The sequence below is a fragment of the Mesoplodon densirostris genome, chromosome 1 (genome assembly GCF_025265405.1).
Source record: "Mesoplodon densirostris isolate mMesDen1 chromosome 1, mMesDen1 primary haplotype, whole genome shotgun sequence".
NCBI lineage: Eukaryota > Metazoa > Chordata > Mammalia > Artiodactyla > Ziphiidae > Mesoplodon > Mesoplodon densirostris.
Window position 1 is genome coordinate 2,128,911 of NC_082661.1, and position 72,089 is coordinate 2,200,999.

The following is a 72,089-nucleotide window of genomic DNA, read 5'->3' on the forward strand; positions in this document are numbered from 1 at the left end:
CTATGAATGTTCAGTGAATGACCAGGAAGAGGCTGTGGTCTCTATTATTAAGTTGTAAATTTCAGTGTAGAGTCATGAAGTCTACCTTACAGATTTTATTTTCCCTTGTTTTTATTATCCAGTTGACCTGCCTTAGACTGATTATTATATTAAATCCTCCTAGTGTGCATTTCTCCTATTGTCTTCACATCTCCTGTAGTTTTTGTTTTTGTTTTTACCGCTGGTGGTTGCTAGGCTCTGGGGTATGTGTATTCACAACATTGCATTTTGAATAGTAGCCTTTGTATTACAGAATGTTCTTCTTTGTAACATTTAATTGGGGTGGGGGACTGAATTCTACCTTGTAAAATACTAGGATCACAATCCTGCTTTTCTGTTTCTTTCTATTTGCCTGATAGACTTTTGTCTAATTGCATTACTAGTATTATTATATTATTTTAGCCTTTCTGAATCACTTTAAGTGTGTCATTTGTATAACACACAGAGCTGGATTTTTTTCTTGGGACCAATTTGAAAATCTTCTTTTAGTAGGTTAGATAATCCTGGTTACATTTGTTGAAATGGTTGACATGGTTGATTGTATCTCTGAAATATGAATAGCATTAGATGATGTATTCACTGGGTCTCTTTCTATACATGGTCGGTTTTCTTTTTCATTTAGAATAGACTTCCTTGGTATTTAGGACAGTCTGTTTGCTCTGTGATACCCTTTACGCTAATCTCCTTAATGGCCAGAGTCCCCTCTGCCTTCACAGGCTTCCACTCTGGGGGGTCAACCTTAGAAGTGGTACCTCTGGCTCCCACTTCCTACGCATGTAACAATCAATGAGGCTAACTTGCTGGCCCCTTTTCTTTTTCCCTTGTGTCTTTTCATTTGTATCGCTTTCTTTTCTCACGTATAACACCCTCACACGACCGCTTACCATTGGCCTCACCTTCCTTTGAGTTTCGGGTATGAAGACATCTACATTCAGTGCCCACCTCCAGCCCTTTGGCTGGAGTTCCCCATTTATTCTTCTGTTGGCAGGGCCCCTCCCGCCGACAGACTCCTCCAAAGGGTGGTGAGCACTGCGGTTCCCAAGTTCTCCTCTGCTGGTGACTGTGGTTCTATGACTTGGCTGATCTAACACCCTCATTAGCTCACAGGGCCTTCACACGGGTCGTTGAAAATGAGCTTCTGCTGTTCTTTTGGATGCTGTCCTGGTTACTTTTACTTTTAAGATCCTCGGTCCTCTCACCTGGAGGTCCTGAGATGTTTCCTGTTCCCGTTTTGCTTTGCTTCATCCTTAAAATCTAAGAGACTTACCGAGACGTGCCTTGGGGTTGGCCGCCCAGTCCAGATTTCTTGGGCGCTTGGCAGCCTCTCAATAGGTCTTCCTGGAGGTCAGGCGGCTCTCGCTGGGTGTTAGCTTAAATATTGATTCCCTGGTGTGTATTTTTTTCATCATCTTAGGAACTCCAATCAGGCATAGGTTGCATTTTTTTTTTTTTTTGCTCATCTCTTGCTTCTATTGCTTTTCCACTAATCCTCTTTCTCTTTATCTTCCTTCACTTCCTTGCCTATTTGCAAGGCCTGCCCCTCCCCCCTTGCTTCAAGAGTCTGCTCAGGTCTTTGTGACTCCACCTCTGGCTGTGGGAGGAGTTTGCCTCGGCTTCAATTTCATTCTCATGTTAAGTCTGCTCTCCTTTCGCAAGTTTCCAGGATTTTGTCCATTTCTGTTCCAGTTTTTGAAATTTGGGCTCCATGTGTGTTTTCACCCCACGAAATGCTTGTTTAAGAATAATTCACTCAGGCTGACTCTCGTGCTATGGTTTTATTCTGTCGTGTATGTTTCGATCTGGAGAGAATTCACTTTTAGGATCTGTTCCGCTCCTTTTTATTCAGCTTGGAACATCTTCCTTTACTGGCCCAGTGTGCCTGGGGGTTACATGAGGCAGGGTGGGAGGGTTTGGGGTCTCTCTGAGTTTCTCAGTCCAAGAGCACCTGCTTCTCTGTGTGTGATGAGGTGCATTCTCTCTAATCCATGATACCCTCTTTGGGGGGTGCCTTGGGTAGGTTTTGGTGTATCTCCCAGTTTTTGTTAAAAACTTCTCTCACTTGCTGGTTTTTCCCTCCATAGCAGCCTCGTTGCCTGGTTACATCACTACCCTCCCTCCCTCCCCTCCCCCACCCCGGTCCTTCTTCCAAGTCACCCCCACTGTGGAGAATCCGTGGCTTCCACGCCTGACACTTCTCGTCCACACATTTGTAGCCCACTTTTTCTGGCCTCTCCAGGGTCCGGGGCTCTGATCCTGTAGACCCACCTGCTCTCAGGGTTCCCTCTCAGGTGGGGCATCTCCTTCTGCGGCCGCAGACCCCTGCTCCTCTCTGCTTTCCCTGCGTGGAGTCTGCCTGGTGGCAAGCAGGCCCTTGGGGCTGCGGGATGTGGGTGTTTATTTCCTACTCACTGTTCCACGAGGCCCGCGTGTTCTACTTGCGTCCTGCTCCAGGCAGGGCCTGAGGAGCTTCTTCGCTCTGTGTGTTAATCTCTGGTGGATTTCGAGGGTGTGCAGAAAGTCAGGTTCAGGCATCTGCTACTATTGTTTTGGAACCAGAACGCCCCTTTCTCTTTTTATGCAAAGTTTCTTTTCTACAGAGCCGTGTTCATACTGCATACGGCATTGTGTGTGTTACTTTACACTGTCACGGACATTGTTTTTTATATCACTGCACTCTGCAAAAACGTTTTCCATAGATTTGTAATATTTCATTCAATGGATTAAATGATTTATTCATTTATCTAACTGTTCCTCTGTTATTGGACATTGATAAAACTGTTGTGTTTTTCTTTATTTAGAGTTATTTCCTTAGCTTGGATTTCCAATAGTCAGTGGATCGGCAAAGTAGTATAAACTGTTTTAAGGTTCTTTCTACAGTTTTCAGAACGTTTTCTAAACTCGCACATCAGTGTAAACTCCCACCCTCTATATCTGAAAACCCATCTGTGGCCCTGGGCTAGCCTTTGCCTGCTGTGCCGGCTCTGTGCTGTCAGCTATCCATGCATTCTCGAATGGCCTTCCGAACTGGTCAGTGTTAGGTTGGCCCCAAGGTGGGGTGAAGCAGCAGCCCCTCCAATGCTCCCAAGCCTGATGTGAGAGGCTGGGCACCATGGCCACCTGAGCACAGGAAGACCCCAGGCCTCCAGATGCTTTAGATCTCACGGAACGTTCTCCTTCAGCTTCCCAGGGCCCTGGGCAGCGTGCGTGCGGCTCCATGACAGAGGCCTAAGCTCCTCCCACAGGCCACATGTCCTGGAGGCTGGAGGTGGTTTGAAGAAACCACAGGTGCCCTTGGCCCTGGTGCATTCTGGCTCATCCTTTCTCACTCCCGTTGCAGTCCAGCTTTCCTTCCCAAGCGTCTGCCTGAGGATCTGACGTGACTCAGGGTCCAAAACAGGCACAGAAGCAACAGTCTTGCATCACCTCCTCCACCTGCATCCGCAACTGTGGCCGGTCTAATCCCGATGATGACGCTGTGCTTATCACCCCGAGTGGTTCTGCTTCCACGGTCAAACTCTGAGTGTCCCACGCACGCTCACTAAAAGTGGGCCTCAGGAGGGGCTTGAATATCACGAGTGCACGTGGGGCACGGTTGCAGGGCTTCAGGGGGCAGCAGGTAATTGTGGGGACCTGAGTGATGGGCAGGGCTCCAATCCAATGCTCAGACACTCCTTGCTCTTCACCCTTGACCTTGAGTGGGTCCCTTCAGCATCATGAGCGTCTTGGGGGTGGGTTCTGTGTCTCCTCAGCCTTCATCCCATCCTCAGTTTCCACACAGTATCTAATACACAGCAGCTGCTAAATTAACATCTGTTGGTTACTGGTCTCTCTACCTCAACTTCTCTCTCCTTGCCCCAAAGTTACTCTGAGACCCACGGGATCTCCTTCACCTGCTTTGAAATGAATGGAGAACCATTCAACATAACCAGAGGGCTGTGGGAGAACAATGAACCACTTAGCGTGTTCGGTCCTAATGGTAACTGATGTAGCACAGACAGCAAAAAGCAGAGTTAAGTCCTAGGCAATGAGTGAAAAATACAAGATTTATTGCAAAGTGTTTTAAAGTGTCATTCTAATTGCAAATTTGGCACTGCCGGCTTATGTCAACTGAGTCTGCCTCTGGCACAGAGAACGCCAGTGCACAGAAATGTTTTAATTCGAGCTACAGGATGCATCCCGTCTGACAGCTTTATGATGGGTCTCGTAGCTTCCATATGCTGTGGGTGATGATGGAGCTGTTTGCCTTCATTCCAAACACGGAAAGCAAAGCGAGCACGCATTAAGCACTTACTGTATGCCAGTCACTGATCTGAGTGATTTGTACGTCATTTTAGTAAACACTCACAAGAGCTCTAAGAGGACATTGTCCCCATTTACGCAGGGGACACACAAGAAGTAAGTTGTCTAAATCCTCATCCTCTGTGATTTGCAGAACTGGGATTTTATCTCAGATCTGTTGAACGATAAAGCCGCTGTTTATTTTAGTTATGCACAGAAATAACAAGGCTGCTCTTGGCAGGTGGACGCAGAGCACATTCAGGAATGGCATCTGTGTTTACGGTCCCCCAGGGCAGCTGATTACAATGGCTAGAAGAGGAGAGAGTGGAAAAGGGGTCTCCGGCAGGGAAAGTAGAAGGATGGTCTCTCCTCCAAGGAGAAGGCAAGTCTTGTCCCAGGCAGGGGCTTGAGAAAGGGCGGGGGGCTCCTGGACAGGACGGCCCCTTCCGGCATGGGGGGTTGGCGGTGGGGTTTTGAAAGAATCTCGCCGTGTTGGGTGCTGGCTCTACTGCTCCCTGCGTGACCTTGGACAAGGTGTACAGCTACCCTGGGCTTCAGCCTTCTCACCTGCAAAGTGGAATACTCACAGGGTTTCTCTGAGGACCACCGAGGTCACTTGATGCGTGCCTTGCACACGGAGAGCACTGCACAGGCATCACTCACTTCCACTTTCAACCCCAAGGGGGTCCCAGGGTAGAGGGGTCGGCAGCTCTGAGCCTGTAGACCCTCGGCAGTTCGTGTGGCAGCCCCCGCAGAAAGCCATCCCTGAGGTCACATTTGTGCCGTGCCTGTGGACTGACACTCAGACCCGCCCCTGGACCATCTGGCCCTACTGCCCACCCGCTCCACTCAGTCCTCAGGCCCCAGCCAGAGCCCTCACTGTCCCCGCCCAGGAGACATCAGCAAACGAACCCTTCTATTTGTCACCCCAATACTCTCATCTTTTTATTTACCTTACACCCCAAAAAGCTTCAAGATAAATTCCCTTCCAAATTATTATTGTATTTTTATCTCAGAAACCTGTTTGCAACTTCCCCTCCTGCTTACTTTAGGATATTAAGGGTTCTTACCCTGGGGTTCAGGAAACTCATTAGGCCCTGAAAGCAAGTGTAAAATCCCGTCCGTGTGTCTGTGTGTGTGTGTGTGTGTGTGTCTGTGTCTGTGTGTGTGTGTCTGTGTGTGTGTGTGTGTGTGTGTGTGTGTGGTATTTCTGGGGGTGGGGGAGTGCTTCCTAACTTTCATCAGATCTTCAAAAGCAAAGAAACACTGCTTTAGACGCTCTATTAAAATATCCTAATTGTATTATTTTGCACTGTTAGTCTGACCCCTTCTGGTCCCCTTGGATGCAGAGAAGGAAGATTACATAGATCAGTAACAATGAGGAATCTTGGATGTTGGTCTCAGCTGTCCCACCACAGGCAGACTCATCCATGATGTTTAGTGTGTCCTTTAGCTTATCCTTTGGCCAAGTTAGAGGCAGGGAGCTGGATGCCCTGAGTGGGTGGTTCTCAAAGTGTAATCTGCACTCGGCAGCCTCACCTGGGAAAAAGCAAGTTGGCAAAGCAAATTCCAAAGCACCCCCCGCCCCAGCCCTGGACGGACTGAACCAGAAACATGGAGGAGGCACAGCAATGCACAGAGTAACAAGCCCTCCAGGAGGTGCTGAGGAGCCACTGCCCCAGGTAAGGTCAAGGTGAGATCAGGGTTCCAAGTCCTGCACCTTCAGGAGAAAGAGGGGGGAGCACAACGGTATCCACGGCTGCTTCCCACAGCTGGACCGAGCTCTGCACTGACCTGAGTGATCACACACTCAGTGACCTCTTTCTATTCCTACATGCTCACAACCATCTGCTTGTTTGGCCTCTGGAAGGAATTTGGTTTTTATAGTTAATACCAATATATTGAAGCTATGTAGGCAGAGAAAATTATTTTCATATTTCAATCACATTACAAATGAGGTACAGCAAGTAGAAGCCGTGTTCCCTGGGGGCACAGCACTCTGCAAGGTAAACATAATCCATTTTGCTCGTAAGCACTTGGCAGTGTGCTGGAAGAGCTCCCTGTTGGAAGTTTGGGTTGCCGTTGACACAAACCCTCTTCCAGCAGTTGTGAGGCTGAGAGAATTCCACCCCGTGGAGAGTGCCCCCACTGGGCTGCTTCATGGCAAAGACTCTCACCTTGTGCAAACTTTAGGCAGGCTTCTCTGAGCTCTCTTTTCAACAAGAACTGGTCCTTGGACCCACCTTTCCTCAGCCTGCATAGTCCAGTCTTAGCGAGAGTCCGCCACCCCTGAAGTCTGAGCCTTGACCTGCTTTCAGCAAGAGTCCTGGTAAAAGGTGGTTTAGCAAGAATCTCCCACTTCTGGTGGTTCCTCTTGGTGATTTTCCGTCCACTAACCCCTCCGTCTTGCCCTGGGTCATCAACTCCGAGCTGTCTTTGCTGGGAACGAGTTGGGCACAGTTTTACTGAAGCGTCTCTCTCCTATTGCAAAGCTCTGAATAAAATCTGTCTACTGCCTTTAACTGGTGTCCAGCTCCTTTCTCTCTCACATTCATCTCAGCCTGTGACCATGATCTTTGACATGTCAAAGATACAGCCCTTCTTGCTGGAAGTTGCACAGGACATGAACCTTTAGTGCCTGTCTCCATGCGTGATCCTTGGAGAACTGAAGAAAAGCAGAGCCCCCCAAAGGTGGGAGCACTTTCGTTCAGGAACTGCAGTTTTATCTGGCAGCTTTTTATACACTGAGTGCAGTAACAAGCATCCCCCAAGCCTTAGTGGCTTAATACCCCCAAGGCTTTCTTTCCTGCTCAAATCACAGTCTAAGGCGTGACAGTGAGGCCCTGAGCTGTGGGGTTATTTAGGGGCCCTCCAGTGGCCTTGCCACCCCTCAGAGCCTGCAGGTGCTCCACTGCACCCTCCATAACCCACCAGCAGGGGAGGACTTCATCAGACCTACTGTGTGCCGATGCTGGTGCTGGAATGTAACTACCACCCTAAATAACCGGCATTGCAAGGCCGTGCTTGGGGAGCAAGACAACAGTTGCTGCAATGTCTACATTCATAAGAGTTGATTCCACACCTCACAGAGCCTACTGCAGGGCCTCTCCTTGTTAATTTACTCTGGGTTAGGTCAGCGAGAACCAGCGAGTTTAGACAGGTGCTCATTGTCAAGGTTTTGGTTATTAGGTCTGGGTTTACTCTCCCCAAGCCTTCCCCCCGATGACCCCACCTTGCGATGGCTGTGCTGTAGGGCAAGGTGTCCCTTATTCGGTCTCCAAGCCCAGAGGAAACACCTGGCCAGTACGTTCATATTTAGAGAAACGTGCACTTTACAGCAAGAAGGCTGACTGCTGATGGCCCATGAGTCTTAAAGTCGAAAGAATCTGAAGAGCAGGAGGGACAAGGGACAAGGTGTGAGGCTCCCATGGGAGACCCAGGCAGGCGTCCAGACCTCAGGAGGGGAGCCGTCTGAGCCAGTCCAGTACCAGTGCCCCTCCTCCTCTTTCCCGCCCGATGGAGCCGCCGACCCGGGGCAGGGCTTCCTTACCTCCTCTCCGCGGGGCTTCCTGGCTTCCAGATGTCAAGTGAGCATGTTAGGGTTTTCTTCTCCTAAAGAAAAAAATAATGATACTTAGATCTTATATGGAACTTTTCATCTTCCAAACAGTTTCACACACAGAACTGTAAAAATGAATTCAAACGTGTAAAAGTAACACTGTAACGATGCCCAGGAATTATGAACGTGCCATAAGTAAAATTAAATTATAGTGATGAGAGAAGCATTATTTCTATGCCTAGAAAACCTTAGTTACAAATTAACTATAGAAAATATGACTTATATATTTCAAGTCTGTATTTTAAAATAATAATCAGCTATGCATGAGTCCTCGTCCAGCCTCCAGGAAGAAATTAACTATGTCCTAGTGGCTTCAGGAGGGATCTGAGTTCCCACCTTCTGTCTGCCACAGCCCTGCACTATCCCACCACCCTGTTCCATCTGTGAGGGACCATCGGGGTCCTTTTTCCTTCTTTATGAAAATGATAGTGCTCCCTGAATGGAGTAGGAGAAAAAAATCATTGTTTTTGCTGAAAATCCAATGTCTAATAATTTAGAAAATTTTACGGAGAATCTGCCTGCTGCATGCATAGCTTTAGTAATAATTTTCAGAGAGAAAACCTTGCCATTAAATACAGCACTTATTGTGTAATGTAAACTGTCACAATCCAGCATTTTCCTTTGGGGGGTAGGTAGTGGGAAGAAAATGCTTAGAGGAAAGCAGCTAAAAGGTGCTTGTTTCAGCCCAAAAGTTTCACTTAATAGACTTACCCAGCTCTAGTGGAGATTCAAGTCTTTGGTGCTTCCCCTTGCAAGGGATATATGGGCATTTTAGCGGGGATTATGTGGAGACAAAGCCTTAGCTTTACAGGGATGGCACCGATGCGGAGTGTTGTGCAGGATTCTCTCGTCAGTGTGGCATCACTGCCATCCATTCTAAAGGGATATTTCTGCATTGCAAAAGGAGGCCAGGTGGTGGGAATGTGAATTGGTACAGCCACTATGGAGAACAGTATGGAGGTTCCTTAAAAAACTAAAAATAGAACTACCATATGACCCAGCAATCCACTACTGTGCATATACCCTGAGAAAACCATAATTCAAAAAGAATCATGTACCAAAATGTTCATTGCAGCTCTATTTATAATAGCCCGGAGGTGGAAACAACCTAAGTGTCCATCATCGGATGAATGGATAAAGAAGATGTGGTACATATATACAATGGAATATTACTCAGCCATAAAAAAAACGAAATTGAGCTATTTGTAATGAGGTGGATAGACCTAGAGTCTGTCATACAGAGTGAAGTAAGTCAGAAAGAGAAAGACAAATACCGTATGCTAAAACATATATATGGAATTTAAGAAAAAAAAATGTCTTGAAGAACCTAGGATTAAGACAGGAATAAAGACACAGACCTACTAGAGAATGGACTTGAGGATATGGTGAGGGGGAAGGGTAAGCTGTGACAAAGCGAGAGAGAGACATGGACATATATACACTACCAAAAGTAAGGTAGATAGATAGTGGGAAGCAGCTGCATAGCACAGGGAGATCAGCTCAGTGCTTTGTGACCACCTAGAGGGGTGGGATAGGGAGGTTGGGAGGGAGGGAGATGCAAGATGGAAGAGATATGGGAACATATGTATATGTATAACTGATTCACTTTGTTATAAAGCAGAAACTAACACACCATTGTAAAGCAATTATACTCCAATAAAAAAAATTTTAAAAAAAAGGAGGCCAGGAACTACATGCATTTCCCAAGTCCTTCTCTACACGGCCCTGGGTGAGAGTCATCAGAGAGACACATCTGCATGAGATCTCCAGGATGGAGTAAAAGGAGAAGCATTTTATCCCAACAGTAGTTGCAGACAAGACAAGGGCACATGTGATATTCTTAGCAGCTCCAGTAGCTGAGATCCTTACACATACCCTGTGGTGTCCTGAAGCCTGAGACAGGGCTTCTAGAGGTTCTTTGAGGTTTGTAGAGGGCAGGGTGAATCCAAACTCTGTGTCAGGCCCTATGGGTCCCTGGGGACATGGAAATGAACTTGAGAAAGGCACTCTTCTCAGAAAGCTCAAGGCTAACATTTAGATAAACAAATAAACAAAAGTAAGTGAATTATCATGTGATGTGTACCACTGATGAGGTTTAAACCAGATGCTTAGGGAGCAAGGGATGCCCTTTAGGCGAGGGCAGGTCTTCAAATGGTGGAGGTACATAAGCCAGGGTGAAGCAGGGAGAAGAGTGAGGTATCACTCTGAGATTCCTCCTAGACAGGCATGCCATACAAATCCCTCACTAAAAATTAATAAGACTAATGAAATATGTACAGAATCTATATGCAGACAGCTACAAAACTCTGATGAAGGAAGTCAGAGAAGATCTCAATAAATGCATATATAGTCATTGTTTATGGACTAGAAGACTCAATATTGTTAAGATGACAATTCTTCCCCAATTGATCTATAGGTGAAGCACAACCTCACTCAAAAAAACCTGCATGTTATTTGTGGATATTGACAAACTGGCTCTGAAGTTTATAAGTTAAAAGACCAAGACTAGTCAACACAATACTGAAGAAGAGCAGAACTGGACAGTATCTGACAAGAGAGTAATCAAGACAACATGGCATTGGTGAAAGAATAGAAGCTGATCAATGAAACAGAATAGGGAGCCCAGAAATAAACCCACACAAATATAGCCAACGGATCTTTGACAAGTGAGCAAAGGCAATTCAATACAGAAGAGATAACGTTTTCAACAAAATGTGCTGGAACAACTGGACACCAAAAAATGAATCTAGACACAGACCCTATGATTTTTCTCAAAAATTAACTCAAATGTATGATAGACCTAAATATAAAGGGCAATACTATAAAATATAGAATAAAACATTGAAGAAAATCCGTATGAACTTGGTTTTAGCAATGAGTCTGTAGCAAATAGCAAATGCATGATCTATGAAACTAAAAAATTGATGTTAGACTTTATTAAAATTTAAAAACTCTGTTCTTTAAAAGACACCATTAAGATAAAGAAGAGACAAGCCACAGATTGGGAGAAAATATTTGCAACACAGATCTGATAAAGGACTGGTATCCAAGATATACAAAGAACTCTAAAAACTAGACAATAAGAAAACAAACAACCCAAATACGGGCAAAAGATCTAAACAGACAGCTCACCAGAGCAGATACACAGATGGCAAATCAGCATGTGCAAAGATGCTTAGCATCATTTCCCATTAGCAAATTACAAATTAAAACAGCATTGAGGGCTTCCCTGGTGGCGCAGTGGTTGAGAGTCCGCCTGCCGATGCAGGGGACATGGGTTTGTGCCCCGGTCTGGGAAGATCCCACATGCCACGGAGTGGCTGGGCCCGTGAGCCATGGCCACTGGGCCTGCGTGTCCGGAGCCTGTGTTCTGCAACGGAAGAGGCCACAACAGTGAGAGACCTGTGTACCACACACACAAAAAAAAAACCCAGCAATGAGGTACCACTAAACACATCAGAATGGCTAAAATCCAAAACTGACAACAACAAATGCTGACAAGGCTGCAGAGCAACAGAAACTCATTCATTGCTGGTGGGAATGCAAAAGGGACAGTCACTTTGGAAGATAGTTCAGCAGTTTCTTACAATGCTAAATATAGTATTACTATACAATCATACTTCCAGGTATTTACCCAATTGATTTGAAAGCCTATGTACAAAAAAACCCTGAATATGAACATTTATGGCAGTTTAATTCATAACTGCCAAACACTGGAAGCCATCAAGATGTGCTTCAATGGGTAAATGGATAAATGAACTATGGTACATCCATACACCGGCATGTTGTTCAGAGATAAAATTTAACAACTTTTAAAAAGACCTATAGGAACACTAAATGCATATTCTTAAGTGTAAGAAGTCAGTACGGAAAGGCTACATACTGTATGTTTCCAGTTATATGATATTCTGGAAAAGAATCTTATAGAGACAGAAAAAAAAAGTCAGTGGTTTCTTGGGTACTGGGAAGGGGGAAATATTAAATAGATGAAACACATGATTTTTAGGGCAATCAAAGTATTCCATCTGATAGCATAATAGTGATACTTGTCATCAGGCATTTGTCAAAACCCATACAGCTCAAAGAGTGGTCCTGAATGTATGCAAAATAAAAACATGATTTAGGGATCCCAGGAAGGAATACAGACCATGACAAGAGAATCTACCTATATTATGTATACAGGAAACAGCCTCACTGAGGGTGGGGATGTGCTGACATAGGTAACTTTGGAAATGAGCAGAGTCTGTAAGACAAGAGGCAAAGGAACTGCACATGAGCACTGCACTCTAGCTGATAAGGTTGTGTCCCACATGGAAGCCATTGCCAGTGCAGACACTGCTGCTCATGTGCAGTGGGACTGAACAAGTCAGTAAGTGAGCGGTGAGTAGTGGGGGCTTGGCTTTTCTCTGTGAGGAAATTTTTAGGTAAGCGAGAGGAGGAGGCTAGAACGAGCTGTGACGTAATGGATTAGAGTCTCAGACACCAGTCAGAACACGTTTCATCTAATGTAGATGCAGATGTTCATATATAGCATTTACAGGTATGTGTGTATACCTAGGTTAGTAGACAGAAGGTAAAGAACTTAGCACACATGTGGGTATATATTCAACTTTATAAATAACAGATATATAGGCATATTTTATATATATATATATATATGAGGGACATATATATTAAATATTCAATACATCTTAAGTAGTTTTGTTCTCTTTGCATCAAAAAGAACAGGAAGCTTGAATATAGTTTGATTTAGGACTCTGGCCCCTAGAGAAGTCAGTGTAACCAATGCATCTCTTGGGTAGGTACCAGGAGCAGACCATTTGCATGACACTGAGGAAAAAATGCACCCATCCCAGGATGCTGGAGCTGTGCTCTGGCCTGTGGGGCGAGAGTGTGGTTGCCCTCTGGGTTGGCTTACTGTTTCCTTGCTGCTGTTCAGGGAGACGACTGAGTGCCTTGTTAAGGAAGATGTGACTCTTTGTGTGTGTTTGGGGGTGGAGGGCGCATGGAAGAGTCTTCTGTACACATTTTGGGCCCAGAGTTTTGGACATTCTTTCTTCCACTGGAACATGACTGTTTTTAGTTTCTCTTCATTATGATAAACCAGGTTCAGAAACTTGCCCTCAATTCAGCGCCTGGGGAGGGATGGCTCTTGTTCTTTGTGATGCTTTTACAACCCCCTCCCTCCAAGGGCTTTCTGCCAGGTCCCTTGCTCTGCTCTGCATCCCCTGAGGACTCCACCTCCTTCTCTCCCTCTTCCTCTCCCTCTCCCTCTCCCTCTCTCTCTCTCACCTTTTAGGAAAGTTCCTGTTGAATTCAGGTCATCCTTATAAAAGGAACCTTTGTCCCTAGTCAAGGACATATTATTTAATTACTAATTTGATCTCTGACTTTTCCATCCATTCATGAGTCATTCATTGAGAGCCTCAAGACTGCCAGGTCCTGGACTGATGGGGACAGCTGGAGTGATCAGACTGGGCAAATGGTCAGGTTAGGGACACAGACATGTCAACCACCCACCGTATTTTAGGTTGAATAAAGTAAGTATGGTGTTCCAATAGAAACAGCATGTCTAGGGAGGGTTAATTCCATTGGGGAATCAAAGACAAAGGTTGGATTCAAAAAGCATTTCCCTGAGCCTGAGCCAAAGGAGATGCTATCTTGACAATGAAACAGGAGAAAATGATGTTGAATATAGCAAAAATTCAGGAAGGCAGAGATACAGCTACCACGTGTACGAAAAATGAAATAAATCATGACGTTTTGATGAAATGTACCTATGGCTGAGAGATACAGTATTTTTATGGTGCTGCAGGAACATTGTAATTGATCAAAAAAGCCCTTTCTACATGGAAAGCATTCAAGTCCATATTTGATCTGGACCATAAATCATGTTGATTGTGTCTCTCGTCTCATATGCCTGACTGGGGAAGAGTATGGAGAAAGCTTTTGATGGATTTGCTGACTTTTCTCAGGTCTCTAAAAGTATTCATGGGGATGGTGGCAGTGCCTGGCATGGCCAGCTCCTGAGGTTCCTGGTTCAAGGTATTTGAGGTAGGAATGTGTGAGAACCTCCCTGGGCTGTGGGCTCTCCCAGGAGCATGGGGACCTGACTACATAGTGACCCGCAGGCCAGCGGTGGGCCTGTGCCTGTGCCTTGGCTGCCTGTGGGCAGCTCAGGGCTCACACAGAGCCCAATCATGTAGCCTGCACTCTCTTCCATGTGGACTGCAGTCCAATATCGACACGGACCATTGGGTGGATTTTTCTTCCACTAGAACTACCCATTTTATAGACTCAAAAGGTAGCACCATGGTGTTATTTTGCTAGGACTTCTCTCTGGGTCAGCATCCTAAGACCCCAGGGTTAGGAGCTGAAGGCAAATCCAGGCTTAGGAAATTTTGCCCTCCTTAATCCCGTGGCTTCACGGGCCTCCTGCCCATCTCAGGAAGGGAGAGAGTATTCAACAAGGTTCAATGATGAATGACTGCCCAGCTATCAAGTGTCACCCCGAGTCCTATCTATCTCCACAATGCAATCTCCACTGCTCAGGTCACCAAGACAGCCCAGCCTGGAACAGTGTTTACTGCTTAGCATTTCTGAAATGCTTTCTTCTGAAGAGTTCCTGGTGTTTAGGATCTATATCACCAACTAATCTCTGTCATTCTCAACGTGAACCTTGAAGTCCTTCTTGTCACTCAAGCCAATGTCCAGCTGCCATGTTCATGTAACTTATAACTGCATAGTTCATTCATTCATTTGGCAACTGTGGTTTGAGCATGACTATGTATCAGGTGCCATCCTGGGAGCTAAAGGTTGAGGGTAAATCAGACAATATCTGTACCTCCACCAACCTCACTCTCTGGTGGAGGAGGTGGACTGCTTTTATAAAAATATAAAATTAGATACATGTATCCATCCCTTAAGTAAAAATGGGTGCACACCTTAGTTCTGAGAAAATCTATAAGTAGAATAATCAGGAAGAGGGAACAATGGAAGAAAACTAAGCTGTGAGTGGGGAGGTGTGACTCAAGGAATAGGAAGAAAGGTTTTACAGGAAGAAAGGGATTTGAAATAGGCTGTTTGGCATCAAGAAAAAAATGAACACTTTGGCAGGTTTCTGATTAAAACACACAGATGAACTATGGCACAATCCACTCCTACTCTTTTATTCCAGGCTATCTGGGAACTTGGAATAAAATGATGCAATTCAGAGATGTCTGTGTCGCCTTCAGTGGGAGAGAAACAGAGAGGCAAGAGTACAAGGAATTGCTCATCTCCCACAGCCCACGTCAGCTCTGCTGGAATGTCTGGAAACGTCCATGGAATTTTGTCTTTAGTGTTCAATTATTGTGACCCTTCAGGGTGCTGAGAGGTCCCCCTGTAATATGCTTATTTGCATCAGGAATGGGGGAAGTGCCTGGGGAAGGAGTATCTCTGAATCAAGAGGAAACACCAAGCACAGGACCAGTCTACGTCTCCATCAGTTTTTCTCAGACCTCACTCTGTAACACCCACATGAGAGACCTCTTCATGAGGCCATCAGAGTCAGTGGGAAAAGGTGATGATGCTTCAGAGGCCTAAGCTCAGATCTAGGGGACCCAAGTCTGGATTCCATTGCTGCCGATTCCCAGGGAGCAATTTGAATAGAGTCTCGGTTTCCTGGGAAACAAAAGAACCGAAGAGCATAGTGATATTTGCCCTGTAAGGCTCAATTATTTGCAAAGCTAAAATAGCATAATGATGAGCCATGATTGTTGTACCCACATGTTCATGGTCACTGTTCAAGGGAGTAGGTATAAGTGCTATAAGGACACGTTATACGTGTTAGGGTATAGCAGTAAACAAAGCAGACAAAATTCCTTCTCTCAAGGAGCTTACATTCTAGTGAGGAACAGAGGTGACTGTCTATGTGAAGTAGCATTTATACATATTTAGGGGGAAGAGCTGGGGCTAGTTACTCAGATATTATCCAGCTCCATGTTCTTTCAACTCTGCCAGGCTGCCTGGACAACAATTTGGGGAATAAACGACACAGGAAATAGGAAATGTGGTAGCAGCAGTCCCTGTACCAGAGCACTCACTACAGAGTTTCAAGGAAATTGGGGCTTTCCTTGTTAACTGCCAGAAGATAGAACTGACCCCAAAGCATACAACAATATTAAACCTATAGGAACAGTAGAATGGATGTAGGTTCGGGCTTATAGAGCATCAGGAATTTAGAAACAAGAAAGTCTAATAGAAGCAGCAAAGCCCCAAACCATGCTAAAATATCTATAGTTAATGGGGAACCATGGAAGATTTTATGGCAGAGAGTAACAAATAAAAACTGAGTTTGCAAGAGCATCAGGGAACCTTTCTCCAGTGAGACAACCACAAGTGGAGAAATTATGTTTCAAATAATTGCTTAAAGTCTCTGGGAATTGCCCTAAGGGCATACAGAAAATGAAGAAGCATTTATTCAAGGAAGTTTATTAAATTTCAAGCCCACATGGAAAATTCTCCAGGATAGAACATATACAAGAACATAAACAAGCCTCAAGAATTTGATGAGAAATGAAATCATACAAATATGTTTTCCAACTACAATGGAATAAAATTAGAAATAAATAACAGAAGGAATTTGGTAAATTTAGAAATGGGTGAGAATTAAGCCACATACTTCTAAATAACCAGTGGGTCAAAGAAGAAACCACAAGAGAAATTAGAAAACATTTTGAGATAAATAAGAATGAATACAAAGTAAGCCAGAACATATGGAGTGTAGCTAAAACAATGTTTATAGGGAATTTATAGCTATAAGCTCCGATTTTAATAAAGAAAAAGATCTCAAGTTAGTCACCTAATCTTACCTGTTAAAAATAGAAGATGGACTAAGAAAAACCTAAAGCAAACAGAAGGGCAAACATAATAAAGATTAGAGTAGAAATAAATGAAATAGAGAAGTTTTAAATACAAAAGAATTTTAAAAACCAAAATTGATTCTTTGAAAAGATCAACCATATTGGGAAACTTTTTATTAGACTAAGAGAAAAAGAGACAACAAAATCATGAATGAAAGGGGACATAACTAAAGATCTTACAGAAATAAAAAAGATTATAAAAGACTACTATGAATAACTATGCCAGAACATTAGACAACTTAGATGAAGTGGAAGAACTCCTAGAAAGACACAAAATACCAAAACTGAATAAAAAATAAATAGAAAATCTGAATAGATGCATAATAAAGAGAAAACTTCCCACAAAGAGAAGCCCAGGCCCCTATGGCTTTACTGGTGAATTCTATCAAATATTTTAAGAATTAATATCCACTCTTCACAAACTCTTCTAAAATTAGAAGAGGAAGGACCACATTTTAACTCAATCTATGAAGCCTGTATTATTCTATACCAAAATCAAAGACTTTAAACAGTAAGAAAACTACCAAACAATATCTATTATGAATAATGGCTCAGAAGTCCTCAACAAAATAACAGCAAACTGAATCCAGGAACACGTAAAAGAATTATACACCATGACCAAGTGTGATTTATTTCATGAAAGTAAGGTCAGTTTAACATTTGAAAAATCATTTAATATAATACACTAAATCAATGTAACAAAGAAGTGAAAACACATCATGACATTAATCAACACAGGAAAAAGCACCTGACAAAATCCAATAACTTTTCATAATAAAACTCATAAAACTAAGAATAGAAAGAAATTTCCACAACCTTACAAAGAAAATATATGGAAAACCCACAGCTAACCTCTTACTTAATGGTGAAAGAATGAATGTTTTTCTCCAAAGACCAGGAACAAGACAAGGATATCAGCTCTCACCAATTCTATTCAACATTGTACCAGAAGTTCTAACCAGGGAAATTATAGAAGAAAATGAAATTAAAGCAATTCATATTAAAAGGGAAGAATTAAAGCTATTTCCAGTTGTAGGTGACATAATGGTATATTTAGAAAATCCTAAGAAAGCCACTAAAACACTTTTAGAACTATCAAAGGAGTTCAGCAAGGTGTAGATACAAGATCAGTTTTAAAAAAAGTGGTATTTATATTGACTAGCAATGAAAAATCCAAAATTGAAATTAATTAAGAAAACAATTCTATTTACAATATCATCCAAAAAAAGAAAATACTTAAGAATAAATCTAGCCAGAAGTGCAAGACCTGTACGCTGAAAATATAAAATATTTCTGAAAGAAATTAGAGTTATGTAAGTGGAAAGATATCCTATGTCCATGGATTGGAAGACTTTAAGATTATTAAGATGGCATAAATACACTACCATGTGTAAAATAGATAGCTAGTGGGAACCTGCTGTATAGCACAGGGAGCTCAGTCCAGTGCACTCTGAGGACCTAGATGGGTGGGATTGGGGGAGGGGAGGGAGGTCCAAGATGGAGGGGATATATGTTTACATATAGCTGATTCACTTCACTGTACAGCAGAAACTAACACAACATTATACTCCAATAAAAATGAATGAATTAATTAATTGTTTTTTAAAAGATGGCAATATTCCCCAAAGCCATCTACAGATTCAGTGTAATCTCCACCAAAATCCCAATGGCCTCTTCTTGGGTTGGTGAAATGTTCTAAAATCAGATGACTATAATAGTTGCATAACACTGTGAATATATGAACAAAACCTCAAATTGTATACTATAAATTAGTGAATTGTATGTTATAGAATTCTATCTCAACAAAGCTGTAAAAACTAATGAGTTCATAAATAGTATACTGGTCACATAAGATGGAAGAGATTCTGAGGAAGAGAAGATATCCCTAATTAAGAGATAACCAAGAGAGATATTTATTCAACATTATATCTGAGCTAGATCCTGGCTGATCAGTGGAAGATAACAACCATCTATAATTAATTTTTTTATAACTTACTGGAATGGCCATGATAAGCCAGGTAAAAGGGGAAAAGAACAGAGCTTGGGGGCACCCATGGGAATAGAAAGGGAAGTATGGGTGGGAGAGAAGGGTAATATCTTAGGGCTGATGGGAAGACAGATGAGCTAAAACACAGCTTGAGGGCAGAACCAATCTCTCCACTGTCGATTCTGTGGGATAAATTAGCTTATTGATTACATGGAAATCTGTGTCTAATTTAAAAGTTTACATATATATGGAATAAAAAAGAACTTGATGTCAGTTTCCTATGAAGTTAACCATACCATTTCACATGACCCAGAATCCCACTTGCAGGTAATTACCCAAGAGATACAAAAATACATGATCACTCAAACTTTGTATATGAATATTTACAGTGGCTTTATGTATAATCTACCAAAAAATTTGGGTTGGGAAACACCCCAAATGTTCTTCAGCAGAGGAATGGATAAACACGCCAGAACTCATCCCTACAATGGAATATGACATATCAATTAAAAAAATGAACTTTTGATACATACAACAACAATGATGACTCTCAAACACATTTTGCTAAGTGAAAGAAGCCAGACTCAAAGGTTATAGACCGTATGATTCCATTTATGTGACATTCTGGAGAGGGGGGAATATGAGCACAGGAATCAATCATTTCCAGGGTCATGGGAGAGAGAAGAGCTGACCACAAATCAGAAGCAGGAGGGATTTTTTGGGGGGAATGAATCTTTTCTGACCATGGAGGTGGTTATGACTCTACATGTGGAAATTCTCAGAGAATGTTTGCTGAAGAGTGAACTTTACTGTGTGTAAAGACTTCTTCAGTAAACCTAATTAAACAAGAGACAAGAAAAGAAATGCAACATAGCCCCCTAGAATACTGTTCTTTTCATCCACCTGATTGGCAAAATTAAAAAAGACTTAATACAGAAGAAAAAAGCAAAAAGTTGATAGGGAAGTAGCAGGATGCTGGCTGCATTTCTTAGGGTTAGACTTTCTGGAAAATGCATTTCCTGAGATAATATGTAGTGAACTGCTCAGTGGGTGTTGAACAATAAGGGGCCCTGGGCTCCATCGAGGACTAAGGAGTCAAGACAGGCTGCAGAGGCAGACCCAGAGGGTATGATAGGAAAGGCCAAATCCTGGGCTTTACAAGCAGACCCCAGGGCACCTTTGTCCTGAAAATCAAACCTGAAAAGATCGTCCCTCTTTTCTTTTTTTTTTTGAATTTTATTTTATTTATTTTTTATACAGCAGGTTCTTATTAGTTATCTATTTTATACACATCAGTGTATATATGTCAATCCCAATCTCCCAATTCATCCCACCACCAGCCCCTGCCCCCCACCACTTTCCCCCCTTGGTGTCCATATGTTTCTTCTCTACATCTGTGTCTCTGTTTCTGCCCTGCAAACTGATTCATCTGTACCATTTTTCTAGGTTCCACATACATGCGTTAATATACGATATCTGTTTTTCTCTTTCTGACTCTCTTTAAAATGCACACCTGCACACTTTCCAATGCATAGCTATGGGCTGGATCTTGGGCTGTGTCCTCAGAGCTCAGCACCTCCCCAGGTGCAGCTCTATTAGTAGGGGAGGGATGGAACCGACTTTGGTTCAGAGCCGACCAGGTCACTGTGCTAGCAGCTTTGTGCATAGTATTTCAGCCAAAAAATCCAGTGAGGATGGTCACATTGTTATGTTAACATGATATAAGTGGGAAAACTGACACCCAACGACATGGGATAACTTGCCCCAAGTCCTACACTGAATAGAGGAGAGGATGGAACAGGGTTGGGTCTGTCTGTGCTGAAATCCATGCTCCTTCCACCTCACTCCCTCCCCTGTGAAGAAAGAGGAGTGGAGAGGAGGATAAGCTCTCAAGGCCGAAGCCCTGCACTGCGTGAGCTCACCTGTCACCCTGTGTCATGGCCAAACCCCAAGGAGAGGCTCGTGGGTTGAAGAAAGCGCTGTCGGAGTAAGGCTCAGCAACGCGGCCAAGTTCTCAGCCAGTCCCTGCGTCAGGAAGGACGCGGCTTTGGGCCTTAAAAACCCAACACGGGGGCTTCCCTGGTGGCGCAGTGGTTGAGAGTCCGCCTGCCGATGCAGGGGACACGGGTTCGTGCCCCAGTCCGGGAAGATCCCACATGCCGCTGAGCGGCTGGGCCCGTGAGCCATGGCCGCTGAGCCTGCGCGTCCGGAGCCTGTGCTCCACACGGGAGAGGCCACGGCAGTGAGAGGCCCGTGCACCGTAAAAAAACAAAAACAACAACAACAACAAAAACAAACCAAAAGAAACCCCAACCCGGGAGGCTTTCATGCTCTGCCTCTGCTCACATCACGTGAAGTTTTTGCCCAGAAAGTGGTGCTGAGAGGCCCTTCATAACCCTCTGTGACGAGTAGCTTGTGGCTCCCTCCGTGGACTCCTGAGGCTCTGCGTGCCTGCAGCCTTCACAGCGTTGGTCACAGTCTTCTTTGCGACGGCTCTCCTGTTTCTAGGTGGGCTGTTAGTGACCTCTCACGGTGTAGCCTCGCTTCCCCAGATCTCTCCTCCCAACCAGACTGAGAGTCCCTGACCCCAGGGCTCCGCCTCTGACACCCCCCACCCTCCTGTGGCTGATGGAAGGTGTCTCCCCGACGGCGCGCAGTGGGCCTTCCAGGGAAAAGACAGTTGTCCGTGAGCCTAAACCCCCAGACAGGTGGGTCTGGAGAGGGTCAAGGTCGGAACGGGTGGCTTCTGCGGCAGGAACCCCCAGTCCTCAAATCTTGGGGCTCCTGACAAAGAAGGTTCACTTCTCCCTCACTCTGTGTCCATCACAGCCCGCCGGGGACACTGCTCTGTGACCCTGCGGTTCAGGAAGCTTAGCCAGTGAGCAGGGGCATCCAGGCAGCACGTGCAAAGGCCAGTCCTGAGTGGCTGGGAGGGGTGACCACTGAGAACGGAGCCTGGGGCGGGAGACAGGGCCAGATCACTGGGGCGTGAGCACAGGGACAACTGTCAGTGTAACGAATGTGGAATTGATCCTGAAACCTTGGAGCCTGTGAGAAATGCAAGCACCGAAATCAGCTCAGGCTGTGGTCTTCACGTGACTCTTCTATATAGCTGGCCGTGTGGCCCCGGGACGTCACCACCCTCTCCACTTCTCTCTGGGCGTCTCCCAGTGAAATATTCTGTTTTCACCACGACCCCTTCCAGCTCTGACTCCCATGTGGTTGCAGACTCTACTCACACTTACCACCACACCTTCCACACACACACGTGCACACGTGCACACATGCACCCATACACGCACACACGCATATACACACACACACACACACGTTGTTCTGGTTTAATCTTGTCTGTCTATAGCATGAGCTGGATTTCATCTGTGGCTAAGGAGGACCCCTGGCCTGAGGGGTCACGGGTGGTCAGAAGCAGCACCCCTGCATCTCCATGCATGCCCTCCACGCTTTGGGGGCACCTGGCAAGACAGTGGTGCAGAATGACACTTGCTGACCCCCTGAGAGGGACCATAACTGAAGCTGTCCTGAAGCACTGCTAGCTTTGTTGTACAGGGGTCTTCAGGTCCTTCACTAAGGACCCCTGGGAGGAGGCTTGGGTAGACCTCAGCCCTGAGCTCAGATACTAACGTCTGCCCCACGGTTCAGGCGACCACAGCCCCTGCTCCAGATGGCACTGGCCTGGTGAGACAGGGTCACACACGAAAGAGAAGGGATGTAGCAGACGGGAAAGCAACTCGGCACGTCACACCCAGAGGGAAGAGCTGCGTTCCAGAATCCCAGGAGAGCTCCTCTTGACCAACCAAAGCATCGGCCTTCCTGCGGCTCCAGGTCTGGGGGGTGAAGCTGCCTCGGAGCAAGGGTCATGATGATTCTGAGAGGCAGGGGTCCTCAGGGAAAGGCTCAGAGAGGAAAAGGTTCACATACACCCTTTCATCCAGGGATGACAGATTTAGCTCCAGAGCAGGAAAAGGAGCAAAGCCTGCAGGGGCACAACAGTCTGCACCATTCTCTGGACACCTGAGCCACCCAGCCTCTGCCTCTGATTCTTATCTCCACATACGGGGATGTAAAGTCCCAGGCGATGAGGAAGTTGCAATGGCCAGGCACCCACGCTGGTTTGTCCTTCTCCAGAAGCCAGGTGAGTAGGCTCTGCATCCCTCTAAGGGGATGTACCCTAAGGGCACAGGAGGATTAGGGCCCGTGGCCATTAGTTATCCCCCATGTGTATCTTACGCTGAGCTTCAGTTTCCCGTGTAGAGGGAACCTCAGGGTCAGGACCCTGGGTGGAGAGTGACAGAGTCAGACATGAGGTGTGGTGGGCAGCATGGGCGGCTTCAGGGGCGAGTGTGCAGCCAGCGCACCTCAACAGGGGTGAGGCGATCAGAGCCGTGGTGGGTGGTGTGGGAGGAGACTGGGTGCCGTGGGCAAGGCAGAAGCGTCCCGCCAGGCTGCAGAAGTGTCTCCGGCTGGGAAGCAGGCACCGTTGGATTAGGAGACTGAGAGGACACTCCTTCTGACCACCCCCTCCCATCCTCACTGCAGCTCCGTCCTCACAAGGCACCTGCAGGCAAACAGATTGTACTGTGCTTTGGCCTCTGCAGATGAGCAAGTGTGTGGGAGAGACTATGCTGGGGACAGAACAGGCCCTGGGATAACATTCCATAGAACAAAGGGGTCCCCCAGACCATGAGCCCAGGAGCTGCAGCCCAGCGTGGCCAGAATGGAGAGGAACGGCCTGGAAGTGGCCCCTGACAGTCAAGGAGCCTAGGGTCCAATGGCTGGATGTCTGCTCTGGGTTTGGAGCCAGGACAGAGGGAGTGCCAGTCCTGCCCGGGGTATTCTCCTGTCCCCAATTTTAACATTTCACTTTGAGGCTCAGAAAAGGGCTAATGAATTTCCTCTGGCTTCAGGTTGAAATGCTAGGAGTAGTCTGGAAGGATTTAGCAACATCAGAGCAAGAAATACAAGCCTAAGCCTGGCTTAAAAGGCTATGAAAATCTGGGGGCAGAGCTATTGACCTGAAATGCTCTGTCCGCAGGCATGGAGCTGACTTCTTATCTCCCAGGCTCGGAAGCAGGACCCCTGTCCTGGGAGCTGGGTCAAGGGGGCTCAACATCCTCACCAGATTCCCCGTGATGTCGCAGCATTTCTCTGAGGTCTCCCGGGTCCCTCCCCACAGAGGAGTGTGGATGTGTCCACTGGGGCCTGGGGTATGGAGGGTCTTCCTGCCCCTGAAACATGAGTTCCATGCGGGACAGTCACCCCATCCAACACCCTCTCAGCTCTGCCATGCAGCAGGGGCTTGGCCTTCAGGAGCCCAACAGAATCAGCTAGTGGAGGATAATAAAATGGTAACGACCATTACTTACATAAGACAATGAACAGTTTTATCAGGTCATTGTGCTTTGTAAAATGTTGTTTTTAAAGTTTCTTCGATATACAAGTATCCTCCCCACTTAGCTGCTTGAAAGATTGGAGAAGGGTTTGTCTCAACTGCTATGAGCTGATGTGTAACAGAATGGCATCGATGCAACGTTAGAAAGACAGTCATGTGAGCAGTAAAATGAAACTCAGCAAACTTCATGCTTTCTGGCTGGTTGTATCTTGAGACTTCATGTGTAAATAGCAGACCCCCATGTTCACAAATCTCCCAACTCCTGTTATAGACGGGCTCACTTGGGCTCGTGGTGTGTTCAGGACTTTAAAAGCCCGTTAGAAAGCAGTTACCTAAAGTGGCACCTACTTTCTACTTCTGATTCAGGTGAGGTCAGGGAAAGTACTAGAAAGCCTCACAGGGAACAGACCCCTGAAAGATGTAACCTGGACAGTTAGATTATGAAAATGGGACAACAGGGGTGAGATGAATGAACTGTGGGCCACTGATGTTTTCTTCCCTCTGGGTCGGGGACTTTAATCAAGGTAATTTTCAATAAGTGAAGTGCTGGTCAGTGCCACAGATGCCATAGATTTGTGACTGTACAATAGAAAGTCATTTAGTCCGTCCCAACCTGCCTCCCGTAACCATAAAGCCACTGTCCTTCATCCATCATCATTTTATAGTACGTTTTCTTAATGTTTGCCTATCTAGAGAGACGGCAAAGTACTGAAAACACCCCTTTTTAAAGACATTTACGTGTCCCCCTTTTATGCAAAGCTTACACTGCCTTACGGAGGAGCTGAGGGTAAACCCAAAGAGCCGGCTCGGCTGAGAGAAGCTGCAGAATTCCCATCGAGGTCAGCAGCTTGTCAGTCGGTGCTCGTTGGGCCGTGTCTTTCCTAGAGCCTGTGCACAGGCCTGGCCAGCTCTCGGGTCAGCTGCAGCCCCCGGGGTGCCCTTGTGAAACTCTCTTGGCATCTGCTCAGGGGACAGCGATGGTCCCTTCTTGCATTTCCCTAGGAAGCATCTCAGCTTTTGGAAGACAGCCCAGGCTTTCAGGGGATCCACAGTCGTAAAGAACACATCACTTCCTGAGTTCTGTCTGATCTGCTGTTTCCAGAAGCCTGAGTCATTCCAGAGGCAGATGGGTGGCTCCCAATTCATCGAGGATTACGCACTTCTCACTGAGAACGTCCTTCAGGCCACATCTATATGCTTCTCCCTGAAAGGAAACATTTAAGGAGCCTGAAGAGACAGAACGAAACAGGAAGGAGGAACACTCCCAGCAACCCCTCCAGACGGCACGCCCACTGATCCCCTGGCTTTACTGTACCCTCCCCAATCGGAGGGAAGCCAAACCGTCCCAGGCAGCAGCCTGAGACCACACCACCAGCCCAGGGAGGGGACAGGCCCACTTGCATGGCTCCCAAGGAAAGCAAGCTTAGCCTCACCCTTTTCTTTCCTTTTTTTTTTTTTTGTTTAAGAAGATGTTGGGGGTAGGAGTTTATTAATTAATTTATTTATTTATGGCTGTTTGGGTCTTCGTTTCTGTGTGAGGGCTTTCTCTAGTTGTGGCAAGCGGGGGCCACTCTTTATCGCGGTACACGGGCCTCTCACTGTCACGGCCTCTCTTGTTGCGGAGTGCAGGCTCCAGACACGCAGGCTCAGTAGTTGTGGCTCACGGGCCTAGTTGCTCCACAGCATGTGGGATCCTCCCAGACCAGGGCTCGAACCCGTGTCCCCTGCATTAGCAGGCAGATTCTCAACCACTGCGCCACCAGGGAAGCCCCTTAACCTCACCCTTAAAGACACTCATGCACTGGTTGTAAAATAGGCAGTGGGACCCTCTGGTGTGCAGCGTGGCCGCAAGACTCCCCTCCAAAGGGCTCTGCTAGCGCTCAGACATCAGTAACCAGGATGATAGGGGCCAATCAGACAGATAATCTGAATGGAAGCTGTTACTCATGTGGCATCATGAGCAGGACCTGTTCCAGCTCAAGAAAAATGCGGCAGGACCAAGACCTTGCTTACCAACCCAGCCTGCAACGGAATTTAGTTTTACTTGATAAAATCACAACATTGTAGGAAAATTCTTCACTAAATTAATTCTATTTGGCAGGCATTTGGGGGTCACAGTGAAATGAAGCATATTTCCAGAAAAGACAAAATCAATTATCCTTTCCAAACTGCTGTTTGTTTTCAAGTTTGTGCAAATGTAAAGGCCTCGAGGAAGAGAATTCCACGGGAGTCTCACTTGGGGGGCAGCTCCTTCTAAGCTTGTGTTTGCCGACAACCAAGATACTGACTTGACTTCTGAACATGCTGGAATATCATTTGTCTTTAACTCATCAACTCTGGGTTGAGCCCTGCAGGGCGTTTGCTGGCCTCAGTGGGGGCAGGATGAGCACGCCTCCAACCTGGGGTCTTGGGGGAGATGAGGGACCAGCCAACCCTCAGGGTGGGCCTCAATGTGATGGCGGTGCCCCAGAGACAACTCACACACGGCTCTGTGTCCCCTGACCTTAACCCACAGGAGACATCCCGCAGCCACGTCTCTCAGAGTCCTGGCTTCTGCACTGTCCCCCTGTCTGTCTCCTGACCCGGACACCTCTCCTCCTTCTTATGCCCTCGTGCCCCTTCACCCCTGCCTGCTCGGTGGCCCCTGCTGCCATCCCCTCACGCGCAAGGGGCTCAGCCTTCTGCTCCTGGCACCGAAAGCCACGCGATTACCCCGCCCCCCAAGCAGGTCTTCCGAAGACTCTGTGCTGGCTTTGGGTCACACTGCTCTGCCCACGCCTTTGGTCCTCACCCTGTTGCCCGTGGAACACAGCAGCAGCAGCACTGGCTGTTTCCATGGCCATTTCTGGGTCTTTCTGGCCTGCACCTCCAGCATCGGGCACCCAGATACCTAGCAGGTCAACATCCTCACCAACACTCAGCAAAGGCAGGGGCTCAGGCCATAGCTGTGGGGTACTGGGTCAACAAAGCCCTTTGCTTGAAGCATCACCTTTTTAGCAATGCCTTGGACATGTCAATGCTCCCCAGCTCAGGGATGGTCCTCAATGCATCTACTCACTCTAAGGGTCACCACCCTTTCCTTGCAGGGATGAACCATCTGAGTGCACAAGCACCAGCCCCATTTGCAGGGTTGCTGAGCACAGAAGAAAATGTAAGAGTCCCAATCTACGGATTCTGACAACTGACCACTGACTATTTTCCTAAAGTCAGAACAGCTTTTCCCCAAAGGAATCAAATTTCCAGAAAAGCTAAGAATGGAAAGTTGGGAAAGAGTGAATAAATACCAGCTGGGTACCAACCTGCAGGCCCATAGCGTTCACCATCTGCCCAAAGGGGGGCACGGCTGGGTGAGCTCTTCTAAGATGTGGACCCTGACATCCTCCTATGGGCTCCATCCCAAGACTAAAAGCCTGGACCATATTAACTTATCATGATGTAGCATCCCTGTAATCCTGGATCATTTACAAAGCGTGTACCTGCCTGCGGTATCCTAATCAGAGCCCAGCATGGAGCTGTCTTTGAAAAGGTTGCTGTCTGAAGCAGTGGGTCAGCGGCCAGAGCCCTGCAGCTCCATGTTGTCTGCAACCGCCCAGAAGCAGCGGCCCTGGGAGCTCCACCGGCCCCCACCCAGACCCACTGAGTCAAATTCTGCATCTTATCGGGACCTGCGGGCTCAGTAAATGTGAGAAGCGCCGAAGCAGAGCAGATGCCCAGCCTTGGCTGCACGTCGCCAGGCAGTTTCTGAAGTGCTGATGCCCCGTCTGGCCAGGACATCCCGATGGGACAGTCAGGGCACAGCCTGGTGTGGCCAGAAACTGTGATTCTGCTGGGCCTCCCAGTGGGAGGATCACTGCAGAAGCATGGATCTGAATGGCCCACCAGAAACCTGGTGAAATGAGAATTTACAGGCGTGGGTGGTCGGTGGTCCTTAGAACACACTTTGAGAAACACGGTCTGTTGGGTGAGTGAAGACGTGCGAAAATCATCAGATCCCTCTTTGTTCCTTTAACTGTTTTCAGCTCACTCCTGAGCCCCCACTGTAGCCCATGGCAGGAAGGAAAAGAAACAAAATAATCAATTGTGATGCTTCCAATAGTGAAGAATGTGTCTGAGACTGATTCTGCTTCTTTAGAGCTGATTCCTCACCATCCAGGGCTGCTCCCAGGCAGGGGGTCACAGTGGGGGGGGGTCACTCCCAGGCACGGGGGTCAAGGTAGGAGTTCACTCCCAGACACAGGGTCCAGGTGGGGCTTATGTGTTTCTCCTGAGCATCAGGGCAGGGCTGGTTTATGTCCACTCGGGCCTCACCATCCATTCAGACTGTGCTCTCGTCTCTCCTGGGTCAGGGTGCTTTCCTATTGGCAGCTCTACTGCACAATGTGCAGGTCTCAGCAACGCCTCTTCCCCCAGACTCGCCCCGTGTGCACTCGCCAGCGCATCCGGCAGCCTCTGCTCCCGCTGCCTGGCGCCGCCAGCTCCCAGCTCTTTGCACCTTTGCCAGGCGAGGGCCGAGAAGCAGAGACAGCGAGGCCCTTGCGCTACAGGCATAGGAAATACGCAATCGGCCCTTGACCTGCTCAGCTCTTTCTAAACCGGCCTCTGCTGTGCCTTCTCGGTCCAGGGGCTTCTCCGAAGGGCTCCTGGTGTCCCAGACCAGACCCTGAGAAGGGAGGCGCCGGCCTCCAGGCCCACCTGCTGTGCCACCTCCTGCCGCCTCTCCACCTCTGGGAATCTGAACACGGAGAAGAAGCCCAGCCTCCAGCCTCCAGACTCCTCCCTCACCTCCTCCCCTCTCCTCCAGGCTCCACTGCCTGTGGGAAATGAGGTTATCCTCCAGGCCGAGGCTCTAAACCCTGGCCATACGTTAAAATTAGCTGAAGAGGTTTTAAAACTACCAGGCACCCTGGCCTCACCCTAGAGATGGATTTAATTGACCGGGAGGAAGGTGGGTGGGGTGTTTTTAAAGCCTGGATGACATTTTGATGTGCAGCCAGAGCTGAGAAGCAGCTTAAGTCCTACCCTGAGGTCCTTTTCCTCTTCTTTCCAGCAAACCTCTGTGCCCTGGGGCTCCCGGGCGGGCTCGCCTTTTGATGGGAACTGGAGTTGTCTGGAATTGGAAATCCTTTGTGAAACCTCACTCCTGACAGCTATCGCTCTGAAAATTGTTTTCGAAACCTAGAAACATCTTTGTTTGCAGGTGTCTACCTTTTACTCTGAATGAGGAACCCTATTGGTCCCCTGGGGGCACCCCAGAATTTATTATTTAAAGGGAATGAAAATTCACTGGTTTGGGGAGGCTCTCGAGAAGGAGTAGATTAGAGACAGAACCAAGTGCATCTGTTACTCGCTGTGCTCGCCGCACGACAGGCCGATGGATCGGGAGGCGAGGTGCTGGGACACAGAGGATGGCTTTATTGGGAAAGCCGGCAGACAGAGAAGACAGCGGACTAGTGTCCCTGAAAAACCATCTTATCGGGCTTTGGATGCCAGTTTCTTTTATAGCACAGAGAGGGGGAGGAGATGAGGAAGTAAAGTAAAAAGGCCATAAGATTTGCAAATGTCCCCTGGAATGGCCAGCCTCGGGGAGGGGGTGTGTTAATTTCTTCTTTCTTGTAGCCATCCGCAGGTGGACAGGGTCAGCAGGTACAAAGGCACTTCGGTTTAACACTCAGGCCAAGGAGCGGGGTTCCCTGAGGCAGGCTATTGTGTATGATTATAATAACAAAGGCAACGAAAAGCAAAGGTTAAAGTTAAAGAAACATCCAACATGGAGTCAGATTTGGCTCTTCCCTGTTACACATCCACGTTCAGTTTGGGGAGGCCCCGAAGAATCCCCATGGGTGAGGGCGGGGGAGCAGCGTGGGGACCGCCTGTCATGTGTGGGCGCCATTCTGGTCCTGGGGGCAGCGGTGGACGAGACTGGGGCTGGTCCAGCTAAGGGAAGCCCCAGGCAATACAGCGTGAATAGGAAGATCACTGCCTACAGAGTAAGTGCAGCGAAGACGCTGATGAGAAGCTTGTGTGTCTGCAGGGGCTGGAAGGGCTCTGCTAGGCTGGGGTAAGGAAGACCCCTTCGAGTGGATGGTACACATTCATCCCCCCTCAGTGGCCGGGACCCCTGCTGACTCCCCCCACCCCGGGGACTCCCTTGCCCCACCCCGACTACCGACTGGGGCCCCCTGGCTGACCTGAACTGCTTTTTCTTTTTTTTTTTTTTTGCGGTACGTGGGCCTCTCAGTGTTGTGGCCTCTCCCATTGCGGAGCACAGGCTTGGGACATGCAGGCTCAGCGGCCATGGCTCACAGGCCCAGCCACTCTGCGGCATGTGGGATCTTCTCGGACCGGGGCATGAACCCGTGTCCCCTGCATCGGCAGGCGGACTCTCAACCACTGCGCCACCAGGGAAGCCCTGACCTGAACTTCTCATTGGACTGGACCGTCACTGACCGGGACCTCCTTGTTGGCTGGGACCCTCAGCTGACTGGTCAGTGCCCCAAAAGAGAACAGAGAGCAAGCGTGTGCAGGCTTCTCTCCAGCCCTCCTTCTCACCGGCTGTTGGTCCAGGCACGTCGGGAACAGGCCGCCTCCATAAGCCAGCCTGGCTGGGCTCTGACACATCTGTGCACGGGGCCCAGCTCCTCCAGGTGGGTGGGCAAGAAGGATGTCCCATCTAGAGCTTGTCACAGGGTCTGTCTGCTGCTTTGGACACAGCCCCCTAGGAGTCCAGCTGAGCCTTGAGACTTCTCTGGGTCTTTTTCAGCCTGCAGGGTTGGCGGGCTGACCTTCGTGGACCCGTGGACCTCACCTCGGCTGCAGCAAGCCTGTCCCACTGGCCTCCGCACGCTGGCTTATGTGCCGGGGCCCTCGCCCTTTAGACATCACGCTGGCCTCCTGTCCCCATCTGTGGGTCAGCAGCCAGCTGGAGTCTCTCCCGACCCCAGCTCTGACCCTGGTGGGACTCCAGGATGTGTCCCCCCAGAACAAGTCCAGGAGACCCTTGCCAGCCCAGGAAGGACCACCACCCCCAGAGCTTGGGGTGGAGGGACACATAGGAGGTGGGAGAACCTTGCTCTTCTCCTGAGGGTGACAGAAAAAAAGCCAAAGGAAAAGTGTGTCTTTCTCAAAGCCCCAACTCTGCACAGCAGCCCTACTCTCACACAGGAGTCAGATGTGATTTTCCCTCATAAACGATGCCAATTAATGGCATACGTCTTCACTTTGGTAACGCAGGTCATACTGTTGGCAAGTGTTATCACACACAAAAATGAAAAAAACGTCACGTTTGAGCTGGTGGAGCAGAGGGTTGAAGGCCTCTTATTTTCGTTCGTGGGCAGAGACTGAAATACAAATCACCTCTAAGGGCAAGATCTTGTAAACTGGAGCACACACAAGGAACACACCACTGGTTCTGGGTGAGCAGGCTGCTGTTTTGTTTTGTTTTGTTTATTTATTTAATAGACAATGGGTGTGTTAATTGAATCCAACAGTGGATGCAGCAGTTTCTTCTGAAATGTAAAAAAAAATGTGAACATGTGTATCTTTCAAATACCTAAGTCTTGAGAGGCTCAGGCCTGGGAGGAGGAAGATGCTGCTCTCATGCTGAGCACTTCCAGGTCCGAGAGGCAAGCGAGGCGTGTGAGGCTGTGAGGTGTCCTGGTGGGACTTTGCCCAAGGATCAGAGGAGATCTAACTTGGAGGGGCTGAATGACCCCAAATATCTTGAAAGAAGACTTTTTTAAACAATAAGATTTAGCAAAGGCAAGTGTAGGAGGTGCTGACTTGAGCGCTGTTCATGTGGAGAGGTTTTGTGTTTCTTTATTTCTTGTATCCATCCTGTAATGATCTTATGAGCTAAGTCAATGATGCCTGAAAACTCAGAATTCTGCAGATTCCTGAAGACTGTTGCGTCTGAGGCTGAGGGTGCCCAGGATGCCTGCCTGGCATGGGCACTGCACCACACCAGGTCTCCTCAGTGGTACCGTGGGTGGTTGTGTCATATGGAAGCCAAGAAGGAACATCATCCTTTTTCTTCTTGGAGTTACTGCTTCCCTCTAAATTTCCATCCAGCTGGGTTAATAAGGAATTCAACCTCAGCCCTTCCTGGGGGTTTTGTGGGGTGCAGGGCCAAAGGACATTGGCTCCAAGGCTGTGGGGAGGCCCCTCCAGCCATTGGTCAACACTGCATCCTGGTACTATGTGGATACCCTGGCCCCAACCCACACGGTTCCTGGCTCGTGGGGCAGGAATCTTTGGTGAGGCTGGGGACGTCTCGGCCATTCCCTTCTGTGCTCTTGTCAACCCCCAGGCCTCTCTGGACATCTCTGACCCACAGACACAACCTTCTGACTTGAGTCCAGCCTGGGCTGCTCCTTCATCTTCTCTGGAGTCTTGAGGGGACACCTAATTCAGTGGTGCAGACCTCCCTGTGCAGGGCCAGCAAGGGGCAAAGTTGGCCCTGATGTCAGCAGAAATGCCTAACAGACTCACTTGGCTCGGACAACTGACCCGGGCCCTAGAAGGTCCAGCTTTGAGCCCCTCCCAGGCAGATGGCAGGTATGCACCCTGTAGCAAGAAAGCAGGTTGAGTGTGCTTGTGACTGCATCCCGCCCACGCCATCACTCTAAAGCCTCCCATGGCTCCCAATTGCCACGTGAGCAAAGCCCCATCACACCGCTCTCCAGACAAAGCTCTATCACTTTCTCTAAACACTCCTCCCATCCCTCTTGTTACATACCTGGGTTCCAGCAGGCATCCCTCACTAGGTGCTGAGCGGACCCCATACTCTCACATCCCTGAAAATGTGCCCTTGCTGTCGTCTGTACCCGAAACCTTTCCCCCACGGACACTGGTCAGAATCCAGCACCTGCTGTCCTCTTGGAGAAGGTGCCACGTGGGATGCTCAGAGGTCCTCCAGGGGGCACCCAAGTGCACAGAGCCAGAGGCTGGAGGAGTCTTTGTGGACAAAGCCGCAGCAAAGGAGGGGGCTGGCTGGGCTTGGGACTTAATCCATTTTCAAAATGATTTCAATAAAGTTATCCCCTAAACCCTCGTTGTCATGGAGATAGGTATAGAGCCTTAACCTCCACTGTGTTTAGCAAATATTTGATGAATCCATTTATTGAGTGATTTGTGATCGTGTGCCAGTCAAGCCCAAAGTTGATACAAATCCACTTGTACCAGCTGCAGATGGGAGGAGGGTGAGAAACTAGGAAACAGGAGAAGTTGGCCTCCACGCACGGCCTCCCCAGCCTCCCGGGTGGTTTGCCCTGTCATGTTCTCAGAACACACTTCTCCTCTAGGTCAACAGGATCAGCCTCTGAGTTTCCCATCGGGCCAGGGGTCCATGGCCCGCCCAAGTGCTGCACTTCTCCAGGCGGTGAGCTAGGTTTTCTCCAAAACTGCATCTTTTCATCAAACACAAATGATGAGTTTCACCACCAGGCATTTTTAATTCGAGGTGCTACAGTCCTTGCCTCCAGCTTCCCAAACTCCATCGGATAATGAGGATTCTCTCAAATCCTCTCACATTCTTTTGGTGTATTCGGGCCTGAGGACTTTTTCCCCTATCAACAGGTGATGAAAAACTCGTGTCAAATTGAAACCTGTAAGTCAAACAAGCCATTTTGAGAATCTATGGCAACTTCAGCTGGTGTTTATCGAAAAGAAAGGCTTGTAACCCAACGCTTAGGGGTAGCTTGGTTCTCTCTACATAATCCAATTTTTTTTTTCCTAGCAAATTGGTTCTTGATGTTAAGCCACTGGAAACACAGTATCAATCACTTTCCCTCGACACTGTTTCTCTGCTGCCTGATCCTTTAGCTACTCCAGCAGGCCTCAATTAATTATCCACAGTTTATTCCTCGTCGCCAAGGTCCAGCGCTTTCCCCACAAGGGATGAGATATGCAAATGATGGGCACTGGTGAGCCAAAAGAGGTTTGCAGTTGTTTTCAAAATCCATCCAGGAACAAGTCAATCTTGCAAAGATCGTTTTTTTTCTCTGAAGTGTGGTCATATTTCCAGTCCTGCCATGCTGTATATCGTGCAATCTTTATCTTTGGTTTACTTTTCAAAATGATTCTCTTACCAGAAAATGAAGAGCAAATTTTTGCCTTGCTTATGCACAGCTTACATCAAAAAGAAAATTAATCGTGCACCAGGCCTCTGTGGAAGGTTCGCCTCTTGAGCGGTGGATGGGTCAGGATGGGCAGTAGAGGCTGGGGAGATAGAAAGTCGTGTGTTCTGTCTGTTACATACACCCCCAGTAGAATCCAGGCAGCATCTTGTAGTCAGATGCATTAATATTTCTGCAGAGAAATGCATGAATATTCATTTTGAGAGGCATGTATAAAGATTATAGATGGCTCCACATCAGCTCAGATCAGGTTTTGCTACCAAATGAATTTCTGGCCATAATGAAGAACAAAAAGCAGTGGTAGCTTTTTGGATTTTGGAATTGCAGACAGGAGACTGTGGCCCCCTTCTCCCTCCACTGTGTCTTTGTAGGTGCCAGTCACCACCCGGAAGCCCAGGGAAGATGAGCTCTATTTATCGCTGGTGTTACGAGGGGGAAAGAGCCCCAGGCAGCCTCTCCAGTCTGACTCAGGACCCCACAGTGGCATCGACGACGCAGTCCCAAAGGTTCCGGGCCTGCGGATCAATAGCCTGGAGAATCGCAAGCCAATGGGTGGTAGACAGGCAGCCCTGAGGGTCCCACGCTCATTTATCAGCAGCCCAAAGGTTCTGACTCCTGAGCCGGCAGCCAAAGTAGCTTCAGAGAAACAGGGCTGAGGTCCTTGACCCCAACAGGAGCCCCGGCAATGACAGGTAAGGAGAAGCAGAGACCTCCCCTCGAGCTAAGGGACGGGAGGCCAGGACATGTAGAAGCAGAAGGCATGGCAGGCCCTGGCCCCAGAAAAGAAAATGGTCCTGTCAGATTTTAAAGTTTTAATTCCATCTTATTGCACCCCTTTTGAAGCTATTAATATCTCCACAGGTCAGCTCTAGACCAAAATGCCAAAGATTCCCACCAAAGGTGATTTTTTTGGGCCCTACCCTGGCGATGCTCTATGGTCCTTTATTACCAGTTTGTCTGCTTGTCTCTCCTCCGTCTGCCCTGATTTGACGGAGATGACTTGTTCCTATCCCCGTGACCTCAGCTCCTCAGCAGAAAACAAATACACTTTCTCTGCTGTGACAACAAGTTCACCTAGCCCCGAGGAGGCTGCCTACCCTTGCATTGACACTCAAAGTTGAAAACCTTTTCCAGCATCTGAAATGAGTCTATGATCTAAAACCTGGCTGTCAACGTCAAGGAGGAAGGAAAGAGGCGGCCGTCAGCTCTTCTTGGCCAAGAAAACGATTCCTGCTCCATTCCTGCTCCATTCCTGCTCCATTCCTGCTCCATTCTGCTTTTTATTCTTCCCAGAAAGGGCCCAGATTCACTGACGGCAGCGGGAAAGGCGGATAAAAGAGGGCTGAGAGGTGGGGGTCACTTTGAGTCTCTTTCTGGGGATCCGTGAAATGCAGTTTTTCATTTAGTCCAGGCTATTTCTACAGAAACCAGAACATGCAAATATTTACTTTGTTCTCAATATTACCAGACATCTGTCCAGTTTCAGAACCGACCTGCAAAATGTCACTTTATGTGAACACAACCATTCTTTAGCTAGGGAACAGCTTTCAAAGAAAACTCTGAAATGCTAAGAAAAAAACTCCCAAAACCCTTTATTTAATCAGTGGCAGATGTAAGAAGTAATATTCCCAGGCTAGAATAACTCATGAGTAGAACCTAAGCTTGAACAGAGCAGTCTACTTTTTATCGCGTAGAGCTGCTCTTTTGGTTTCAGCAGAGTGAGGGCTTGTCTGAAATGGGTGTGAGGAAATTCTGAGTGGATGTGATCTGTCCTAAACTGCACTGCCTGCGGCAGACTCTGTCACGGAGATAGCATTTCCCTCCCGTCCTCAGGTGAGAGTGTTAATTGCAGGTCATTTTCCTTGCGGTCCCTGAACTTAGACAACTTTAGCAAGATGTACAGGGTCATGGGGAACTTGAGTACATTTATCATGGACCCAGCAGACACAGCTTCTTCATGTCAGTGATGCTGTGTCTCCAGGACATTCCCACTAGCCAGTAGCTGGAGAAAACCAGGATGAAAAGGCGTGTGCGTGTGTGTGTGTGTGTCTGTGTGTGTGTGTATGTGGGTGTGTGTGTGAAGGGTCAAGCCTGCCCAAAGATAACTTCAACCTTCCACACCCAGGTCTGAGGACATGCTTTCAATACCAAACTAGAAGGGGGAGGGATAAATTAGGAGTTTGGGATTAACATATATACACTACTGTATATAAAATAGATAACCAACAAGGACCTACTGTATAGCACAGGGAATGTACTTAATACTCTATAAAAACCTATATGGAAAAAGAATAAAAAAGAGTATATGTATAACTGATTCACTTTGTTATAAAGCAGAAACTAACACACCACTGTAAAGCAATTATACTCCAATAAAGATGTTTAAAAAAGAATATATATATACATACTTATACATACATAAAACTAAATTACTTTGCTATACACCAGAAACACACAAATTGTAAATTGACTATAGTCCAATATAAAATAAAATTTTTTTTAAAAAGCAGAGGAATAAAATTAAAATTTTTTTTAAAGTATCAAACTAGAAAGCCATGCTGTAAGCCTGAGAGCTCCCTACCTTGATGAGAAAATAGAGCACAGGTCAGAGCCATCCTTCCTGGAGGACCTTGCATCTCGAGATGGATTTCAACTTGGCCACTGTCTCCCTAGCTCAGCTCAGTGAAGCTCCGAGGTCCCAAGGCCGTGAGAATCCGGGAGCTGCACCCGCTGCCATGGTCAGCTTGACCGCACCCTCAATTCACCCAGGGGACCACCGTGAGCCCTTCCCCCCCCCGGGAAGGATGCTGGCAAGGACACACGTTCAGTTCCTACCCCGTTCCTGCCGCCAACCAGCTTGTACGGAGGCACCTGCCGTGTGCCGAGCAGAATTCTAGAGCTAGGAAAACCAGAAGCCCTGCGATGGGGCCTCGGCCGCACGGAGCTTATTCTCTAAAGGGAGGAGACAGCCAGTGAGCTGAGGATGTCGCAGGGGAGAGGGCCTGAGGGGCTGCGGGAGCACCAGCAGGGCACGAGGTCCAGCCAGGAGGGGTGTGGCGAGCCCGAGCTGGGCATGAGCACAAACCCAACTCGTGCCCCACCGCGTGTGTGCCAGGCACACAGGATCTGGGACTGTGGTCGGGACCCTCCACTCAGAATTAGGCCGAGCGGGACCTACCTTTTACAGGACATTTTCCTCTCTGGATAGCAAGCTGCCCGCACCTGCCAAGGAGAAGGGGCTGTCAGAGCAGGGACCACAGGCCGGACCACGGAAAGCGCGCTCCCTTCCACGTCACCCCGGAGCAGCTCGTGGTCCCCACGCTCTGCCTGGGCCTCTGTCTTTGCCCTCCTCTCTCCATCTGCGTTCTCTCCTTCCCCCCTGGTTTTCACTACACTGTGATCTAGTGTGTTTTGATGTTTTCAACTTTCTTTCACCTGGTAAAGGCAAGAGGAATTGTATGAAAAGGCAACTACGTCGAGTGAGACCCTTTATCATTTTTGTTTCAGTATGAGGTTTGCAGGCTTCGTAAAGAGACTCCAGACAGAGGGCAATCGGTGGTCTCGTGTCAGGCCAAGGTCCCCAAGGTGTCCCCCAGCCCAGCCGTGCTCATCTTCTGAGCTTCCTTGAGGGGTCCAGGAACAGCGGTGGCAGATACATGGTGAATCACTTGTGCACGAAGCAAATGGTAGTGAAAGATGGAGGCAGTACCAGCCACCGGGTGTGGGATTGTGTTATTCCCCATCGGCACATAACGTACGGTTGTTACTGCAGTTAGAATGGCTGATGAGTCATTTAGAGACATCTTCCTTAGCTTGAGTTTAGTCTGTTGTTTAGATAGATGTTTAAGTTAAAGGCTGGCTTATGTTTTCATTATGAAACCTCAGGATCCATCCAAGCCTGCCCGAGTCCCCTCCTCCCACATCCCCTCACGGGGCAGAGACAGGGCAGAGCTGCCCATGGGATCCTAGGCTCTGAAGGAGGCCCAGCTGGGCAGGGCAGGCACGTTCCAGGCCCTCCCGCCAGGTGACTTCCTCAGCCTCACCAGGACTGGCAGACCTGTGCACTCCTGAGGGCAGGTGCTTTGGGCAGGTGTGGGCGGTGCCTCCCTCCAAGTCCAGACTCTGCTGGGTTCAGCACACTGAGAGGTCAACGTCCTTGCGCCACAGAGGAGCTTGCTGTCTCACAGAACACCAGCAGGAGGTGGGGACACGTGTGGCATGGCGGTAACCGGGACCGTGGTGTCACCAGCCTCGGGGCGCTGGTCCCTGCATCTGCATTCTTGCCAATGCCAGGCTTCTGCTTCTGCTTCTGCTCAGGAACTGGGTGGTGATGGCCTTTGGGATCCCACATCACTGTGACACTTCCTGTTGTCACTGGGCCCTCGGTGACCAACTCAGATCACTGACCAGACCATGGGCCAGAGGAGAGAATGGTCAAAGGCCTAAGGTCCAGATCCTTGACCCAAATACAAGTCTTGTCCACTACCCCTGGGTGATATGACCTTGATCCATCCTCAAGTAGAGAGAGCAAGGGACCTCTGGAAGGACACAGGGCAAGAGCTGGCCTTCTGCACTGCTCCCCTCACCACGGTGGGCGGAAGCCCCTTAACTACAAAGTGTGTATCCTTGGGTCTCACCTGCCTGTGTAGCTGCAATCTGACTGGTCTCTCACAGAGAGAACCTCGTGTGGGTTACCTGAATCCACTCCATTTGAGGACTGAGATTTAAAGTTTCCTTTTCTTTGGGGAAGCAACAGTTGGGCTAACATGGAGATAAATTAGAAAGCAAGGGTGTGTTTCACAGAGCTCCTGGTCCCAGACCACCGAACTCCTCATCCAGGCAGATTTCTCTCTGGGTGGAGGTCAGCTGCCTTTGCTCTCCCTGACACTCAGATGCACTGTTTGAAGAAGTAGAAAGTAGAGCAAGACCACAAGGGTTGAGGTTTGTGAAGGATCAACCCCCAGGTGTGGAGAGGACAGTCTAGACATGCCTCTTTGAGGAGAAGGAGGGGCCCATAGTGTGCCTGGGAAAATCCCTGGCCCTTCCTTATCCATCCGCCCACCCATCCATACCTCCATCCACCCACATATCCACCCACCCATGTGTGCATGCATGCATGCATCCAGCCATCCATCTATGCATCCATCCATCCATCCATCATCTATCCATCAATCCATCCATCCATCCATCCATTCATCTGTCCACCCACCAACCCATCCATCTATCCATCTATCTATCCATCCATCCGACCATCCATCCATCCATCTATTTATCCATCCGTCCATCCATCTATTCATCTGTGCCTCCATCCGTCCCTCCATACATCCATACATCCACCCACCCACCCATCCATCCACCCATGTGTACATGCATGCATGCATCTAACCAACCATCTATTCAGCCATCCATCCATCCATCCATCTATCCATCACCTATGCATCCATCCATCCATACATACATACATTCATTCACTTAAACACACACACTCATGGAGGCAGAGACTGCCCAAGAGGCTCACAACCTATTAAGAAGCCCCACCTGATGCTGAGAAGAAAGCTGGGGCCATGGCTTACATTTCTGGTTGATGGATGAGGGAGTGCTGCACCCAGTCTCTCCCAGACTACCAAAAAGGAGGAGTTGTACCTTCCAGGCTCACTGGAGATTCTTGCTCTCCTTCTTTAGGGCTGATGGATGGGGCTACTGAAAGCAGAGAGGATTATGTGTCTTAAGTTCTGGTTCTCTGGCTCCAGAGCTTCAACTGGGTCATTTGTGTATCAGAAGCAATTTTAAAACCCTATTCCTCCGATTGTCCCTGTCAAACTGAGGGTGACAGGGATTCCAGGAAGTTTCTGGAGTCTTGATCTTTGAACGTTTCCATCTAATTTAACTTAAGGATGACACACATGGAGATGCTCTCTCCATTCCCACTGATTTGGAAACTGTGATAGTTTATAAGTTAGGATAAATAAATGGCTCCGAGCTGTTAATATCTTCAGAGTCCCAGAAAAAGCGTTCTTCATCTGTCCCAAGGGTGCTGACCTTACAGTTTTGAGAAGGTTTAAGTCCAGCCTGTCTGTCAAGTGGGAGGTGCCCAAGAGAGCACCTGAGTTATCTCATCATCACCTACAAAATGAGCCACCGATGGCCCATGTTTACTCCTCACTCGGGGTCACTAAGCCAGTATCTTGCTTTATGTCTTTTCATCTGGAATTTCATCTTCTCCATTTTCCATGGAGGAACATCAGCCTGGAGACAGTGAAGAAACGACCAAATCAGGAGAGCCAGGACTCCAATCGGTCCCTTGTTCTGACCGGTTCCAAATCCTAACTCGAATCTCGACTCTCAGGACCGGGACAGTGTTGGTCTTCATCACTCAGGGCTGGAAGCAACGTAGGAGAGAGGTGGTCACCCTACCTTCTGGGACACCCCTCAAGCCAGGAACAGGAATCATGTAAGTGAGCCCTGAATCATCACAGTGTACGCTGGAGTTGATTTTCTAATTTCAGAGATAAGAAAATGCAAAGGCAAGTTACAACCTGGGGGAAATTATTCACAACACTGACAGAGGGCTGGTGTCAGGATGAATAAGGAACGCCCACAAATCACTAGGAAATCCGGGCCCCGGAGAAAAGTGATGCAGGAGACGGTAAACAGAAGAGGATGTACTGCGGGAACAAGTCCGGAGGCTGCGCCCCTGCCCTCAAGGCCAAGGGGTGACCGACCACAGCCCCAGGGAGTCCCGCTGTGCCCCCAGCGCATGGCAGACATGAGGACGCCTGGCCACACCAGCACTGGACAAGTGCAGCTCACCCGCTCTTCCATACGTAGCTGGTGGAAGGGTCAGTGGGTGCAACTGCCTTGGAAAACAGCTGGGGATTTTCTCTTAAAATAGAAGACACACGCCCTGCCCCCACCCCCAGCGCTACTGCTTGGTGTACAAGCATCGAGGGATTCTTGAATATCTGGGGAGACTTGGTCAAAACTGACTGTCAGAGCCTCACAGATGATGGATGAGATCCAAAGGATCCCAGTAGAGGAGGAGAGAACTGGAGGATACAGGCAAAGAATTGTCACAGGGAAGAGCTAAATCGGACTCCATGTTCCATCTGTTTCTTTGACTTTAACCTTTGCTTTTCGTTGCTTTTGGGAACCCTGCCCCCTGTCTGAAGGTTAAACTAAAGTGCCTTTGTTCAGCTCACAGGGAGACAACCTGACCCTGTCCACCTGTGGATGGCTGCAGAAAAGAAGAAATGAACACATCCCTTCCCCGAGGCTGGTTATTCCAAGAGATGTTTTGCGAGACTGGTGGCCCTTTTACTTTACTTCCTCACCACCTCTCCCTCTCTGATTCTATTAAAGAAACTGGCATCCAGACCCCATAAGATGGTTTTTCAGAGACACTTGTCTGCCATCTTCTCGGTCTGCCGGCTTTCCGACTAAAGTCGTACCCCTTGTCTCAGCAAGGTCCCTCCCAGCCCTCACGCCCTGTGACTTTGAGAGTCCGCCATGGCCAGAGCGCTCGCCTGCTCTGAATTTCTACTCAGTGCTTCCTTTCAACACCTGGTTGCGATGCTACTTCTTAGCGCTGACAAGGGAAAGGGCATAATCGGACATTAGACAAGGGTGTTTAATGCACACGGCATGGACCTCCGGGCCGTTACAGTCCCCGTGACCCGAGGAAGCCCTCGAATTGTGGGCCAACATCCTTGTAAACATCTGCAGATGCGCTGGGTGCAAGCCTGTGGGCAGGTGCCCCTGCTCACTCATTGTGCAAAGTATTGCTGCTTATGACCTGTTTGGGGTTGTGAAATTGCTTACTATTTGATTATAGGAAAACCCAGAAAAACACCAATGTTTGAGTCGAGATGTTTGTCACAAAGGATCATCTCCAAGTTGGATAAGCGAAATCTGAAGCTGGTTTATCCCTCCCACTAGATTTTACAATAAAATTAGATCAATTTTGTCATGCTCTGAGGAAGAAATAGAAGCTCTAAGGAATAAATAGATACTCAGAGTGACACTTGGAAAGGAGTAGTCTGTCTGGGCGGGAAAAAACCCATTTATCTGGGCTGCACAGCACATCAGTGAAGTCCTGAATCATGATTAAATATAATTTTTGAAACAAACCAAAAAAAACTATTAACTACAATAGAGGCCGATGCAACTTCACTGGGGTAAACGAGAAGTGGGATTATCTTGCATGAAGCACAGAGGGCGTGGTGGGCGAAGCATCGGGGCTGGCGAGAATGCACTGACGGGTGGTGACGCGAGGCGTTTCCATGGAGGAGGTGGCGTGACGACCTTTCATGGGGCTACGGGCCCTGCTCCCCGCCCGGATCTCGCTGCCGTCCTTACTCCCCAGCCACCGGCTACCAAGTGTGCCGTCTGGACACGCTCACTCCCTGAATGCAGACCTGCCAGGAAAGTCACTGTTCTCACAATGGAACCAGAGCAATGGGACTGCAGGGTGCTGGGACACATTCTTCCCACTGCATACGGACCCCGTACCACAATCGAGCTTAGATTCTGTGCCTCTGAGCTGCTCCAGGAATAGAGCACCAGGCCCTGGCCAGGACCATGCAGACACTTAACCAGTATTGTTGTTGGGCTTGTTTGTGAGGGAAGGGATGGGACTGTCCGCCTGAGTACTCTCCATGTTAATGACAGTTACAGATAGGTTCTCTATGGAATCCTGAAGTAGGTGGCATTGCTTGAGCAGAGGCCCAAGTGGAAAGAGAGGGCAGGGTCAGATCTGATGTAATGCCAAGAACCCCTTCTGTGCTCTGGCGTGTCCTCTGCCCAACTCCGTCAGAGAGCCGTAGTTCCATCAAACGGGAGAATTTCCTCACTTGAACCCAAAGGGACAAGACAAAGTGAGGAGAGAGCAGTGAGGCACTAAGTCTCCTGGACTAATACGCCATTAGAGTTTCCTGAATAACTGTGAAATCAAACATCTCATTTGAGGATAAATTGAGACGTATCATGATTTCCTTCTTCGCAGGGAGAAAAAAAAAGAATCTTCCAATTCTTTAGAAAAAAGTTTTGCCCGTGGCAAAGAACATTATATAAATGTCCACCGTGCCAGGAATTTCAATTGTTTTAGCCGTGAAATACAATTTATCAGCTTCAGTGTTTTCCGTATCCAAGGCCATGGCTTCAAATACAGTAAAGGAAAACAGAGAGACAGCATTACCAAGAAAATGTGCTCATCTGAAAACCTGTAAAAATGAGAAAATAACTATCCTTAGCTACAAATCTCTCTACCCTCATCCCCAGCGTAAGCCATGCATGCAGGTATTGTAAGGAGGTTGAAGGAAAGGTCAACTCTGGGGATGTCAAGAATAAAGCCATTTGACACTCCTGAAACCCAATGGCATGTTTAATGTATACTCAGTAGGAATGTCGGCTCCTGGAATTTGCTAGTCCAGAGCGCATATTGAAATTCAGTCTAGGAGCACTCTGGTTTTTTCTTAACTTAAAGAAGGCATTCCTAAACTTTCTAATGTATGTGCTACTCACAGTGTTGGTGTTGCTCTAAAATCTTCCCTCTCCCTCACGGGATCTCGACAACGTGTGGTCTGTGTCCCAGTGACCATCTCTGTGCTCCTTCCCCTTAAGGCTTTGCTTTGGCATCCCTGCCTGGGAGTCACACTGTACGGCTTATTGGAAGGAATAAAGGAGATTTATAAATAGAGACTGTTTAGATAAAGGCAAAACACCATCCATCTAGAAAGAGAAGCTTATCTGCAGTAGATATGTGTTTATCGAGGGAAATCAGCAGCACGTGAAACCTTTCAAAGGACGCGAAACTACCATTGATGGACCCCGTGGTCCGTCACAGAGCCCATCCCCTGGCTTTTACTCCAGATATATTGAGCTATTTGTCCCCAGGGCAGAGCAAGGATTATTCCCGTGCAACAGCAAAAGAAAAAGAGAATGAAATACACTTCTAATGTATGCTGGGTCTCATGTCATGCTTACAGGAGTAGAAATAATGATTTCTGAAGAGATGCATTTGTACGGTGTTAAATTTTAAGCTGTATTTAAATTGTACAAATAATCTAGTCATGACTTGAGACTAAACAGGTACTTGAAAAATGCCTCTGTTTAGCCTCCAACTGAAGGAGGCCAAAGGGATAAGTTTCTTTTTTTTTTTTTTGATATAACGTGGGAATTTCTAAAGTTCATCTCTTGCAAACTCATGCAACTTTTCTCTCTCCTGCAATTTGCAAAACTCTTAAGCACCTGTGAAGGCTTTAAACGCAGGGAACAATTTTTGTCACCAGACTGTGTGTTCTTCTTCCAAGGGATATTCTCTCAAAAACACTCAAGGCTTCCCAGAAAGTGATCAGCCATTGGTCCATCTAAGAGGCATAAGGATACCCCTAAAATCTCAACAGCTTAAGACCTAATGGAAATTGTTTCACTTTATTAAATGGTGACGACTGAATCCTGAATAAATTTCACGTAAAAACTTATTTTCCTTTACTTTTGAAAATAGCCCCAAAGGTCTGATTGTTCCTAGGTTGTTGAACATGAAGCATCACAATCACCACAGGAGGAGATGATGCCATGAGGTCTTTATTAGATACCAGCATGGTTTTTTTTTAAGTATTTTTTATTTTTAATTAATTTTTATTGGAGTACAGTTGTTTTACTCTGTTGTGTTAGCTTCATAGCTAACTTCATAGCTTCACTGCACAGCAAAATGCATCAGCCATACACAGACATATGTCCCCTTGCTCTTGGGTTTCCCTCCCATTTAGGACACCACAGTGCACTGCACAGAGTTCCCCAGGTGCCACACTATGCTCCCCTCAGTTGTCTATTTTATACATGGTATCAACAGTGTATATGTGTCAATCCCAGCCTCCCAATTCCTCCCTCCCAGGCTTTCCCCCTTGGTATCCATACTTTTGTTTGCTATGTCTCCGTCTCTATTTCTGCTTTGCAAATAGGTTCATCTGTACCATTTTTCTAGATTCCACATATATGCATTGAAATATGATATTTGTTTTTCTCTTTCTGACTTACTTCACTCTGTATGACACTCTCTAGGTCCATCCACGTCTCTACAAATGACCTTATTTTGTTTCTTTTTAGATACCAGCATGTTTTGAAAACCACAGCTGAGCTCAGAAACAAAAAAACAAGTGGTTGTCCCTTTCTAAATCTGCTCTGTGTTCATGGTTGAACAGAAAGCGATTTTCACGTCTTCTCTCAATGCAAAGGTATGACCCCTGATGACTTTAATAAGAGCGGCAGCCTTGTGTATGCGTGTCCTGAATCACCATCATGATAACCAAGAATGATCGTATGGGCAGCTGGCTTGGACCCCCCCAGCAGCACCCGGTGAACGCACGACTCACAGCCTTTGGTGCTATGATAGCAGCAGGTGGCGGTGACTTGGAGACCGGGTGTTAATGTAAGCAGTCAACCACTGTCGGCTGTCATGGTCACCGGACATGCCGCTCAGAAAACCGTGTTCCAACTCAGCCTCCCCATGGTCTCTCTGCTGCTGTCCCTTGGAATTATTACAACGACTCTGCAGAAAGCAGAGTGTATCAGCCAGGGTGCAGTCATAAAACAGGAACCACGCCTTTATTTAGTAGAGATAAATTAATTAAATACTTTTAAGCTAGATATTGAAAAACTGAAAAAGGCAAAAAGGAAACCAAGATATCACAGAGGCAGTAAGTTAAAGAAGCAGCTGGAGCCGTGGGGACAAAGGGAAGATGCTGGGATTATTCACATTGGGAAACACAGAGACACCTCCAGAGGAGGGTCACTGCTCGGCTGGTGCTGACATCCCAGGAGCTCAGGGAAGGGACCCCAATTTTCTGAGACTCAGGAAACTAAGAAGGAAACGCTAGTCAGCTGTGTCTGGGATCCCTGCACAAGGAGGATGGCTTGGGAGCGAGCGAAGAATAAAAGCAAAGCAGACCAACTGCGGCACCGAAATGAGCTGCTACTGCTGCTCGCAAGGAGGGCCGCGGCCGAGCAACAGGGAGCAAAATGGGAAGGAGAGCACCCTTTCTCCTTCTCAACCCCTTTGAACGGCCCACCAGGAACAGCGGGCAAAGCAGAAATTCAAGCTGCAGAGGCGCAGCCCCAGCTTCACAAAGCACAGCCTAGCAGTGCATCTGCAGCTGAGACCATGAATTCATAACCAGCACAGCCCACCCTCCGCCCGCCCAGCATCCTTTCCCTTCCCTGTACGTCCACACCTCCGCACGGTACACATGACACGGAGCTGTTCCTCCTCACTTTACGCAAAAGACGATGCTCTTATTCTGGTCCCAAAATGAGGGGACACAGAGTCCCAAGAGTCACCGGGGTCACATCGGCATGCTCCATCTGCATGAGTCTCCTGTGGCAGCTGTAACAAATTGCCACAAACATGATGGCTGAGAACAGCACACATTTTCTCTTACGGTTCCAGAGGCCAAGGGTCTAAAATCAAGGTGTGGGCAAGGCTGCTTTCCTCTGGAAGATTCTGGAAAGGGTCTGTCTTCTTGCTTTTTCTAAGTTTTAGAAGCCACCTGCGTTCCTTCTTCGCATCACTCCACCCAGAGCTCAGGGTAGGTGTGGTCAGCTGGATAACAGCCCTAAGAGGTCCTCATCCCAATGCCTGAATCAGAAGCCCAGGGGTGTAGCCCAGCAGTCTGTGTTTGAACAAGCCTCCAGGCGATTCTGACAGGAGTTAAAATGGAACAGGGCTGCCCGAGAGGCCAGGCTCTGACCTCCAGCCCGTGCATGGCAGAGGCTCCAGAGGGCGCCCCTATTTGCTACAGGCACCCCAGTACCCCTGTTTCCAGTAGATCCTCCCGCTCCATAGCCGGGCCTCCTTCTGAAGCACTTCGGTGCTCTGACCCCACTCACACCTGGCGATCTCACAGGCAGTTCAGTAAACGGATTAGAGTGTGTGGTGTGTGCAGTACACGTCCCCTCTGTATATGATGCATGTTGCCTCTGGAATCCAAAACAGCCTCCTTGACATCATGCTTGCTTCTGAGTTGAAAGTCAGCACCATATCCTTCACGTTGGCGGCTCTCGTAGCAAGTTCCAGAGCTCCAGAAACTTCACGATGTGATGGACCGCCACATCTTCGTGGGGTTTTCTCTCACCCTCTGGCTTACGTTCATCTTCCTGGGGTTCCTAAAGTATCTGCTGCTTCCCGCTCACCAGGTCTCACGAGCATAACTTTACCCATGTGGTAAACCAATGTGATCTTCCTTGGAATTTCAGATAATCAGGGTGCCGGGGACCATTTTACGGCAGAGAACAGGAGAGATGGGGTACACAGCCTGCGGACAGGGCTGCTGAGTTGTGTGGTTGCCCCTTTCAGGTGAAAAGGAACCTGCTAGTGCACATTGGTTTGGAGAAAAAGACAATTGCCATCAATAGCTAAAAACCGCATTCCGGCACCTGTGTTGGTTTTCTCCAGTACAGAGGACACGTCTGGAACAGCAGCTGCCATTAGAGCCACCAAATGACCCAATTTCTCATCATCCAGGGCTGTTCTCCAAGACCCTTCCACCTCCTGTACACATAAAGGCAGGTGGCTCAATCGTGTGAAATGCTATTGCACACGTTCTGAATCTTTCAAGTCTTCGGTGATGGATCTCATCTGTAATTTCTCCAAAGACGCTGTGTTGTTTTTGTTTAATATTCTGGTCGGTAGGAGATCTTTCAGGGTCACGGCAGCCCTCACTTCTGGGGTCAGGGGCTTCTATGGGGATTCTGTCATTGTCAACTATGTCCATTCCAGTTAAAACTTCTAGAACCTGAGAAAATCGCCTCAGGTGGGTGTACAAATCCACAATGATTCAAAACTGGGCCAAAACAGTACTTAGCACCTGACCGCCTTCAGCCATACTGTGGATGCTGATCACAGGGTGCTTCTGGGGGTTTTCTGGTGGGGGAGGGGACTCTAGGAAAGGTATAAATTCTTATATGTTGTCTAGAAACTCCTGAGATAACTGGGCATTTTCTTTTCCTCAGAACCAGTCCCCCTGATGCCTGACGACAGGTCCATATAGGACAAGCTTTGTGGAAGACTTCCCTGAAGTGTGTGGCAGTGTCTCAGGACTGCTCCTCAGGTGTACCCAGCACCCTTGACCCAAGGCTGTCACACCTGTGATCCTGTTTGGGTCCAGAAACTGGGTGAGGAGGTGGACTTCACTATATACGAACTCTATTTGGTTTCTGGCCATCAGCCTGGTGTTCTTCTTGTTACGTGGGTGTATGTAGACCAAGTAATGTCTTGGTGAATGGCTTGTCTATTTCATTCCCAGGACCACCATCATCCCTGACACACTGCCAAGACTCCCTGTGGGGGAAACACTCTGATCACCACTTGTCTCTGATGCTCATCACGGCAAATGCAGCCACTTGTTTCTAAGCTTAGCTCACTGTTTGTTCTCTGCTGCTCAGGACCCACCACCTTCCAGTGAAGCAGGGAACCTGGCCGTTCCTCCCTCTGTCATTCCTAGCCTCCAAGCACAGCCTCCAAGGATCATGCTGCTACCCTCGCTAAGGTATTTCTCAATGTTTTTTTAGCAAAGTGCTCTCTTGCTAGTCTTAGTCTGGATGTATGGTTGTGCAGAATAAATCCTTTCCAACACAAAATAAATCCCTTCCAACATTTGTACCCTTTAAAACTTTGGATCCATGTATATATGTACTATGTTATGCCAGGAGAGTTCTAACATCCCAATTCCATTGAGTTCAGGCCACCGTTGGTTCAAGTTTCTGCCAATAACATGGATCAACCATTAGAGGCATCTCCAACCAACCACACAAACTGACTCACTGCACCCAGGCTCTCTGGGAAGCTCACGCGTGTTAATTGCTTTGGCCGATCCCAGGGTCATATTCCATCCTTCTGGGTCTAATATCTTAGAATCCATTTCCACACATATAACTTAGGTTTCTGCAATATAAACTAACAAACTTTTAAAAACTTTCTTGTAGAGGATAAGCTACTTCTTCCCCAGTCAGACTTTGTACTTCCGCCCAGGCATGTGCTGAGATCTGAGCCTAGTTACATGTCTGGGGACAACATGTGTGGTGGGTCTTCATGAAATAGGTAACCCCTTGCAAGGTGACTTTCCAAGATTAGGTTATTTCAGAGCTTGTGAGGCTGTGAATTCAACCCACCTTGTTATTCTGCAACCTGCACAGTTCATATTGTGTCTGATTGTCAGGGAGGTCAACCCTGCAACTATGAGGGGTAAGAGCTCCTTTTATGGTTACCATGGAAGTCCTGCTTTCCTATGACCACGACCTGACCTGAGAGTTTCAAAACTTGAGTTTGTCACATTCTTTCTAGAAGCATTTCATGGCACCAAGGAGCAGTCAACGAATCCCACCATCCTATGGTCACCAGGAATGCCACAGGAGTCCCCCAAGTCACTCTTTTTTTTTTTTTTTTTTTTAGTAATCACTCCATATCCATCCATCACAGGTGGTAATTTGAATAATGATGATGTCAGTGCTTTGGAGCCAGTGTCCCAATTCCCATTTGCATGGAACTCAGCCCTGCCTTCAAATCTCATGGCATGACCAATGGAATCTCCAAATACCATTTTGAGTGTCTGTTTCCTGAGACCATTTCTGGTGATAATTTTTACCTCAGCCAAGGACCAGTCAGGAAACAGATATCACACCAGAGAGAATTCAACATGAAGACTTTTGACGCAGGTAGTAGAGAACCAAAAAGGCAAACAGGAAGTATCATAGAGTGTCATACAATGGTAACCATATCTCCAGGAAGCGGTTTCCACCCTAGGATGGAGAAACGAGAGAGAGGTTACAAGTGTGAGGGCTTAGATGCTTGGCAGTCAGTCCCTCCAGACCTGAGAACCAGACCTCTGAGGAAGAGTCAGGGAACGGCCCGCCTGGGAGATGCTTGACCAGAGCTTTGATGCAAGCCCCGCAGGCCACCCAGGAAAGGGAGGGGGTCAGCAGGAGCAAAGCTGAGGAGCTTGGAGAGGACATGGCTCATTCGGGAGATAGTGGCTCAACATGCCAGGGCACAGACAAGGGACGAGGCTGGGGAGGTGCAGAAAATACTCCCAGAAGATGCCATGAAGGAACTTCTGTCACATTCAGAATTTAGCTCTATCCTGTAGACACTGAAGAATCATTGCAAGGGTTTAAGTGGAAGAACAAAGGGCTAGATTCTCATTTTTAAAAGATACCTCTGGTGATAGTACAGCAGATCAGACCCACTGGGAAACCGTTGAAATAGTCTGAACAGAAAAAGACTGTTATTTTTCAGGCTAGAAGGGTTAAGGATGGAGGCCAGAGGATGGGTCTCAGGGTTACAAGGTATCACTGGACAGTACTTCGGAACCAAGCAGCGAGATGCCAGGGCAAGCAAGAAAAGTCAAGGTGACTTTCTGGGTCTTGGCATGAGTTTGAAATGTAAGAAACTCCCGAATGACATTCCTTTCTGTTCTCACATTACCAGAAGCTGTCTAGCAGCGCCCTGGGCATTTTCAGTTCTCTGTCTCTTGTCATCTTCTCCCCTGTCTCTTGTCTGTGGATCTCAAGCAGTAGCATAAGACTCAGTCCATAGCAAAGTCCTGAATAAATGTCACTGGAAGAATCTGTCATGGTGACTCATTCTGGGTGACTCCGGATATATTAAATCCTGTCCACTGATGTTACTTTTTAGGAAAAATGAAAACCAGGATTGAAATTAAAGTGGCTTCTGGGTAGTACCAAATGTTCAACAGAAACTATTCTTCATTAGACTATGCAATATCCAGATATTTGGAAATTTATATTCCACTGCGCTGAACATCTGTTATAGAGTCCATATAATCTCCTTAAAAACAGAGATGTGTGTGTTTTGTCTTTGTCTTTCTTCTCACCTCCAGCCCCAAGAACCATACCTCATGCATATTACCTGCTGAATAAATGTTGCTATTTGCTGAATGAATGATCACGTAAATAACTTGGAAAATGGAAGGCTTGCCTATGCTCCTTCCTTATCACAATTGGCTTCTTCAAATAAGACACTATTCTCAGAAACGTTTGGATGGGATGAAGTGCCTAATGCTAGCAGGGTACTATTGCTCCTTCTATAACTGTCAGTACTGATTGGAAATTCTATAATTAGCACCACGTTGGCATAGCCTACGTGCTGATGCAGGCCACACCTCTCAAGTGATAAGGTATTTTTATGTTAAGAAATGTGAGTCCATTTGTCATGTTTGTCCACGTCACAGTTAGCACGGCTACTTTTTTCCAATTTAATTTTATTTCAGCCCAAACTTGTAAGTCACGTCTTCCCAATGTGGACATCTGAGTAACTGCTTCACTAACGTTGGTTTCCAAGGACTATTTTTTTTAATAGATCTTTATTGGAGTATAACTGCTTCACAGGACTGTGTAAGTTTCTGTTGCACAACAAAGCAAATCAGCCATATGCATACACATGTCCCCAGATCCCCTCCCCCTTGAGCTTCCCTCCCACCCTCCCTATCCCACCCCTCTAGGTCATCGCGAAGCAACTAGCTGATCTCCCTGTGCTATGCGGCTGCTTCCCACCACCCAGCTATTTTACATTCTGTAGTGTGTGTATGTCCATGCTACTCTCACTTCACCCCAGCTTCACCCTCCCACCCCATGTCCTCTATGTCTGACTCTTTATTCCTGCCCTGCAACTAGGTTCATCAGTACCTTTTTTTTTTTAGATTCCATATATATGTGTTAGCATATGGTATTTGTTTTTCTCTTTCTGACTTACTTCACTTTGTAGGACAGACTCTAGGTCCATCCACCTCACTATAAATAACTCAGTTTCGTTTCTTTTTATGGCTGAGTAATATGCCATTGTATATATGTGCCACGTCTTCTTTATCCATTCATCTGTCGATGGACACCTAGGTTGCTTCCATGACCTGGCTATTGTAAATAGTGCTGCAGTGAACATGGTGGTACATGACTCTTGTTGAATTATGGTTTTCTCAGGGTATATGCCCAGTAGTGACTTTTCACATGTGAAGAAGGAGAATAATCAGTTGAGAAACAGGTGTTCCTGGTATTGAATCCTGTTTTCTCCCCATGGAGAACATGTTTGTTTGTATTACATTTAGGTAAACATGACAGAGTGGCTGATACTGTGTGCCAGGCTCGGTCACAGAAACAGGAGGAAGGTGAGCCCGTCCCTGGGGAGCTCGGAGCCTGGTGGGAAAGATGCCCATCAAGGGCGAGACAACCAAGGTCCTCTGGAGATTTCTGGGAAGGCTTCCTGGAGGAAGTGCCAGCTGAGCTGAGTCTGGATGGATGGACCAACAGTTTCCAGGCCTGCGGCAGGTGCACAAGACTCCAGGCAGAGAGAACCATGGATGAATGTGTTCGTGTGCATGCATGTGATATCACAGGTTGATAACTGTGAGGATATTCATTTGCCAGTCACTTGGGTGTGTCCTTGATTCTAAGAGGTACTTCCCCTCTCGCACACTTTACCATCTGTTGTTTTGTTAATGGTTTATAAAACAACTGTGGACTTTAGACGGAACAGTGTATAAAGTTCCTCATTTGGTCATTTGTTAAAGATCTAGGGTTCTCATATCTGGAATAACAGGGAGCTCTCTGGCCAGAGGCAGAGGCCATCCTCCTGCTTCATTCAAGACAGCTGCTTTCCTATGGGTTATTGTTCAAAAACTATGACTGAATCAGGGTTTGACATTTCCTTACAAATAATTGTATTATCATTGTTTCAAAATTAGGAGTGAAAAAGAAGTTTCCAACAATTCAATTACAAATTCCATTTTATTTAAAAAAAAAAAAAAGACGACAGAGGGATACATCCCCACAGAAGAGTCAGGAGATTCATGTGGCTACAAAACAGGGGCCAGCTGTCTCTTGGTAGCAAGAGACGAAACTGGAAAAGCAACCTGGAGTCGGGTACAAAAGGGCCTTACGTGTCTTCTGGAGAAAACTGATCTTTATCCTGTGGCAGAAGAGAAACTGCCAGGTGGCAAACTGGGGAGTGAAACGATATTTCTTTAAGACATATTAAGTAAAGCACAGAAAATGGATTGGCGCCAGAGAGGCTGGAGGTAGGGAGACCGACTAAAGGTTGTTGCAATAAACAAGTGAGTTAGCTTAGGGGTGATGCCAGCAGGCAGGGAGCAGAGAGGCTGGGAGAGAATGAGGTTTAGGCGCATTCAGGGACTAAAAGTAGCCAGAGGAGGTTGCTGATCGAATGGGAAAACTAATTGAGCGAGAAAGACAGAAGACGGCTGCAGGCTTTCTTATTAGTAGCTGCAGGAGGGTATTGCCATTAATTCATTAATTTAGGAAAGTAATTTAAGGAGATCCAGCAAAGGGAACAGAAACAGAAATGAGAGTGAATGGGCAGAGAGCCCCAGCCGGTCCCTGCCTTTCATACCCAGGACACCCTTTACAAAGACTTTAAAACAGGAAACGAGGGCTTCCCTGGTGGCGCAGTGGTTGAGAGTCCGCCTGCCGATGCAGAGGACACGGGTTCGTGCCCTGGTCCAGGAAGATCCCACATGGCGCAGAGCGGCTGGGCCCATGAGCCATGGCCACTGAGCCTGCGCGTCCGGAGCCTGTGCTCCACAACGGGAGAGGCCACAACAGTGAGAGGCCCACGTACTGCAAATAAAGAAAAAAAAAAACAAAAACAAAAACAGGAAACCAGCAGAGAAGAACTCTTAGCTTTCTCCTTTGGCAACTGAAATTAAACCAAGAGGTTTAGGTGGGAAAAAAAACCCAGAAAATGAAAACCAAAAAACATTGTACTTAAAGAAAAAGATTCTGAATGTGTCCCAGTGTGTCAACACCACTCAGGGGAAACCAGCTGGGATTAGACAATGGCCTAGAACATTCTGGATGGCAGCAAGCTCCTCCATGACATTTAGGTGTTGACCTTCCTCCAAAGTTTAGCTGTATTCATCAATGAGTTTAGGTATGTTTATCAGTGATATGAATTAAGCCTTACATTGGACCATTTTACCAAAGCTTGAAAAAAGAAGGATTTGTGGGTTTTTAGGAGGCACTTCTCCTGCTACAGTGGGTATCCCCTGTGATGGAGAATTTTATGTGATCACCTGGCATGCAGCATATGCATATTTTCTTTTTTTATTGAGGTGTAATTGGCATAGATTCTATTAGTTTCAGGGGGGTGGTATGATGATGTGATATGTGTATGTGTTGGAAAATGACCACTGCAAGACGCCTAGGTACCCTTCATCTCCACACACAGCTGTAGATTCTTTTTCTTGTGATGAGAACTTTTAAGATTTAACCTCTTAGCAACTGGCAGATATGCGATACGATATTGTTGACTACAGTAGCCATGCAGTATAGTGGCTTATTCTGTGGCTTATTTAGTTTCTAGCTGGAAGTTTGTGCCTTTTCACCCCTTCACCCATTTCCCCCACCTCTGGCAGCCACCAGTCTGTTCTCTGTGTCTATGAGCCTGAGTTTTTTGTTTCACTTTTTTCGGATTCCACATATAAGTGGTATTTGTCTTCCCCTGTCTGACTTGCTTCACTTCGCATAATGCCCTCAAGGTCCATCCATGTTGTCATAAATGACAAGATTGCCTAGGTTTTTATGGTTCAGTAATATTGCATTGTATACATAGGCCACACCTTTGTTATCCCCTCAGCCATCAGTGGACACTTAGATTGCTGCCGTATCTTGGTTTTTGTAAATAATGCTGCGATGAAAATGGGAGTGTATATATCATTTTGAGTTACTGCTTCCACTTTCTTCAGATAAATACCCAGAAGTGGAATTGCTGGATCATATGGTTGTTCTATTTTCAATTTTTTGAGGAACCTTCATACTCTTTTCCCCAGTGGCTGCACCAATTTCCCTTTTCTCCACATCGTCGCCAACACTTGTTATTGTTGTCTTTTTGATGACGGCCGTCCTGACAGGTATGAGGTGATATCTCATTGTGGTTTTGGTTTGCATTACCCTGATATTTAGTGATGTTAAGCATTTTTTCATGTGCCTGTTGGCCATCTGCGTGTCTTTGGGAAAATGCCTGTTTAGATCCTTTGCCCATTTCTAATTGGATTTTTTGTTTTATTATTAATTTTTTTGAAATTAATAATTCATTCTTTAGAAATCATCTAACCATACCATAAAAAGTAGACAGCAAACCACCCCATGCTTCATCAGATGCCAAAATGGTTAACCTTCTTGCATAAGCCTCTCATCCTTTTCTACATCATAATTACTAACTGTTCCTTGCAGTTGATTCTTTCCTAGTACTTTATTACACACAGATTTGCTTTTATGGCAGCAGAGCATGCAAGTGCACATCGGTCACTTAATGAGGCATCTCGAGGATGTTTCTGTTCCCTTGAGCCTCTGCCAGCTCCATCTTGTCTGGGTCCATCCTGCATCATCCTGTAGCTGGACCATCACGTTCTTAACTGTCACTTGCCGGATGTTTGTGTTGCTTCTGATTTTCACAATTACAGATGAAGCCCAATTAATTACTTAAGATAACACTTCGCAATGGGTCCCTATCCCTTCGTGGCTCATGCTATCTCTCTCCACGACAGGCTGCACCACCCTTCCCAAGTGGCTGGCTGTCACAGAGGACTCAGCAAACGTAGTCCTGCCCGAGTGGGAAACTTTACCGAGAACAGACACCACATGCGCAAGAATCCTGCAGTGACAGACGTGAGTCGAGGATAAGGACTCACACTGGGGGGCAGGTGAGTTGCCGCACTAGCCCCTGCGGGATTCCCGACAGTGCAGGATGGGACGGGGTGGGGCGCAGGTGCTGGGACCCTCGTCAAAGTGAGTGACCTCGTCACATCACAGCCCAAGCCTGCTGCCTGGAGCCGGGCCCTGGGGAGGGCATGAGGGGACCCCAGAGCCATCGAGCTGGGTCAAGGGTGGGAGATGGATGTTTTCCAGGCAGACCAAGGTGGGAGGGGAGGTCACCCTCTGAGTAAATGGTGCAGCCAGGGCAGCCAGGCAGACGGTGCCAACATAGACATTCTGGGGGTGGACAGTGAGGGCTGGTAAAGCTGTGTCTCCTGGCTGCAAGGATGCCTGCGCTGTGCCCCCCGCCATGGGAAATTCCGTCTTAAAGAGCTAGCAGTCGCCTCTACCCCCAGGAGAGTTGGAGCGGGTGGGAGCCTGCTGGACCACCCTGGAACAGTGGGCCTGGTGAGGGGTTGCAGGGGGTGGAGAGCTAAGGACAGATGAATCAACATTTCTGGGGGAGACCCTACAGGGCAGAGTGGTATCTAACACAGTCCTCTTATAAGGAATCTACAGATGTCTTCCACCAGACTGTGGGAAACCATCTTCATGTTTCCTTCAAAATGCGTTCAATGCATGAAAGATATGAACCTCAGGAGGTGTTTGCTGTCACCTTTCTAACCCTGGATGTTGACATGCAGACAGCCCAGTGCCACTCCACCTAGCCTGGGCACCATCCTCTGTCCTGGGTGCCCCGTGGCTGGACTGTCCCACGGGGTGCCCTGATGGAGACCAGCGTGGACCAGCACCCCTGATTCTCACTTGCAGACGTCCGGGAAGGTCACAGCTCCCTTCCCTTAGCACAGAAACAGGGCATGTTGGAGAGTTTTTTCCTAAATCCTTATTCTGAGCAGTAAAAACTGAAAATATGGGTAAGGACCCAGGATCTGAACCAAGGGAAACCTATCTATCCCTTTGCACTGAATTTCTGTCCTTAGCTGTAGGTTTGGTTGTGTGTTTACTGTGGCAGCTCACATTAGCTAAATACAGTCTTTGGAATAACTGGAATAAAGCTGTGTTATGATCACTTGCATCAAATAGAGATTTACAGTTGCATTCCGAGGGGCTGTCATGCCCTCTGTCCAAGGGACGCGTGTAAATCTCTCCATGATACTTCGCTCACCTCTCCTGCACTGGTTTCTCCCCGCGATGGGCCCCTGTGTGCAAGGCGCTGGGAGCCTGGGGCTGCCCTGAGTGCAGATCGCCGGCACCGCCAGCCCACATCTCCCCCGACCCGGGTCAGAGCGTGGTTCACACTGCAGAGTTCTCCACCAAAGCTCACGGGCGGCAGACGGCCATGCCCCCAGGCACTGCCGCCAAGGATGCTCACGGCTCCTCTCACGTTTCAGCTCCTCCCGGATTTACATCTCTGACATTGAGCCTCACAACGATTCCCCACGATTGTGTTCATCCTGACGTTTCAAGCACACACCAGCATAGAAATGTCATCAGCTGGCTAATTTTAAAATAGCATTTTGATCACTTATGTTTCTGGAGGGTCAACCTCAGGGCTGGTGGAATTGACATGTGCTTATTACCACGTTTGGGTTCCTGAAACCAAACGGAGGCATTTGAAGGCCCGTCTTGAGCGAGCACACGGAGGACCATCCATCAGGGAGCCTGATCATTTAGAACGGTCTCCACCAAGAGCCTGAGCACTCACGGCCTCACTGCTGCTCTGCAGACATTGGCATGTCTTCCTGGAAAACGGTGTTTGGGGGTCAGGGTGGGGTCAGGGTGATGCTGGGAACAGTAATAATAATTTACTGGACACTCGCTCTGTATTAGGTTGTATCATGAATTATTCAATGTAACATCTCACCCCTCCAGCAGGTGGGCACCCTCACGATCTACACATTTTTATAGATGGAAAAAGCTGAGGGGCGGGAGGTGATGTAGCTGCCGGGTCTCACGCTCAGGAGGAGATGAGAGGGGTTTGAGTCTCATGTAACCAACGGGCTCCATGAAGGGGCTCCTGCTCATTGCTTCACCATCTCTACTGTCCCTTTTTAAATTAAAACAACAGAAAACTGGGACAGCTCTTTATTTTGCACCAAAGATTTTTACTTTATGGAAAGTGGGGAATGAAAGGGAACAGATGACCCTCTCGTGCCCTCAGCCCACTGAATCCGTGGGGCGCAGGGAAGGGGGGACATTTAGCCCATTACAAAAACGAGGACAGCAAAGTGTAGGGGTGTGAGGTGACCTGCCCAAAGTCACCCAGCTAGTGAGCGGCCGAATATGGGTTTGAACCCAGAATGTCTCCTTTGCAAGATTTGTTGCTTTTAGGACTCGATTGGATGTCTTGTGCTGGGGTAGGAAGGCCCGAATGTCTGTATTACATGAAAATTCAGGAATGTGCTTACATATAGTCCATATATGATCAAAGCTTCTTCTAAAAAGGCTTGATAAATGTTTGTTTTGACAGGGCGTTTCGAGTGCCTTCTGCCATAACTCTTGGTCTCCGTTTTTGGGGCAAGGGCCAAAATCAAAGCATGAGAATGACTGAATAATTATAACCAATAGTTATTGAGCAATATGCACTACGGCGTTCAAGTGCTACAACAACCCTCCAGCTCCTGCCTTTTGCAGGTGAGGGAAACAGGGCTGAGAAAGGTCTGCCCATCGTGGGTAGAAGAACCCAGAAGTTTCTTCTCACCAGCCTTCTTACTGCCCTTGGGATGCCTGGGGCTCCACCTGCCTGTCCCAGGTGCTGGAGCAGGTCCCCTAGCAGAACCCAGCCGATGGCTGGCCCCCTAAACTGAGGTCTTCTCCCTGACCAGGCCCAGGCACTGGCCTTGCCTTGTTCTCCTGGAGTATTCACCCACATGAACCCAATTCCAGAGACTGGGTCTCCATCCCAAATCCATGAGTCTGAGTCCTCCTCCTAGACCAGGTTCCTCCCTACCTGCCACTTTTGCAGGACCTGACAGCCTGAAGCAAACAATCCATCCCCAGGTAGACCCCCAGGACCCATGTCCTGCACATTTCCAATGTCCCACCTTCTTGGGCACCTCATCCTGTGTCTCGAGCTGTCTGGTCTCTCCAGCCCCACACACACCATCCCCGGCCAGTGGTCCTGGCTCCCAGGCCTCCAGGTCATTCACTCGGGCCCTTGACACAGGTCCCGTCCTTGCTTAATCTATTTCATTCGATGATGAGAGGCGATCTCCCCCTTCCCAGGCCCCTCTGGCCTCTTTGTTCTTGTATAAACGAGAATGCTTTCCCACCCTACTTGGTAGAAAGCTTCTTTATCCTTTGCATAATTACAGCTGAGATGATCGCTTCTTGTCTCTCAGTAGGAATCCGTTTATTCCTCCATGTAAACCTTCCTGTCTGGGCCTCCCTGGTGGCGCAGTGGTTGAGAGTCCGCCTGCCGATGCAGGGGACACGGGTTCGTGCCCCGATCCCGGAGGATCCCACATGCCGCGGAGCGGCTGGGCCCGCGAGCCATGGCCGCGGAGCCTGTGTGTCCGGAGCCTGTGCTCCGCAACGGGAGAGGCCACAGCAGTGAGAGGCCCGCGTACAGCAAAAAAAAAAAAAAAAAAAAAAAAAAAAAAAACAAAAACCTTCCTGTCTTGCGGTTTAATTTCCATTCACAGTGAAAAAAAGATACAAGCACATTTCATTTCACCCAAACATTTAAAAAATGGGTATCACTTTTGTTTCTTCTGAATTTTATTACCTCTGCAAATCACATAATTACTTTCCCTTTTTTTTCTTAACAGATGAGAAAGTGCAAGTCTCTGTAATTACAGGTTAGATCCCAAATGCCATGATTTCAGATGATCCATTACCGACGTTTTCTGGGCTCAGAACTCACTTCCTTACTCGGAAGGAGAGGCGTATCCGTCAGGATGGTCCTGGTGGTCCGGCAGTGACACCTGGAGCAGTCAACGGTTTGAAAAGACAGAGTTCATTTTTCACTCATGGGACATGTCCCCTGGGGGTCCACGGGGCTGTGCTCTGCCAGGGGCCGTGGCTGAGGGACAAGAGACGTGGCAGGAAAGATGCTGAACCTGAAGGCAGAACCTCTCCAGGGCGAGGCTCAGAAAGTGCGGATGGTAGCAGTCTACACAGGCAAGAAACCCTGCTCAGCTTTTGCAAAAACAGAGGTGCAGAGATATCATTCACTTGTCCAGGAACAGCCAATAGCACAGCCAGAACGAGAACCCACACCTTCTCTCTCCCGGCTCAGCCAGAACTCCAAGACATTGCTCCATTCACCGCAACTCTCCCCATTCATCCAGGTGGGCGCATCACCCCACACAGCCCTCAAGCTTAGGGTTCCCCTGCCTGGCTATCCATGACCTCCAGACATTTCAGTAGATAGGAGTTTTATTGCAATGGCATTAGGTGTGCATCTATATGACTGTGACCTGTTGAAACCTCAAAGCGCCCAAGAAGAGCCCTCTAAGACCAGGACTGAGGGCTGGAAGGGCAGGCAGCTGGGTAGCCCCAGGAATAGGTTATCTGGCTCAGAGGAGATGAAAGCAAAGAAAGCTAAGGACTGTTGGCCTGCCTTGGTCTGACCACTGTCAATTTTCATGACCCTTGGAGGCACAGCCAATGGACCCTCTTGGGGCCATTATCACCAGGCTCCCAGTCGGCTGAATGTTGAATTCAGCTGTACCCTCACCCGTGCACACACACAGGAGTAACTGTGGCCCATCTCTCAGCGTCTGGCCTGCTCAGTCGTTTATAACGAGGTCAGTGCTGTCCCTCACGTTCCAACTACTTAAATACTGGAATAAAGAGTATTGATCCTGATTGTAAAGCAATTATACTCCAATAAAGATGTTAAAAAATTTTTTTAAAAAGAGTATTGATCCTGTATACACTGCTGGATCGTTACCACCGCCAAGAATAATCACAGCAGCACCTGTGTTACAGCCTGCACACCTAGAAGCAGTGTTTGTAGTAAGGGGTGTTTATTCCAAGGCTCTTTTTGCTCCGGTCCACAAAGCCTGAGGTTTTCGGCTTCAAAAACAATGTCAACTAGAAATGAGATTGGGAAACTCGAATTCCATTCTGGTTGAGGTCTTCATTTTATAACTAGTTCTGGGTGACAGTGACTAGGTCTGAATAATAAAACCACACATGTCGCTTACAGAGGTATCGCGACAGAACGTAAAGCACCTCATTGGTCATCCTAGACTGACAGATGCTATTCCTGTCTGCAGACCCCTTGTGCCACTCTAAGTCTGGAAGGGTGTGAAGCTCCTGTCTCCTTGCTGGGAAAAACTGGCTACTTTGCTCAGGAGATCACGTCTTATATGCAGGATGAAGGGAGGAGTCATACTTAGCAAGTCAGGGATATCCCATTAACACGGGAACTGGGTAGCTCTCCCTGGGACAGCTGTGCCAGTGGCAACGGGACGCACTGCAGAAGGCACCACCGGGATCTTCTGGCTACTGTAGAATCAGACAGTGAGCATTGCTTGGTGATAACTAGTGCACGTCAAAAAAGCTCTTCTTTCTGGCTTTGTGAAATAAACATGGTCGTGCCAGCAGGCGGGGTGCATTCAAAATCCAAACAGTCCTTTGCAAGGGAAGGAAGAAGCGCTGAGTTTGTTCTGCTGCTTTGACAGAATGTTCTCTGCAGTTGCCACAGTAATGATTTCAGCAGCATCAATCTCTGTGTTACTAATGACAATTATGGCCACCCAGAGGCTCTGGGTAATTCATTCCAGACACTGGGATGCCTCTGGGAGCATCCTTGCTGATTTTATGCTCAGTCAGTTGTGTCTGCAGGTGAGGAAAATGTCAGTACATTTAACTTTAATAAAGGGGCTTTCCCCAAACAGCACCCCCCATTGTTTGCACCCCCATTATTTGGGAAAAATAAATACCATGTGAGGGTCCCCAAAACTCAGAGTCACCAGTCCAGGCAGATAAACGTAAAAGACAAAAGTAAATAAAAGCCTGAAGGCCTGGGCAAAGCATCACAGAAATGAATGCATGTGAAGGCAGTGCACCACAGCCATGTTCTGAGCAGAGAAAGGTGAAGGGGAAGCAGGTCAATCTGGGAAGACTTCTTGAAGGACGCATGTTAGACAGTTTGATGGACAATGTGGTTTCACTTGTCAGAGACGGGAGAAGGCAGAGCAAGTGTTGAGGCAAGAACCAAGCTGAGCGCAGGGTTTGGGGGAATTTGCTTGACTGAGCCTGGAAATGGGGTCACATCCCAAGGAGGAGGGGCAGCCCAGCAGGAGGGAAGTTGGGAGGTGCAGGAGTGGCAGAACGGTGCACACGGGGTGCAGAAGGCAGGACGGCCCCTTGACCCGGCTCCCAGCCCTCCTCTTCCTCCAACACCCCTGGATTGGACTCCATTTTCTGTTGCGTGTCCGTGTTGCAGTGTTTTGACATGAAGAACAGTGTCTGAGATCCCAGCTCACCAGCCAGAGCCACGGGGTAGTGTCAGCTGACAACCACCCTGTACATCAACCCTGGTCATGCGTGCAGCATCCATCAGCCTGTGGCTCCACGGACAAGACAGAGCTGGGTGCCCATGGCTCTTGAGACCCCTTCCTGCAAATAGTCTGATGGACTCCAGGTTACCGAACGGAGGTATTGGTGACACCCAATAACAAGCCACCATTGTGACTCTGCCAGTAACAGAACTACCCGTCCACCCCCTTAGAGCTGGGCACCAGGCCAGTGCACAGCAGTGCTGATCAACAGAAGAACCCTGAACAGTGGGTATTTGTTGAGGACTGAATGCTTGTGTCTCCCCAATTTCCTATGTTGAAATCCTAACCACAGTGATGGTGTTAGGAGGCAGGGCTTTAGGGAAGTGATAGGTCATGAGGGTGGGGCCCCCATGAAGGGATTAGTACCCTTATAAGAGACCCCATAGAGCCCTCTGGACCTCTCTCCATTCACGACATGAGGACACAGGAGAAACCAGCCATCTGCAACTGGGAAGGGGGTTCTCACTAGACCCCGGCCATGCTGGCACCCTGATTTCAGACTTCCAGTCCCCAGAACTGAGAAATAAATTCCATGGCACTTTTGTCATAGCAGACGCAACCAAGACAGGGTTAAAGAAACCAGGCTCAGAGAATTGAAATGACTGGTCCCAGATCACACAGCTGGGTGCCTGAGTTGCAACTTGAAAGCAAGTCTATCTGATCCAATGCCCGTGCTCTGTTCTGTGATGTCCCCACCTCCCCTTCCCTCACTGACTAGTGAGGCTGGAAGAAGGCAAGTTCCAGAGGCTGAAGGTGATGGAACTCTGGCTGGTGCTGGCCACAGTGAGCTAAGGTCCCCTTTTGTTCCTGTCACAGCTCCTTCAGTTCAGGCTCCCGAGCTCTGAGCACAGGAAGAGCAGCCAGCTGCAGAGGTCCGGAGCCTGGACTCAGATCTGGCTGGTTCTTATTCAGGCCCTTGCTCAGCTGGCTGTGGACTTGGCCCTGTCCTTCTACAGAGCCACACTGCTGACGGCTGGCTCCCACCCCCTGTCTCCCCACATCCAGAGAGACACCCCAGTGCCCCCTCCCCTTCTTTTCAGAACTGTCCCTCTCCTCACGGGACCCTCAGCACCTTGTCTAACAGGTAACAGCCCGTGAATGGAGGTTGATGTCCGTATAGGAAACTCACCTGGTTGGGGAGTGGGTGGTTACTTCTGCCTGTAGGGGTTTTTCTCCCCTTTTTTCCTAAAAGCAAAATAACTGGGATAACCTCCCACACCCCCAACTTCCCTGCCAGGCTTCATTCTGGTCCCTGAGGATGATGTTGGAGGTCAGCTAGAATCCCCTGGCTTAGAGCTGCATTTGCAGGGGTGACGTCTGTTCTTCTCTCCTCCTGTCCCTTATTAGTCCATACATGTTTCCTGGGAGAGTCTCTTTACACCTGAGTTTTTAGGTAACCAGATCCTGAGGGGTGTTGAACATCAGCCCAGATGGACAGGGTACCTGTCTCCCAGAGATGAGCACCGTCTGACAGGCTTGGGTCTCGTCAAGGTGAGGATGAAAGTGCCTCTGTTTGTGTGCAGGACAGCTGGATCTTATTAGGCGGAGACAGACTGTGTTTGCACAGTATGGAAGTGTCCGTGTGACGAGTGGGTATGGGCTCACAGCAGATAAAGGGCTGTGCACTGGCAATCACGTGGCTGTCTCCCAGCTGCAACCTACTCTCCTGTCCTCTGCTTTGTGATGCTGCGGTCCCGCTCTTCCAACCACATTCGTGGTTCTCCAGCCGGCTCCATGTTAGGCTCTGCCAAGAGGAGATGCCAGAGAGACGGACTGTCAGGCTGAGACGTGAGGAGGGCATCGCTCCCCCTGTTTGCTTTTTGTTTCCTTCCTATTACTAGTCTAGGGTGGTTCCTGGGACTGTCACCCTAGCAAGAAGTCTTCGCTGAGCGGGAAGTGGTTCCTATAGACGAAACCAGTTTGCAGCCTTTCCCAGACCAGCAGGGTCAGCCCGTCACACTGAGCACACACCCTCTCCTCACAGCTCTGGGTCTCAGCCCCCAGGACCCCTCCTCCAGCTGGCCAGCACCCACCTCCGAGGTCTGAGATTAGTTCTGAGGGAATCACCTTCTCAGTTCCAAGTTTTTTGTTTTTGTTTTTGTTTTTGTTTGCAGTACGCGGGCCTCTCACTGCTGTGGCCTCTCCCATTGCAGAGCACAGGCTCCGGACACGCAGGCTCAGTGGCCATGGCTCACGGGCCCAGCCGCTCCACGGCATGTGGGATCTTCCCGGACCGGGGCACGAACCCATGTATCCTGCATCGGCAGGCGGACTCTCAACCACTGCGCCACCAGGGAAGCCCTCAGTTCCAAGTTTTTTTTTTTTTTTAATTTTTTGCTTTATAACAAATTTAATCAGTTATACATATACATATGTTCCCATATCCCCTCCCTTTTGCCTCTCCCTCCCACCCTCCCTATCCCACCCCTCCAGGCGGTCACAAAGCACCGAGCTGATCTCCCTGTGCTATGCGGCTGCTTCCCACTAGCTATCTACCTTACGTTTGGTAGTGTACATATGTCCATGCCGCTCTTTCACTTTGTCACAGCTTACCCTTCCCCCTCCCCATATCCTCAAGTCCATTCTCTAGTAGGTCTGTGTCTTTATTCCTGTCTTACCCCTATGTTCTTCATGACATTTTTTTTCTTAAATTCCATATATATGTGTCAGTATACAGTATTTGTCTTTCTGTTTCTGACTTACTTCACTCTGTATGACAGACTCTAGGTCCATCCACCTCATTACAAATAGTTCAATTTCATTTCTTTTTATGGCTGAGTAATATTCCATTGTATATATGTGCCACATCTTCTTTACCCATTCATCCGATGATGGACACTTAGATTGTTTCCATCTCCGGGATATTGTAAATAGGGCTGCTATGAACATTTTGGTACATGTCTCTTTTTGAATTATGGTTTTCTCAGGGTATATGCCCAGTAGTGGGATTGCTGGGTCATATGGTAGTTCTATTTGTAGTTTTTTAAGGAACCTCCATACCGTTCTCCATAGTGGCTATACCAATTCACATTCCCACCAGCAGTGCAAGAGTGTTCCTTTTTTTCCACACCCTCTCCAGCATTTATTGTTTCTAGATATTTTGATGATGGCCATTCTGACTGGTGTGAGATGATATCTCATTGTAGTTTTGATTTGCATTTCTCTAATGAGTAAAGATGTTGAGCATCCTTTCATGTGTTTGTTGGCAGTCTGTATATCTTCTGTGGAGAAATGTCTATTTAGGTCTTCTGCCCATTTTTGGATTGGGTTCTTTGTTTTTTTGTTGTTAAGCTGCATGAGCTGCTTATAAATTTTGGAGATTAATCCTTTGTCAGTTGCTTCATTTACAAATATTTTCTCCCATTCTGAGGGTTGTCTTTTGGTCTTGTTTATGGTTTCCTTTGCTGTGCAAAAGCTTTTAAGTTTCATTAGGTCCCATGTGTTTATTTTTGTCTTTATTTCCATTTCTCTAGGAGGTGGGTCAAAAAGGATCTTGCTGTGATTTATGTCATAGAGTGTTCTGCCTATGTTTTTCTCTAAGAGTTTGATAGTGTCTGGACTTACATTTAGGTCTTTAATCCATTTTGAGCTTATTTTTGTGTATGGTGTTAGGGAGTGATCTAATCTCATACTTTTACATGTCCCTATCCAGTTTTCCCAGCACCACTTATTGAAGAGACTGTCCTTTCTCCACTGTACATTCCTGCCTCCTTTATCAAAGATAAGGAGACCATATGTGCGTGGGTTTATCTCTGGGCTTTCTATCCTGTTCCATTGATCTATCTTTCTGTTTTTGTGCCAGTACCATACTGTCTTGATTACTATAGCTTTGTAGTATAGTCTGAAGTCAGGGAGCCTGATTCCTCCAGCTCCATTTTTCGTTCTCAAGATTGCTTTGGCTATTCGGGGTCTTTTGTGGTTCCATACAAATTCTGAAATTTTTTGCTCTAGTTCTGTGAAAAATGCCAGTGGTAGTTTGATAGGGATTGCATTGAATCTGTAGATTGCTTTGGGTAGTAGAGTCATTTTCACAATGTTGATTCTTCCAATCCAAGAACATGGTACATCTCTCCATCTATTTGTATCATCTTTAATTTCTTTCATCAGTGTCTTATAATTTTCTGCATACAGGTCTTTTGTCTCCTTAGGTAGGTTTATTCCTAGATATTTTATTCTTTTTGTTGCAATGGTAAATGGGAGTGTTTTCTTGATTTCACTTTCAGATTTTTCATCATTAGTATATAGGAATGCCAGAGATTTCTGTGCATTAATTTTGTATCCTGCTACTTTACCAAATTCATTGATTAGCTCTAGTAGTTTTCTGGTAGCATCTTTAGGATTCTTTATGTATAGTATCATGTCATCTGCAAACAGTGACAGCTTTACTTCTTCTTTTCCGATTTGGATTCCTTTTATTTCCTTTTCTTCTCTGATTGCTGTGGCTAAAACTTCCAAAACTATGTTGAATAAGAGTGGTGATAGTGGGCAACCTTGTCTTGTTCCTGATCTTAGTGGAAATGGTTTCAGTTTTTCACCATTGAGGACGATGCTGGCTGTGGGTTTGTCATATATGGCCTTTATTATGTTGAGGAAAGTTCCCTCTATGCCTACTTTCTGCAGGGTTTTTATCATAAATGGGTGTTGAATTTTGTCGAAAGCTTTTTCTGCATCTATTGAGATGATCATATGGTTTTTCTCCTTCAATTTGTTAATATGGTGTATCACGTTGATTGATTTGCGTATATTGAAGAATCCTTGCATTCCTGGAATAAACCCCACTTGATCGTGGTGTATGATCCTTTTAATGTGCTGTTGGATTCTGTTTGTTAGTATTTTGTTGAGGATTTTTGCATCTATATTCATCAGTGATATTGGCCTGTAGTTTTCTTTCTTTGTGACATCCTTGTCTGGTTTTGGTATCAAGGTGATGGTGGCCTCGTAGAATGAGTTTGGGAGTGTTCCTCCCCCTGCTATATTTTGGAAGAGTTTGAGAAGGATAGATGTTAGCTCTTCTCTAAATGCTTGATAGAATTCACCTGTGAAGCCATCTGGTCCTGGGCTTTTGTTTGTTGGAAGATTTTTTATCACAGTTTCAATTTCAGTGCTTGTGATTGGTCTGTTCATATTTTCTATTTCTTCCTGATTCAGTCTTTGCAGGTTGTGCATTTCTAAGAATTTGTCCATTTCTTCCAGGTTGTCCATTTTATTGGCATAGAGTTGCTTGTAGTAATCTCTCATGATCTTTTGTATTTCTGCAGTGTCAGTTGTTACTTCTCCTTTTTCATTTCTAACTCTATTGATTTGAGTCTTCTCCCTTTTTTTCTTGATGAGTCTGGCTAATGGTTTATCAATTTTGTTTATCTTCTCAAAGAACCAGCTTTTAGCTTTATTGATCTTTGCTATCGTTTCCTTCATTTCTTTTTCATTTATTTCTGATCTGATTTTTATGATTTCTTTCCTTCTGCTAACTTTGGGATGTTTTTGTTCTTCTTTCTCTAATTGCTTTAGGTGCAAGGTTAGGTTGTTTATTCGAGATGTTTCCTGTTTCTTGAGGTGGGATTGTATTGCTATAAACTTCCCTCTTAGAACTGCTTTTGCTGCATCCCACAGGTTTTGGGTCGTCATGTCTCCATTGTCATTTGTTTCTAGGTATTTTTTAATTTCCCCTTTGATTTCTTCAGTGATCACTTTGTTATTAAGTAGTGTATTGTTTAGCCTCCATGTGTTTGTATTTTTTACAGTTCTTTTCCTGTAATTGATATCTAGTCTCATAGCATTGTGGTCGGAAAAGATACTTGATACAATTTCAATTGTCTTAAATTTACCAAGGCTTGATTTGTGACCCAAGATATGATCTATCCTGGAGAATGTTCCATGAGCACTTGAGAAAAATGTGTATTCTGTTGTTTTTGGATGGAATGTCCTATAAATATCAATTAAGTCCATCTTGATTAATGTATCATTTAAAGCTTGTGTTTCCTTATTTATTTTCATTTTGGATGATCTGTCCATTGGTGAAAGTGGGGTGTTAAAGTCCCCTACTATGATTGTGTTACTGTCGATTTCCCCTTTTATGGCTGTTAGCATTTGCCTTATGTATTGAGGTGCTCCTATGTTTGGTGCATAAATATTTACAATTGTTATATCTTCTTCTTGGATCGATCCCTTGATCATTATGTAGTGTCCTTCTTTGTCTCTTCTAGTAGTCTTTATTTTAAAGTCTATTTTGTCTGATATGAGAATTGCTACTCCAGCTTTCTTTTGATTTCCATTTGCATGGAATATCTTTTTCCATCCCCTTACTTTCAGTCTGTATGTGTCTCTAGGTCTGAAGTGGGTCTCTTGTAGACAGCATATATATGGGTCTTGTTTTTGTATCCATTCAGCCAATCTGTGTCTTTTGGTGGGAGCATTTAGTCCATTTACATTTAAGGTAATTATCGATATGTATGTTCCTATTCCCATTTTCTTAATTGTTTTGGGTTCGTTATTGTACGTCTTTTCCTTCTGTTGTGTTTCTTGCCTAGAGAAGTTCCTTTAGCATTTGTTGTAAGGCTGGTTTGGTGGTGCTGAACTCTCTCAGCTTTTGCTTGTCTGTAAACATTTTAATTTCTCCATCAAATCTGAATGAGATCCTTGCTGGGTAGAGTAATCTTGGTTGCAGGTTTTTCTCCTTCATCACTTTAATTATGTCCTGCCACTCCCTTCTGGCTTGTAGAGTTTCTGCTGAGAGATCAGCTGTTAACCTGATGGGGATTCCCTTGTGTGTTATTTGTTGTTTTTGCCTTGCTGCTTTTAATAGGATTTCTTTGTGTTTAATTTTTGACAGTTTGATTAATATGTGTCTTGGCGTATTTCTCCTTGGATTTATTCTGTATGGGACTCTCTGTGCCTCCTGGACTTGATTAACTATTTCCTTTCCCATATTAGGGAAGTTTTCAACTATAATCTCTTCAAATATTTTCTCAGTCCCTTTCTTTTTCTCTTCTTCTTCTGGAACCCCTATAATTCGAATGTTGGTGAGTTTAATGTTGTCCCAGAGGTCTCTGAGACTGTCCTCTGTTCTTTTCATTCTTTTTTCTTTATTTTGCTCTGCATCAGTTATTTCCACTGTTTTATCTTCCACCTCACTTATCCGTTCTTCTGCCTCAGTTATTCTGCTATTGATCCCATCTAGAGTATTTTTTATTTCATTTATTGTGTTTTTAATTGATGCTTGATTCATCTTTAGTTCTTCTAGGTCCTTGTTAACTGTTTCTTGCATTTTGTCTATTCTATTTCCAAGATTTTGGATCTGGGAAATAGAATCTTGGATCATCTTTACCATCATTATTCTGAATTCTTTTTCAGGTAGACTGCCTATTACCTCTTCATTTGTTAGATCTGGTGGGTTTTTATCTTACTCCTTCTCCTGCTGTGTGTTTTTCTGTCTCCTCATTTTGCTTATGTTACTGTGTTTGGAGTCTCCTTTTTGCAGGCTGCAGGTTCGTAGTTCCCGTTGTTTTTGGTGTCTGTCCCCAGTGGCTAAGGTTGGTTTAGTGGGTTGTGTAGGCTTCCTGGTGGAGGGGAGTAGTGCCTGTGTTCTGGTGGATGAGGCTGGATCTTGTCTTTCTGGTGGGCAGGTCCACGTCTGGTGGTGTGTTTTGGGGTGTCTGTGGACTTTTTATGATTTTAGGCCACCTCTCTGCTATGGGTGGCGTTGTGTTCCTGTCTTGCTAGTTGTTTGGCATAGGGTGTCCAGCACTGTAGCTTGCTGGTCGTTGAGTGAACCTGGGTGCTGCTCTTGAGATGGAGATCTCTGGAAGATTTTCACCGTTTGATATTATGTGGAGCTGGGAGGTCTCTTGTGGACCAGTGTCCTGAAGTTGGCTCTCCCACCTCAGAGGCACAGCACTGACTCCTGGCTCCTCAATTTGGGATGATTTGTTGTCCATTCATGTATTCCACATATGCAGGGTACATCAAGTTGATTGTGGAGCTTTAATCCGCTGCTTCTGAGGCTGCTGGGAGAGGTTTCCCTTTCTCTTCTTTGTTCACACAGCTCCTGGGTCTCAACTTTGGATTTGGCCCCGCCTCTGCGTGTAGGTCGCCGGAGGGCGTCTGTTCTTTGCTCAGACAGGACAGGGTTAAAGGAGCAGCCTCTTCGGGGACTCTGGCTCACTCAGGCCGGGCGGGAGGGATGGGCACGGAGTGCGGGGCGAGCCTGCAGCGGCAGAGATCGGCGTGACGTTGCACCAGCCCGAGGCGCGCCGTGCGTTCTCCCAGGGAAGCCTCCCTGGATCCCGGGACCCCGGCAGTGGCGGGCTGCACGGGCTCCCGGAAGGGCGGTGTGGACAGTGACCTGCGCTCGCACACAGGCTTCTTGGAGGCGGCAGCAGCAGCCCCAGCATCCCACGCCCATCACTGGGCTCCGCGCTTTCAGTCGTGACTCGCGCCCGTCTGTGGAGCCCCTTTAAGCAGCGCTCTGAATCCCCTCTCCTCGCGCACCAGGAAACCAAGAGGGAAGAAAAAGTCTCTTGCCTCTTCGGCAGCTCCAGAGTTTTCCTGGACTCCCTGCTGGCTAGCTGTGGCACATTAGCCCCCTTCAGGCTGAGTTCTCGCCGCCAGCCCCAGTCCTCTCCCTGCGCTCTGACCGAAGCCCGAGCCTCAGCTCCAGCGCCGCCCGCCCCGGCGGGGGAGCAGACAAGCCTCTCAGGCTGGTGAGTCCTGCTCGGCACCGATCCTCTGTGCGGGAATCTCTCCGCTTTGCCCTACCCAGGTATGTGGGGAGTTTCTTGCCTTTTGGGAGGTCTGGGGTCTTCTGCCAGCGTTCAGTAGGTGTTCTGTAGGAGTTGTTCCACGTGTAGCTGTATTTCTGGTGTATCCGTGGGGAGGACGATGATCTCCGCGTCTTACTCTTCCGCCATCTTACCCTGGTACATACTTATTGACAGGTCTGGAGAAGTTTTCTGTGGAAGGAGTCCTTCACAGTCCTGGGTCCCGACTTGGGTATATGCCCTATCTTGCGAAGAAGCAACTTTCCCACCTGCCCTCGTCTTTCTTTCCCTGAGGTCGGCTAACTGACCTGGGAACTAGAGAAACACACAGCAGCCCACCAGACACTTCGCAAATTAAGCGTGAGGTCAGTTCCAAGTTTTAACCATCCCCAGCTCTCCTGCTATCCTCCTCTGGCAGTGGCTTTGGCAGTCACCACCTCTGTAACCCTTCAGCGTCTCCTATTTCTCAGTCACCCAGTTAACAACTTTATGTCGTTATCCTCCTTTAGTAGCTGCTACAGTTTTTGCCTCCTGATCAGCCACTAATTAACACACAGCCTTATAAAAATTACACCTGCTAAGAGGGGCAGAGCCCAGCATGGAGGAGCAGGGGCTCCAGAGCCAGTATGCCCAGGCTTACCCCCCGGACTCTGCCAGTGACCTTGGAAAAGTGACATGAACTTCCTGTTCCTTGATGTTCTAATCCATGAGGTT